At 53.4% G+C, this 70055-nt stretch overlaps 2 protein-coding genes across 13 annotated transcripts; one reads left to right on the top strand and one right to left on the bottom strand.

The window, feature by feature from the left end:
• Positions 1–922: 922 nt before the first annotated feature.
• Osbpl2 (oxysterol binding protein like 2) lies at positions 923–46730 on the bottom strand. Of its 7 annotated transcripts, none has more exons than XM_087197690.1 (15): positions 46540–46653; positions 45701–45785; positions 29185–29353; positions 26844–26988; positions 24502–24577; positions 20967–21101; positions 20212–20309; positions 17658–17840; positions 16238–16345; positions 15526–15615; positions 13894–14017; positions 12269–12409; positions 5270–5393; positions 4082–4172; positions 923–1942 (listed from the first exon to the last, which is right to left on the bottom strand). In XM_087197690.1, exons 3-15 carry the CDS (start codon positions 29219–29221, stop codon positions 1840–1842), a joined length of 1455 nt encoding a protein of 484 aa, XP_087053816.1. In that variant the 5' UTR covers positions 29222–29353; positions 45701–45785; positions 46540–46653; the 3' UTR covers positions 923–1839. The 7 variants fall into 7 exon arrangements, with proteins under 7 accessions (XP_087053816.1, XP_087053818.1, XP_087053817.1 ...); XM_087197692.1 differs by having other exon boundaries at positions 26844–26952; positions 46540–46652; XM_087197691.1 differs by having other exon boundaries at positions 45701–46014; positions 46540–46650.
• A 12490-nt stretch (positions 46731–59220) lies between these two features.
• On the top strand, positions 59221–65022 carry Hrh3 (histamine receptor H3). 6 transcript variants are annotated; one of them, XM_021255210.2, is made up of 4 exons: positions 60288–60808; positions 61723–61889; positions 63053–63813; positions 64442–65022. In XM_021255210.2, exons 1-4 carry the CDS (start codon positions 60559–60561, stop codon positions 64479–64481), a joined length of 1218 nt encoding a protein of 405 aa, XP_021110869.1. In that variant the 5' UTR covers positions 60288–60558; the 3' UTR covers positions 64482–65022. The 6 variants fall into 6 exon arrangements, with proteins under 6 accessions (XP_087053736.1, XP_012926315.1, XP_021110869.1 ...); XM_021255209.2 differs by having other exon boundaries at positions 60530–60808; positions 63053–63456; positions 63553–65022; XM_087197610.1 differs by lacking the exon at positions 60288–60808 and adding an exon at positions 59221–59440 and having other exon boundaries at positions 63053–65022.
• The last annotated feature ends 5033 nt before the right edge of the window (positions 65023–70055 follow it).

Genomic DNA, 70055 nt, shown 5'->3' on the forward strand with positions numbered 1-70055 from the left:
GATGGTTATTAAATATAAGAATAAATGCATTTTGCTAACACGTCTTCTTGCCTGACATTTTCAGGCCACATGGCCAGAATGGTGTTGATGAAGGGCCCGCCACACACAAACAGTTGGTGAGGAAGGCCAGACACAAGCCTAGGCACATGGGCCACAGAGTACCCCTCTGCACACTGGCCGCTCAGAGGGACAGGGGCTGCTGAGGGCAGAGCATCAGGTAAAGGACGACCACCCTGTCATCTCGCACCAAGAGATAAGGAAATCCGTTAGCCCCTGGCAGAAACCGCACACCAAGCACACAGCTGAGAGGACCATCTCCTCTAAGGGGTACTGAGGGAGACACTAGTTCACGTGCTGTCCAGAAAAGCACACGACCCTCCACGAGAAGTACACAGGTGTCCTGTTCGAATTATCTGCCATTTCAACATCTCTTGGAAAGGTGCCAATATAATAAAGCTTCAGATGTATCCGAAAGCCACCCAGCACCCCCATTCCGGGATCAGGAGCGGACGCAGAGACCAGGCCAGGGCTGAGGTGTCTCTCGGGAGTAGGGCACTTGCCTGGGCTCAGTCCCTAGGACCGAAAGACAGAGACTGCAGGCCCCAGGATGCCAGATGCAACCACAGCACCCTCATTTCTAGCTTCTAAGGCTACAAAATCAAGCTTTTGAAACCAGTGAGGGCTTTGGAAGTGTTTTAATTACAAAGGTGGCTCTGAAGCCTGGACACAGTGATGACACTCATTCACAAGTGCCTGAGTCGGTAACCCACACTACACAACTGCCCGGGTATGTGTGCGCACACGTGTGTGGGTATGCCCACAGCAGGCTGTCTCATGCAAAGAGCTCTACTGTGATCTGTGGTGTCAACATTTCTACATCAAGTCTGTCACTCACAGAAGAATGCCGAGATGGACACACACCTACTTGTGGTTAAACAACTTTAATTGACGCCAGATATGCAGCTCCTGCTCTGACCTCCCACAGCACACAACTCCACATGACTCTCAGTGGGACATGCATGCCAGGAAAACAGAAACACAAGACGACACAGGCGAGGTGAGTGGAGAAATGACCAGCTCGGAGAACATGGGTGTGGTCCATGGGGACAGCAGAGCCTCGGGGGACAGTGGGAGTGCCACGGCCAGAGGCAGGGCTCCGTGAGGCAGCCTTGGGTGTGTCTCATCTGAGTCTTTCCGTTTCTGCCACCCAGCTCTTCCCAGGAGCTTGTTTGGACAGTACACACTGGTGATTAATGTTTCCTGGCAAATACCATCCAAGTAGTTTTACCTTAAATATTTTAAAAGTAATCTTTACTCAAGATTGGTAAAAAATACAGAATCTGACAGCTTTTCACTTCATTCCCTTGGTGCTCTGGAGACCTCTTCTCGTCACCATGATCTGGAAAGCACTCCTTGGCCTGACTGTTCTTTTCAAGATCCGCCTTCCTTCCTTCCTGGTCTGGGTTTGAAACACCTTCAGAAACCACAGGCCACAGCCTTGTGAGGAGCACACGGCCCCTCCTGCTTCTCCCTGTAGTTACAGAGCCTCTAACTTCGAGCCCTGCGAGCCTGGCCAGCCCCACCAGCTCTGTCACACCGAAGGCAGGGCAGGGTTTCCTTCTAAGGCTTAGTGGACGTGAGGGTCGGGTGGTGCTTCTTGGAGGGATGGCAACAGTGAAGTGCTGGGCGGTCAGAGGTGAACTGGAGTAAGCACTTGATCGGGTGGTGGCGCCTCCGTGACCTTGGTTAGAAGCACTGCTGGGCTCTGCCAGGGGGGAGCTCAGAGTGGCCGCTCGTGGAGTCCGACCTTGCAGGCTTCCAGGCTGGACCTCCAGGCCCTCAGTAGATATCAGGGCAGTCAGAAAAATTCCGCTCGAAGTAATCCCCTGCATATAGCCAGTCAGGAGTCCCAGTGTAGGGGTTGTCACCCGGGTAGAACCACCTGCAGGACACAAGGAGTGTAGTCAGAAGGCGCCTGGTGCCCATTACTTGTGCCTTGATCCAGTGGTACACAGGGTTCTAGAAATGCAGCCCAGGGAAACACTTGCAAATGATAATTACTGACAGTTTTCACATAAATGTGCTAATCTACACACGTCCACTCATGTCCCTGTCATTTCCCAACTGAACTTCAAGGATTTAACTCAACAAAAACCTTCTCACCGGAACATTCTCAGAGCAAAAAGAAGATGCCTGTGGCCTGTGGGTCAGCAGGTTGCAGGCGCTGGTCCTAGTCAGAAGCCTCTGTAGCCACTGCCCACGGCTCCTGTGGCCCTTGGCTCCTTCTAAAGCCTGCATCACCTGCATCTTCACTCCACAACTGTTCCATGACACAAAAGCAACTAAGGACATTTGCAATTTGCCATGAAGCCTATTTTGGAGGAGCTTACAAAGAAAATTATCTTCTAAGGACAAAATATTATTTTCACAATATAATTTTTTATACCTTTGACACTTTAAACAGGTTATTTTCAGCTGTTTTTCTCAGAAATGAAAGGAGATTCAAATCTAAAACCACTAAAAAGGCTCAATATTAAATAAATTGGAAGTCTAAGGATCAAGAATTGGTTTTAAAAATCCCAGCCATATCCCATTGGGGTGGTCATTAATAGGCCTTGAAATCAAAGACTAAAGAAGCAGCCAGCTGGCATGGTGGTGGTACGTACCTGCAGTCCTAGCTACTTGGGACTTAGGCAAGAGGTTCGCTTGATCCTAGGAGTTCAAGGTTCAAGAGACTAGGCAACATACCGAGACCTGGTCTCGGAAGAAAGAGAGAGAGAGAGAGAGGGAGAGAGGGAGAGAGGGAGGGAGAGGGGGAGGGAGAGAGAGAGGGAGGGAGAGAGAGAGAGAGGGAGAGAGAGAGGGAGAGAGAGAGGGAGAGAGAGAGGGAGAGAGGGAGGGAGAGAGGGAGGGAGAGAGGGAGGGAGAGAGGGAGGGAGAGAGGGAGGGAGGGAGGGAGGGAGGGAGGGAGGGAGGGAGGGAGGGAGGGAGGGAGGGAGGGAGGGAGGGAGGGAGGGAGGGAGGGAGGGAGGGAGGCCTGAAAAGATTGAACTGTTCAAAACACCCACAGACTTTTTTTTTTTTCTGGTACCAAGGATCGAACTCAGGGCCTTACACTTGCGAGGCAGGCGGCGGAACCACTGAGCTAAATCCCTGGCCCTTGTTTTTGTTTTTTTGTGACAGGGTCTCGCCGTGTAGTTCAGACTGTCCTTGGACTCACTATTAGGCTGGCCAAGATCTCACAGTGATCCTCCTGCCTCAGCCTCCCATAGTCCTAGGATTACAGGTGTGCGCCACCATGCCTGGCCATCCAAAGATTTTTGCAACAGACATTTTTTCCTTTGAGATGGGGTCTTGGTATGTAGCCCATACTGGTGTTGAACTTGTAATCCTCCTGTCTCGGCCTCCAGTGTGCTAGGATTATAGGCTACACCATCATGCTCAGCTCTTAAGAGTTTTTACACATGTATAATATATGTAACATATAACACTCCTTGTACTGATTAAACATTGATTGGGCTTATTTTAAACAGATTAATAAATCCTTATGAAACAGATTTTGTCTTATGACTACTAAATAAAACCACCAGTGTGAGCCGAGTCCCCGCCCACCTGTGCACACATGCCCCCCCCAGGGGGGGAGGAGCATGTCCTGTGCGACTGTGGCTCCAGCAGGCACTTCTGAAGGCTGGTGCTGTCCCTCGGCTGCGTTGCGCAGCCTGGCACGCCTGAAGGACCTCACCACGCAGTGCGGCTGTGGGGCAGCACCAGCCTTCACACCACTTGTGTTCTGCTTCAGTGACAACTGGCCATATTCAAGGACAGTGCTTTGGGTTTGAAGGGGAAGCAGGGCAGCAGTGGTGGGCCTGGTGACCTGGCCTGTGTACAGCCTTCCTCCGGAGGGTGGCCCTGAGCTGGGTATGCGCTAGCCAGGACTCAGGCCAAGTCTCACGGTGGGGACGGCAGGGCCGGTGAGGGTCACTACCTAGATGGCGCCATGGAACTGCCGCCCTTGGCTACCAGGGTGTGCAGGGCTGAAGAGAGCGCACTGCCTGCTCGCTCCCCTCCCCACCCGCCTCACCTGGTCTGCCATTCCGTCTCCTCTTTGGCACGCTCCCTTCGGGCTTCTCTCTGCTTCTCCTCCAGCCGCTCCTTTTCCTGGCTGGCCAGATCTAGGTCAGAGCAAACAGGCTCCAGGTCAGTGTCACGCCTGCCCCAAGCCGCAGTCACTTCAGAGACACCAGGACCCTTCCCTCTGACCTCCTTGGCTGGAAAGCCATGGGCAAGTGGGGTTCTGTCCCAGGTGCTGAGGCCCAGCTGCTTCCACCCCACCCTGCATCGGTGCTGAAGGGGCTTCCCAAGGACACGCAGAGCCGGCTGGCACCATGCTGGGCGACAGCACTGCTCCATGTGTGGGCCATGACGCACTTGGCAACTCATTCCCACCTGACGCCCAAGCAAGTGAGTTCACACAGCCCTCAAGTGTGAATCCAAAGCCACTTGCCACTTTCACCAAAGATGAGCCTATTTAACCTGTACCCCCCCGGATGAACTGTCGCTCCTGGTAAGCTGAGCTCAGAGCTCGTTCAGGGTCAAGTGGGAGTAGACTCCTGGGCTGCAGACTGCACCCTCTCCAGCCCCGGACGGGCAGGCTCCTTCTCCACTGAAGCACAGTCACAGCAGGGCCCAGGTGCCCCTGAGCGGGCAGTCCTGCTGTCGTTGTGCCTAAACCAGTCAGCAAGAAGCAAGCTCACTGCCACACTGATCTGAGCACGATGCGCACAGTGCTCACTGGGAGAGTGGCAGACAGGCGCCCACTGCAGGCTACTGCCCAGGCCTAGCGCAGAACAAGAAGGTGCACCACAGTGACCCTCTGCAGGCCCAAACGAACTCACAGCTTTAAAATGTAATCTTAACACACAACAAGTTTTATAATAAAAATTAGACACTCATATTTTGTGTGTGCATTTTTGTGGGCTTTATACTGACCTACATCATCAGCCCTTTTTACTTTGAGACAGGATCGTGCTAGGTCACTACGTTGCCCAGGCAGGCTTGAATCTGCGGCCCTCCTGCCTCAGGCTCCCACAGCGCCGGGGTCACAGCTGCCCAGCTATCATTTATTTTCTAGTAGTTTAATTTACGGTGTTTACAAAAGGCTGTTACAGTGCCTCACAGCTGCATGAGAGGAAGCGTCCTCAAAGGCCCACTTGCTTCTTGGTTTGGCTGGACAGTCTTGGGGCTTCTATAGGGGAAAGCCAGGACGTACCCATGTTGCCATTCTCCATGCCACGGATGTCCGGGCGCAGGCGGCAATCTGTGGGTGGCAGGGTCTTCTCCATGCCTGAGTCTAGCTCGTTGAGACTCACAGTGAAGCTGGTGAAATTGTACATCTGCAGGAGCACAGGAACGTCATAGTAAATGGCCCCTGGTGCACATAATTCATGGTCTAAGCCGTAGTCACCCTGAATTCACTGCACACAGCCATGTGTCACTAGAATGTACCTGCCAGGGACACTGTGTCCTGCTCAGCCCAGCACCGGCTTCCTCCAGGCCCAGAGACACACTGCCTGCCTCTCTCCACACCACAGGGCCACCCAGGGTCCCAGCCCTGGCACTCCAGTCTTTTAGTCTTTTTTCAGACAGGGTCTTACTATGTAGCTCAGGCTGGACTCAAACTCACAGCGATCCTCCTGTCTCAGCCTCTCAATCCTCACAGGTGTGCGCCACCACACCCAGCCACTCTTCAGTCTTAGGGCACAGTGTATACACTGCAGCAAGGAGGCCCATTCTCTAGCCTGGTCTTTCATCCTGACTGCTGATTTGGACACCTGTTATTCAGCATCTGTCTTTTTTTAGTACTGGTGCTTGAAGCCCACACATTCATACTGAGCTACATCCCCAGCCCTTTTTCTATTTTTTATTTTGAGATAAGCTCTCACTAAATCACTAAGCTGCCCAGGCTGGGCTCAAACTTGCCATCCTCTTGCTTCAGCCTGCCAGAGTGCTGGGATGACAGCACGTACACCACGCCTGGCTTCAACATCTCTCAGTGTCAGAGAATCTTGTGTTCAGCACACCCAGAGTAGGACTGCAGTCTCTGAACCTGCTGGATGTTCTAGGCCCCGACCCTCTGCTCCCAACCGGCTTCCTCCTCTCTTGCCTGACACTGTGTCCCGGTAGGTGGCTCAAGGGCCACAGAAATACAGATCCAATCTGGTCTCCCCCAGTCCAAGTGACTTCCAGGGCACCCCGCATTGCTGGAAGCCACAGTCGAGGTTGCTGGAGAGCCCTGCAGCCTGGCTCCATGGCGCCCCCGGCCTGGGCCTCACATAGCAGTCTGCTCCGGGCTCTGCTCTGGCCGCCCCTCTCCACTGATGCAATGTCCCTGTCCCCAACACTGGCTAAGATAGCACCATGTGGCACGCAGGGGACACCAGGAGAGTGTCCCCTGCCTGCCACCAGCCACCTGCTGGGCTGGGGACACGGGCTGAGCCCTTGCCTGCCGCTTTCCAGTCTGCTCCAGCACTTGGCAGGCAGGAGGACTCAGCCAGAACCAGAGGACCGAAGGGTGGGGCAGAGGTTATTCTTAAGAAAATTTCCCGGAGAGGGGGGTTGGGGGGGAATAAAATAAAACTTATTTTAAAAATTCAATCCATGACAAAGAACACCTGAGAAATTTCATGAACAACAAACCAGCACTCCAAACAATTCTAAGCAATATCCTAGAAAAAGACAATGAAGGTCACAACTCCACGAGGCCCAACAGAGGGAAGCCACCAGGCAAGGTAAGAAACTAAAGGGAAAGAGGGAAAAAAATAAGAAATAAAAGAGCCAACCACAGCAAAATATCATGACAAGGATGAGTCAATATCTATCAATTATAACTCTCAATGTTAATGGCCTCAATTCACCAAGCAAAAGAAACAGACTGACAGAATGGATTAAGAAGCAAAATCCAGCAATATGCTGTATATAAGAAACACACCTAACTCAAAAAGAAATACATAGACTGAAAGTAAAAGGAATGGAAAACAGTTCTCCACGCAACAGGAACCCAGAAAAAAGCAAGGGTAGCAATCTTATTTGCAGACAAAGTAGATTTCAAACCAAAACTAATTAAGAGAGATAAAGATGGTCACTACATCCTTGTGAAAGGAAGAATCCAAGAGGAAGAGATGACAATCCTAAATATTTATGCACCAAATACGAATGCCCCCAACTATACAAAACAAATATTAACGGGCATGAAAAACCAAATAAGCACTAATACAATTGTAGTCAGGGACCTCAACACCTATCACAAATAAACAGGTCATCTAGACAAAAAATTAACAACAAAATCCTAGAACTGAACCAAGCTTTTGAACAAATGGACTTAACAGATGTTTACAGAGTGTTCCACCCCCCAAAATCAGAATACACATTCTTTTCGGCTGCACACGGGTCATTCTCCAAAACAGACCACATGCTAGCTCATAGGACATGTCTAAGTAAATGTGAAAGAATTGGTTACCCCCTGTATATTATCAGACCATAGTGCAATAAAATTGGAGATCAATAACAAGAGAAACCACAAAACTCCCACAAACACATGGAAATTGAATAACACCCTCCTGAACAACCAATGGGTCACAGAGGAAATTAAAGAAGAAATTAGACAGTTTCTACAAGTAAATGATAATGCCAGTACAACATACAGGGATCTATGGGACACAATGAAAGCAGTTCTATGAGGGAAATTCATAGCAGTGAATGCCCATATTAGGAAAACAGAGAGAACTCAAATAACCTAATGCAGAACCTCAAGCTCCTAGAAAAAGAGCATAACAAACCCAAAGCTCGTACAAGAAAGGAAATTATAAAGATCTGAGCAGAAATCAATGCAATGGAGACTAAGAGAATGATACAAAAAAATTAATGAATCAAAGAGTTGGTTTTTTGAAAGAATAAAATTAATAAACCTTTAGCCAACCTTATCAAAAAAAGGAAAGAAAAGGCTCAAACCCATGCAATTAAGAATGAAAAAGGTGAAACCAGAACAGATCCTGCAGAAATTCAGAGGATCATCAATACCTACTTTGAGAATCTGTACTCTAATAAAATGGAAAACACAGAAGAAATGGACAGATTCCTAGATATATACGAATTGCCAAAGCTAAATGAAGAAGATATAGAAATTCTAAACACCCCAATTACAATGAGTGAAATTGAAAATGTAATAGAAAATTTACCAACAAAGAAAAGCCCAGGTCCTGATGGCTTCACTGCTGAATTCTACAAGACATTTAAAGAAGAACTATCGGTCCGGGGATTTAGCTCAGTGGTTCCGCCGCTTGCCTTGCAAGCATGAGGACTGGAGTTTGATCCCCAGTACCAAAAAAAAAAAAAAAAGAAAAAGAAAAAGAAAAACTATCATCATTACTCTTTAAACTCATCAAGGAAATTGAAAGGGAAGCAAGGCTTCCAAATTCTTTCCTGGAAGCAAGTGTTACTTTGATTCCAAAACCAGGGAAAGACCCAACCCAAAAAGAGAACTACAGGCCAATCTCCCTAATGAACATAGATGCAAAAATCCTCAACAAGATACTGGCAAACAGAATAACATAGGGTCATCAAGAATATTATACACCCTGACCAAGTCGGATTTATCCCAGGGATGCAAGGATGGTTCAACATTCGTAAATCAATAAATGTAATACACTGTATTAACAGAGTCAAGGACAAAAACCATATGATCATCTCAATAGATGCAGAAAAGGCATTTGACAAAATCCAACACCCATTCATGATAAAAACACTACAGAAAATTGGAATAGAAGGTCTTTATCTCAATTTCATAAATAGAAGGCTATTTATGAAAAACCAACAGCCAACATCATACTAAATGGTCAAAAACTGAAAACTTTCACGCTAAAATCAGGAACAAGACAAGGATGCCCACTGTCACCACTCCTGTTCAATATAGTTCTGGAAACATTAGCCATAGCAATTAGAAAAGAGAAAGAAATAAAAGGAATAAAGATAAGAAAGGAAGAAGTTAAACTGTCATTTTCTGATGATATGATACTTTACATAGAAGACCAAAAAAACTCGGCCAAAAGATTTCTAGACCTAATTGACAGATTCAGTAGAGTAGCTGGATATAAGGTCAACACTTAAAAAGCAATAGCCTTTTTTTTTATTAAATTCTTTTATTGGTACATTATAGGTATACAACACAATTACATTTCTCATTGGGAATTGTACGTTTACATAATACATCTTGGTGCAATAGCCTTCTTATACACAAACAGCAGACTCACTGAGAGAGAAATTAAGGAAACAATTCCTTTTACAATAGCACCCCCCAAAAAAGAAATATCTAGGAATCAACCTCGCAAAAGACCTCTACACTGAAAAATACAGCACTCTGAAAAAGGAGATCAAGGAGGATATAAGAAAATGGAAAGATATCCCTTGTTCCTGGGTAGGAAGAACCAATATAGTGAAAATGGCCATACTTCCAAAACTACTATATAGATTTAATGCAATGCCCACTGAAATTCCAACAATATAATTCACAGAGCTAGAGAAAAAAATCCAAAAATTCATTTGGAACCAGAAGAGACCTAGAATAGCAAAAGCAATTCTAGGCAACAGAGACATGGCTGGGAGTATCACAGTTCCCAACTTGAAACTATACTACAAAGGTACGGTGATTAAAAACAGCATGCTACTGGCAAAGAAACAAACCCGAGGATCAGTGGAACAGATTAGAAGATGCAGAAACAACTCCAGACACACTCAGCTACCTCATCTTTGACAAAGGAGCCAACCACCCTCATTGGAGGAAAGATAGCCTATTTAATAAATGGTGTTGGAAAAACTGGATTTCAACCTGCTAAAGATTAAAACTACACCCATATCTATCACCATACACTAAACTAAGATCAAAGTGGATTAACGATCTAAATATTAAGACAGAAACACTAAAAAAAAAAAAAAAGACAGAAACACTAAACTTGCCGGATGATAAGTTAGGTAGAACTCTTGAAGACATTGGCATAGGAAAAGACTTTATGAACAAAACTTCAATAGCACAGGAACTAGCAGAAAGAATCAACAACTGGGATCTCATCTTATTAAAAAGCTTCTTCACTGCAAGAGAAACCACCAACAGAGCTAAGAGACAACCTACAATGTGGGAAAAAATTTTTACTAGCTGTAGCTCAGACAAAGGTCTACTATCTAGACTATATAAAGAATTGAAAAAAATCAGACCCCCCCAAATTCAAAGACCCAATTCAAAAATGGGCATCTGAAATGAACAGACATTTCTCAGACAAAGAAGTAAAAGCAGCAAATAAATATATGAAAAAATGTTCAACATCACTGATCATTCAAGAGATGCAGATGAAAACAACACTGAGATTCCGCCTCACCCCAGAAAGAATGGCTGCTATCAAGAAATCAACCAAGGGCCGGGGATTTAGCTCAGTGGTTTCACCAGCTGCTGCGCAAGCCCAAGGACCCAAGCTCGATCCCTGGTACCAAAAAAAAGAAAAAAAAGAAATCAACCAATAACAAATGCTGGTGGGGGTGTGGGGAGAAAGGAACCCTTCTCCATTGTTGGTGGGAGTGCAGACTGGTGCGACCACTGTGGAAATCAGTATGGAGATACCTCAGAGAACTAGGGCTGGAGGTCCCATTTGACCCAGCTATTCCCCTGCTGGGAATCTTCCCCAAAGAATTAAAAGAATCATGCCACAGTGACATACATGCACCCATGTTTATAGCTGCACAGTTTGTAATAGCTAAAGCTTGGAAACAGCCCAAGTGCCCATCAACTGGAGACTGGATAAAGAAGATGTGTTTTTTTTATAAAATGGAGTACTACTCAGCCATAAAGAACGAGAAACTAGAGACATTTATAGCTAAATGGATGAATATTGAGGCCATCCTCTTAGGTGAAATAAATAGGACACACATGTGTAAATACCCAATAGTTTCTCTAGTGTGGGAAACTGAAAGTGTAAATAAGGATTAAAATGATTAAAATGAGTAATTGATAATTTGAAATAGGAAAAGGTCCAAAAGTGTAGGGTCGTGGGAGTGGAAGGGGAAAGGAAAGAAGGGAAAGGAAAAATTATGAGAAAAGAAAAAAAAATGAAAACGAAATCTTTGTAAATAGGGAAGGGTGGTGGGGTGAAAGGCACACAGGCAATGGGGAAGAAATAAGAACCGAGATACATCATGTACAGGTACAGCCACCCAGTGATAAATGTAAACGTATCGTGTACCTAAAATGTACCGATAAAAGAATTTTTTAAAAAATTCAATAAAGAAAAAAGAAAAAAAAATTTCCCTGAAAGCACAAACTTTATTTCTCTAAAAAATAATTTAAACTAACATCATCATACTGGCTTGTACTCTCTGAACCCAGCAACAGCGGCCTACGCTCACAGGTGTGGTCTGCTCGGCTCCCTCCCCATTTCACACACACTGTTCTGTTTGGACTACAGTAACAGAAGAGCATGATTTGTAATAGGTATTACAATATACAGTGTACTACGTAACATTATGCTAGGCGTATTTTTGTATGTTTGTATTTTTGTATGTATCATATCATATTATATATATGTACTGTATAATAAATTTAGTGTAATATATATGTAATAAAAATTGTAAGTGCAGCTTTTGAAGTAAATGTCACAGTGCATTTAGTGCCTGCATTGGTCACTCCGTTGTGCAGAGTGATGTGCACACCTGCAGTGCCAGCAGGAGGACAGCCTGAGCCCAGGAATTCGAGACCTGCCTGGGCAACAGTGAGACCCGGTCTCCCAGACAGATTGGACTGATCAGAAAGCTGGCCTTTCTGAGGAGCCTGGAGTCCTCTCGTGATGAGAGGCAGTCAGGGCCACCCTCCGGGGCACAGCCTCCTGTCGTGTGCTCGGTGGAGGTCAGACATGGCTGTGGGGGTTGCCAGGGCTGTGCAGTGCACAGACGTGGCCAGACCCCAATTCCAATCTCACACGAGCACTGCAGTGGGCAGGGCCCTGGGCCACAACGCGCCACACGGCTGGGGTGCAGCTCTAGACAGCAGAGGCCCTTGGAGGCCCCATTGCAGAAGCAGGGTGCAGAGATGTGACAGAACATCACTCTGCTCAGAGACAGACAACTGAGGGGGGGTGGGGACACGGGGAGGGGATGGAAAAACCGAGGTGCCTGGCCACAGCCTGGCCTGGCCCCGCCCCACAGAGGGCACTAAGGCGTGGAAACTACGCACCTGGGCAGAGTTGGGGGGCCGGCTATTGATCCTCCAGAGCAGTTTGCTTCCAGGAATGACCTGCACCGTCTCCTGAGCCACAGGTATGTCATCAGCCACGTCAACGGCCACGTCACTGTCAGCTTTTTCTGGGCCGTCATCCTGAAACACAGGTACTTTGGTACTACTGCCTTAGTACAGCTGCCAGCGGGAACCGTGAGACCTGTCCCCAAGACCCTCTGCAGAGCGAGAGCCTTTTTTTCTTAACCAAGAAGAAAATCAAATTTCTTCCCCAAGTGGTAATGTCAACCATCCTCCAATCTGTGCAAAAGGACTCGGCTCAGCTGTCTGCAGGGCACACTGCACTGGGCTTTTCCTAATCCCAGAGAGTAGGAAAGACAGACAGGTGGGCGTGGCTGCAGGCACCCTAGGATCTCCTCTGAGAGCCAGACCGCCTGGAGGACACCTTCTCACCACCTGCCCAACTCAGCATGCAAGTGCTGCAGACTGAGGGCTTCCCCAGGCGCTGCCGCCAGGTGGCTTGCTTTCTAGACTAAGCCCAACTGTCCAACAGCTTCCCCTGTCTCCAGGGTCAGAGGCCCGGGTGAAGAAGAGCACGGTAAACGGGTGCAGCTGAGGAAGGAGAACACCTGGGACTCAGCTCAGAGCTCAGAGTCCCGGTCCTGACGGCAGCAGGGCCCCTGACGGCAGCAGGGCCCCTGACACGGACAGCTCAGGGTAAGTAACATGGGAAGCACTGATTTCTAAGTTACCCAAAGGGACAGCGGAGCTGGTAAAAGCATTATGTGACACCACTATATGGTGAGAACGTTTCAAATATGAGTAGTCTTTAAACGGAATTTTCCTTTAAAGAAAAAACAAGAATTATTAGAAAAGATGTCTTAACTGCACACATGAAATATAATGTAAGAACACAAGACTCCTGGGCCGGGGATGTAGCTCAGTGGTGCCATGCCTGCCTGCCAGGTACAAGGTCCTGAGTTCGATTCCCAGTACCAAAAAAACCAAAAAACACAAGACTCCTGGAGGAGCCTGAACCTTTTAAACAAATATTGAACACCTTGAGTTTGGTACATTCCGACTGATTATCTAGAAAATACGACATGTCTTTTGAATTATCGCTTTTAGTTTTAAGCTTAAGAATGACTAGTCTTAAAATCATCAGTTTTCCAAAGCTCAGGGGAAAAATCCGTGCCAGTTTTCCTGACTGTTGAATATATTACCTGGTACTCAGAACTGAAAAGGCAGAAATGGAAATTGCCTGACTTTTTAAATAGATCTAGGCTGTCTCAGGTAAAGGAAGGAGATTTATTAAGAAGGACCCAGAACCTAGAGTTTCCAGAAAAGAAACGGGCTCACTTCAGGCTCCCTGGGACAATTCCAGCCTGGGAGAACAGGAGGAAGGCGAGGTTTCTGAGCAGCCAGGACACGACCTGAACACAGAAGGCCCCACCACCAACACCAGGGCCCGGACAGACACGTGGTTGCATCTTAATGGACAAACTGCACACGCTTGGCTCTCACTGCTGCCCAAGGAGCAAGCAGAAGGCAGGGCTGACCCCAGAGTGGTCAGCAGGCAGCTGTGGCCCTCAGCTCTGCCAGGGGTGCCTGGAGCAGGGACTCACCAGCCGGGCCTTCCTCAGGTGGTCGCCTCTCTTCTCCTGCTTCTTAAAGGACTCATAGGACGCAGGGTCTGTGCCCCACAAGCACTCCGTCCACTTGCCATAGATTATGAAGAGCTTCTTTTTGCTATAGCAAAGGGGGTGAAAACCCAGTCAAGAGCAACCGCAAGCCATTCCTCTGATCATAGCCCTTACGTGGCCCAGAACGCACTCCTCCTAGGCACACCTGTATTTTGGGACATCACTGGACAGAAGTGCAAGGAGGGAAATGTGCGTCTTAGGGCTTCATGCCACTTGAGATCAACCATTCCCAACTCTGATACACCAAAGAAGAGAAAAAAATGAAGGTGAAGGCCTAACAAGGGGCAACCACAGGGAGCAGGAGACAAGAAGGGTTATCTATTTTTCTAAATCTAAATTTGTATGTATCAATCTGGTTCTCTTTCTTTTGTGGTGCTAGGGATGAAACCGAGGGCCTTACCCATTCTCAGCGAGTGCTCACCACTGACCTACGGGCCTATTATTGCTTCTTAAACTAGATTTTCAAGTGCAGAGTGTCCTTCAGACCTTTTTCTGTCAGTCACATCCACAACCTTTCCCATGCTGAGGGGATAGCATATGACTCCTCTTGGGCATAGAACCATCTGCCTGATTCCAAAAGAACAGAAGTCACTGAAGAGCTGGGCCCTCTTCCCCTTCTTCCCTCTGTCCGGGAAGAGCACATACTGGCCACACGCTCCCGTGAAGTGCTGCTCTGACAGGCTCGTGCCACTGGGAGAGCACGTGGCCCACAGAGCCAGAACGCTGGGACCCCGGCCGCACAGCCTGGGCTCGTCAGCAGGAATGGTATGGTGGGCAACTCTCCACCTCTGAGGAAAGGGCAGGCTCAGATTTACAAAGGTTTGGTATTCTCAGCTCCATGAGCATCAGCCTCCATCCCCACGGCTCAGGTGACTCTAGGGGGAGGAGACGCCCACCATGCTGGTGACTACTACACTTCACTGCGATCCTTAGAGGCTGCACATGGGTCCTGAGGTGTTTCCTAGGAGAAGTGGCCAGACTGATGGCACTTTACAGACAATGAGAACAGCTAAGTTTCTGGTGCCCAAGAGACAGTGGGTGAGGCAATTTAAAGTGTTTTAAATTGGAAAATAGATCTTAAGAGCTGGAAGGAATCTTTTGACATTACATGGCCCAAATTCCTTACTGAAAAAAAACCCCAGAAACTTGAGGCCCAAAAGATAAAGTAGTTAAGGCAGAGCAGGGGAAAAAATCTAAACAATCTGTTAAGATACTGCTGACTGTTTCTCTGCCCACATAAACTTATAGAAATCTCTGGTTCGCACATTGGAATGAACCAGTGAGGTGTATGTGTAGTGGAGGCCAGTGGAGTGAAGGAAATGGACGGTTAAAGTTCTTAAAGCTCAGCTGTCTAAACTGTGGCATCCTCTCTCAGTAAGAAGGCCCAACGTCTTAGGGTGACCTGGCCTTCCTCCCTCCAGAGGACGGGCTGTACTCACCCATGCCCTGACTCTGTACCCAAGACCTCTCCCTAGTGCCTCTTCCTAAGCAAAAGGAGCCGTTCCCGGCAGGAACAGACATCCCTGTGTAGCACCGTCCGGTGTGCACACCTACTTTCTGTCTTGGATGTGCCCTTCGACCCTGTGAAGCTCCTTTCCAAACAGACCGCACGGTTTGAAGTTAAGCACACACTTATCACCGGTTCTGTGGGAAAAACAGACAGGCTTCGTTTATAATGTGGAATGCTTGGAGAAGGCCAAGCTACAGAGGGAAAAAGGGGACTAAGTAGGCCGGGGCATGAGGTGGCCGTGGATGACAGCCAGCCTCACAAGAGGTGACAGAAATGCTCAGAAAGTGGCCTGGGGATGCTTGCACACATTTGTGAATACACTAACGTTAATCGCCGAGGTGCCCACTCAAAGTGGGCGAGCTTACGAGTGCTAAATGACCCCTTCCTCACCATCTTAAAGACAAAGCCAGCAAGTCATGAGCTCCCAGGCGCCACACTGTAATGGACACTGTAATGGTGGGGATGCTCACTGCTGCCACCAGTGATGACACCACTCACTAGCTAACGTGGTTCACAATCTCAAGTAAGGTAGCTGCTGTGACTAAAACCACACTCAACATGGGCCACTCGAGATGACCTTGACACTGGCCAAAGCCAAATCCCACCGGCCACCGCCAGCAGGGGCCCCCACTGCCTGGAGCCCTTGGGCTGAGGGATGGGGAGGAAAGGCAGGGGCGTGGAGGAGGGGCACGGACAGTGAGCCAGCCGAGGCTCACCCTCCCTAGCTTAGCCTGCCAGGCATGCCAGTTCGGTTACCTGTGGTTTAAAATCTCCACCACTCCATACTGTTCTATCCACAGCTTCCCAATGATGACGTTGTGCACACAGCAGGTGGGGTTGGTCCAGGTGTAGGCTTCATTGTGTCTGTGAAAAGGCCAGAAACAAGCAAGTGAGGGCTGACAAGGCACAGATAATGTGTGACCCAGAGCACCATGACCAGAAAGAACTGGACCACAACTGCTGGGAGCCTGCTGAGGGGTGAATGCTGCTTTGAAGTCCCTCCGTGCAGGCTACTTAGCATGCGTTTGAAATTTATTTCTTCTTTCCTTTGTAGCATCAACAAAGCTTTCTACTTAAATGTCAAGACAAGTTAATAAGCAATAAAAGAATACTGAGACAAAGGGAAATGGCTTTCCTGTGAAGTTGTCAGAAGAAAAGCCACTTCATTGCGCAGAATGCAGTAATGCCCAGTCCCAAGGCAGGTCCCTGGCTTTGTGGGGAGGCCACTGCCTGGAGGGGACACTGGGAGAGGGTTACTTTGTCAACAATGCTCTGCACACCTTTTTCTTTACTCCGCATCCTCCACATGGCCCTGCCCTAGGGGAAGCCCCACAAACCTGAGACACAACAGATGGCCAGTCCTATATCTCAAGACCACATTCAGGAGCTGAGGGCAAAAACCAGCTCAGAACAGACATTTCAGGACATACATTTGGAATCCCCAAACACACTAGTCAAAAAGGTTGGCAGCTTGGCACAGTAGTGCACCAATAACACCAGCTACTTGAGAGGCTGAGGCAGGAAGACTGAATTCAAGGCCAGCCTATGCAACTTAGTGAGACCTCGTTTCAAAATACAGTAAAAATTTTTGAAAGAGCTGGGGACATCCCCAGCTTAGTGGTAAAGCGCCCCTGGGTTCAATCTCCACTAACAACAATGACAACAACAAAAACAGTTTACAACTTTTCAATTCTGCGTGCCTCAACCCCTCCTGTGGCTTCTGTCCTGGCTGCTCTCTCCTCAGGGACCCTCTGTACCCTCACCTGGGAGGACAATGCCCTGCTTGCTCTGAGCAGCCCTGGGGAGGCTTCGAGGCCAGGAGTGAAGCAGCTCAGAAGCAGGCTCCTGGAGAGTCCCACTCAATGCTGCCTGGAGGGTGCTATGGCTCTCAGAAACCCCATGGCTTGGGGCTGCTAGGTCTGAGGCTGTTATGCAGCCAGGGATCATGAATACGGTAGTGACTCAAGCACATCAGTGGGGGGCGGCACACAAACCTCACCAGTCCTGAGGAGAGGACATTTCCCAACCCAGGAGATCCTGACCAGCAATCCTACAGAAGCGTGATGGCGGGAAGGCTGCCTGCCCCACACAGAAGGCCAGCATTCCCCAGAAGGAAGTCAGTGTGGAAGGCAGGCCCTGGCCTCGGCTCACCGGCTGGTCTGCAAGCACCACTCACTTGAGCAGCTCCAAGGTGATGGTCCCTCGGGGCTCCGCCTCAACGCTCTTGCCCCAGAACTTCAGCTTCGGGTAGATGGAGCCATGGAACACAAAGTCTTGGTTGAGACCTTCTGAATAAAATGCACTAATAGGAGGGTGGTGACTGACCTGTTCAGAAATAAATCTGAATCCTAAATCTTCCCTAGATCCAAAAAATAAGAGAAAGGAAAGGGAGGGAAAGAAAAAAGAGAAGTACTCACATTAGTGACAACAAAACACAAGGGAGGGAGGCTGCTCTCTGGTCAGGCTAGAGGGAGCTCCCCAGCCGAGGCCAGCGGGCTCTCTCAGCCTCCTCCAAGAGTCCCTAGGCCATGCCGTGTGCCTCCCTGACAACACACTTGGCCTAAGGCCACACACTGCCACGGGAGCACACCTACCCAACTCACAGCACCAGCTGCAGTGTAAAAGGCCGCCTGCACTGCCGCTCACACCCAGGATACCTCAGGCTGTGGGCACTGGGCAGAGCTTCCTCACACGTGAGTGACCCTGGTCCCAAGTGCTCACTTCAACCCTCCAGGGACTGTGCTGCTAACAAACTCGGAGTTCTACTCTGAGGCCTCAGAAGGGGTGCTCCTGTCCACCCTTTCATAATGCTCCTGAACTTCTGGGATGGAACATCTTAGACCTCAAAATATTCCTGGCTAGAAAACAGGACTTTTAGCAAACTTTCTTATTCAATAAAAATGTCAGTTTTTAATTGTTCCGGAACTGTGAATACACCTACAGTTGTAGTCATTAAAAATTATAAAAGCTAAACCACATAATTACTAACTTAGCTGGAATCAGAATTCCCAATCATTACAGAGGAAGGAAAGATGAAAAATTAGGTTTTAAAAGGTTGCCTACCAAGGTATGTAATTTACAAAATGAATACTTGTCTAAGAAAAGAAAGTTTATTTTTAGTCACACAAGGGGGATGTGAAGGGATGGAAGATGCGGGCTGACTGGGACAGGTCTATGCAGCTGTGGCCCTGCCGGGACGGCCCGGTCCCACAGGCGCTCGGAGCGGCCGATGAGGGCAAGTGAGGCCCAGAGGAACATGTGACAAGCCTACTGTGCGGGATCTGGAAAGAGCCTGCTTTTCCTTCCAGTCCGTGAAACTTTAGTTCAACCCCTGAGTTAAGTTCCTGACAAGGACTCTCAATTCATTGTGTGCCACATTTGATTCAGCATCTCGGGCTGTCTGTATTCTTTTCATCCATATGGTTTCTTTTCTACCCTCCAGAACTTCTTCCCTGGGGTGGCTTACTTATCCTTTTCAAGATATTTCAATAATTTTCTGACAGCTAGACACACTCAGCGCAGGTGACCGAGAGGCTCACAGGCTGCTAGCACTGGCTGGTGCGGCTCAGGAGCTGTCTATGTGAATTCAAAACAAAAGATGTCCTTAAGCCTAGCATGCTCAAGCCCAAAGTTCAGTCCCTAGCACCGCAAAAAAAAAGAAAAAAGAAAGAAGAAAAGAGGTCCTTCAGAGGAGCCCTTGGGGTCTTTGGCTCCAGTCCCTCCTGCTGGTACACAACCCGGCCCAGGTGCCAGCCCTTCCTGTCACCACAATGTGCTCTCCTGACCAGCCCAGCTTTGTCAGAGGCAATGGCGCTGGGAGAGCAGGTGCTCAGCCACTCACTGCCAGCCAACATCTGAGTCAAACTAAAAGCTCCAGATGGTTCCCACTCTGGCAGGGCATGGGGAAGGGCTGGCACCTGAACCAGGAAGGAATGAAGGACCGGCTGCTTCTGTTTGTATTACCCGGTGGTGGAGGAGGACAGGGCCTGACCCGGGCAGGCTGCTGCACACACGGTCCCACTCCCCGGGGCCTCAGCCGGCCAACCCCAGACCAGAGAATGGACATCAAGCTTCGTGGCCTGCCCTGCTCGTCGGTGGGCATTCTCGTCCCAATCCCAGCCAGTCCAGTCCTCCAGAGGCCTGACTGCCAACCTGTGACCTGGGCTGTCTCAGAGGCCTCCTGACGTGTGTGCGTGTCGCTGCCCTAGGAACCTCACTCCTTGAACCCAGGAGAGCAGTGACACAGCCCAGAAGAGACCCTGTGGGGAGGGATTCCAGCAGGCATGTGAAGACCCATGTGGTCTGGCGAGGGCTGCCAGCCAGCGCTGTCCAACCACGGTGGGACCCAGCGGGGTGCAGCCACGGCAGAGGGGCCTCGGAATAAGCAAGGGCCTCTGCAGTGGCTCTCTGGATTTCTCTCTTCCAACAACACTCCCCACAGTGCTGTGGCAAGGCAGCCTCCTTCCGCTGTCAGTTCCTACTTCTACTTCCGAGAGCCGCTGCGCCCCCGTGCTTCCTCTGGCTGTGCATAAACATCAATGAGGTGGCCCGCATCACACAGCACCCCATTTCAAGCCCGTCCTACGTTACCAGGGCTTTGTCCCCCACTAGCACAGCGTTTGGTGTGAAACATCTTTCTTGCCACAGCTTTCCAAATACTTCGCAGCCCCTCGCAGAGTCGTCCCTCCCCAAGGCCAGTCCGCACCGCGCTTGTGCTGGGCTCCCCTTACCTGACCAGCTCGTACGTCTCTCCCAAGAGCGGGTTGAAGGGTTTGCCAGTCCTCTCCCACTGGGAAGCCACGGCGGAGACAGCGAAGGCAGCTACAGACTGCAAACAACCCACAAGACCATCAGCACACGGCAGCCAGGAGAGCCGAGCAGGAGCGCTGCAGAGGAGCACAAGCACCTGGCCTCTGCGGCATTATTTACTCTGCTGACTTCTTGCTGCCCCAGTGACATGTTTTGAGGTTACAGAACTTCCTGGCAAATGCCATTTGTCACTCACCATTTCCTCAAAGCCACAAAAAGAAAGAACAATGCACTGTTCAACACCCCCACAATCAGGCCTCCTGGTGAACAATGTGGCAACATCAGTCTATCAGTCTGTCTGTCTGGCACACGAGCATTCCGGGGGCCCAGGTACACGCACTTTTGCCCACAGACATATGCGTGCAAACACAGGCATCAAACGTGTGCACACACTCACACATGCATGCATACAGGTGCAGGTACATGTGCACCCACAGTGTGACACCCACATGTGCCCACATATGCATGGGCACACGTGCACACACATAACACTCACAACAGTGACATGAGCGCTGCAGGGCTGGAACTCCTGGCAGGAGGGGTGCTCAGACCCCTGTGGAGAACACACTGCAGGACAAACACTGTGGGCCCTCGGGTCCCCAAGACCACGGGCTCAGACCTCCAAACGGGAGCGCATGCATTCAGCCATCCTGGTGCCAATCCGCACACTGCTCACCTGCATCCTTTCCAGGGGCTGCACCTGGCGGGAGGCTCTGTGGATGAGGTACACGTGCTCCATGTACTCTGTGATCCGCTGCAGGAAACTCAGGGGCTCATTGAAGGCGATCGGCATCGTGATCTTGGACAGCTCCTGCAAGGACCCAAAGCCCTGCCGTGGTGCCCAGAGCTCTCTGCTGCACGGTGGCCCTGAACCTCTGCCTCCTCCCAGGCCCACCAAGCTCCTCCTGATGCCCATCACACACTGCGACTGCAGAGGAACGCCTCAACTCCTGCCTCCCACTATCCTCCCTCACTCCGCTTCCGGATGAGTGGTACCGACGCCAAATCTCTCCCACCAGGCTGGATAACACAGGCCTATAATTCCAGCACTTGGGAGGCTGAGACAGGAGGATTGCAGGTTCAAGGCTAGCCTGAACTACATAGTGAGACTCTGTCTCCAGCAACAACAACAAAAAAAAGACAGAAAGAAACATTACTCCTAGCTGCATATGGTGGCACACACCTGTGGTCCCAGCTACTTAGGAGGCTGAGACAGAAAGACTGCTTTATCCAGGAGTTAGATACCAGCTTAGGCAACATGAGATCACACCTTAAATAAAAGGAAATAAATCACCCCAGCTTCTACAGCCTCCAGGATGACACAAAAATGCCTAAGCTGTCAGGCAAGGCCCTCCATCATGTCCCCCATGTGACTTTGCCCAAAGATCTTTCAGAGTTGGCAAAGATATCTCCGACACCTACTCCCAGGCACTGTGCTAGCAGGAGTGAGCTTGTGGCTTCTGCTTCCATGGGCTCATGCTTGTGGGGAGAGGACAAGAACACAAATGATGCGAATAAGAGACAGAAGAGCAGGATGGGCTCTGCAAGGAGTCAGGGTCTTAGGTGGCTGAAGCAGAGCAGGGCTTGGACGGTGGCCACAGGCTGGGGCTGCCTGGGGGTCCCAGGCCAAGGGTGAATGGCATGGAGCTAGCAAACCCCTCAGCTCCTCCTCAGTCCAGGGCTAGGATGACTCCTCTGCGGGCTGTCCTGAGGCTCCCTGTGGCCCCACCAGCCTGGCCTGCTGGCAGGGGCAGGCCTGGAGCCAGGGACAGAGAGGCTGTCTGCTCAGGAAACACCAGAAGTAGGAGTGCGGGGCTCAGGAGCGCTGGGCCTGGAGTTACAACTGAGTCACTCTGACCTGGGTGTGGTCAAGAACAAATAAGGGAGGGGGCCCACCCAGGCAGGCAGGAAGGACAAGCTCATAACTACATTCCCACTTCAGGAACCAGTGGAAGGAGAGCTTAAAGGAGACGCCAAGAGAGCAGGTAGAAAAAACCAAGGAAGCAAAATGGAGAAAACATTTGTGATTCATATCCCAGACAAAGCCTAAAGCCCCTTCTGTGTGCTACCTCCCTGTAATACCAGAGGAGTCGAATCTACAGCCCACAGTGCCAGGGGACAAGGGAGCTGGCAGGGAGAGGCTGCACTGCCCACCACCCCGGTGACAGGCTCGAGGCAAGTTCCTGCTGCTGGTAGCTAGGAGCACAAGAGGATGCAGCCCTGCAGGGGGGTTTGGCCACAGCTATCGAAATTCTGCACACATTTATGCTTTGGTCCAGCAATCCCATTTCTGGGAACCTATCCCAGAACTTCAGCACACATGTGTGCACTGTAGCCTGTGTGGATCAACAAAAGACCAGAAATGCCTCAAATGTACAACAGGGCCCCATTCCGCTCAATTCCAGGGCAACCATGTCCGAGCATGCCGCAGTTACAAACTGCAGTATTTTGTACGGCCTTTGGGAAGGGATTAGGGTCAGATAAGGGAATCTATGTACTGAATCTTGGTACCAGGATAGGAACAAGGAGAGTCGCTGGGCGTGGCAGTGCACACCTGTAATCCCAGCACTGGGGAAGCTAAAGCAGGAGGATCAGTGTGAGCTCGGGGTGGCCTGAACTACATAGTGACACCTTACCGCAAAACCAAAAAGAAAAAAGAACAAGCAGGCAGACACGCAGACGCAGACACACACACACACACCCCTGAGTGCATGGGCACACTCCCTGAGTCTCTCCCTGTGAGGCTCTGCACCACCTAGGGACTCTGCCTGCACAAGATGGCCCGTGGCCTTGCACCTCCAGAACTCCGAGTCAAAATAAACTTCTTTCTTCATTACACACCCAGTCTGTGGCATCATGTTATACGTACCTCATTTAACTTTTGACCCACATTTTAAAACAAAATTAAATTTACAAAATTAAATTGGTAAAAATGTATAAAATTTATAAAAATTGGGCCGGGGATTTAGCTCAGTGGTTTCGCCGGCTGCTGTGCAAGCGCAAGGACCCGAGTTCGATCCTCGGTGCAAAAAAATAAATAAATAAATTAAAATTTATAAGAATTAAATTTGTAAAACATGGATCTGCTCTGTATAATCACCCAAGGAAGAACAGGTGACTTTGCACCAACTCCGCAGTGGGGACGTGGGACCAAGCAATCGAGGTCAGCATCCCCAGCAAGAAGCCGCTCAGGTACCGCCCAGCACCTGGACGAGGAGGGCAGCCCCTGAGTTCTGCATGTTCCTGCCAGAAATGTAGAAGCTCAATCTAGTCATGAGAAGACAGCAGACAGGGCCAGGGATGTAGCTCAGTGGTCCCACCGCCTGCCTCACAAGCACAAGGTCCCGAGTTTGATCCCCAGTACCCCCCCAAAAAACAGCAGACAAACCTAAATTAAGGAACATCCTACCAAATAGTGGAGCAGTAGTCTTCAAGGTATCAAGTCACAAAAGATAATGAAAGACTGAGGAACCATGACAGAGCAGAGGGGACATAACAACCTCCTGGGGTAATGTGGCCAAGCATTGAATTTTTGGAGTCAGGAGTCAGGGTGGGGATGTTCTCCACTGTGATGCCTGCACTACAGCTCACTCGAGCGCCAGCGTCAGGGAAGGGCATTCTGTAACTTCCTATACATCTACCATTACTGCAAAGTAAAAAGTTGGGAGAAAATGAAGTTTCCTCTGACGGAGAAAAAAGGACAAATGGACAAGAGCAAAAAATAAGTGGTATCAGAACATGAGTGAACGACCCCAGGACGTGGTGACATGTCTGGAAGTTTCTGGCCTCCAGGATCTGGCCCACAAATGAGTGCGCCAGGGACTGCGAGCTCTGGAGAGATCATAGTCTATAGCTTCCGGACATTCCAGCTGCTCAACCCGATTTCCCGTCACAATCCTGGGCACCTGACAGAGGCTGCCCCCAGCCCAAATGTAGCTGGGGAGAAGGCCCCACCCTGTCCCCCACACAGAGCACAGGAGCCTTGTCGTGTCTCCTGGCCTGGCTTCACCTGGGATTGCTGCTCTGCTGCCTGTAAATGATTTAGCCTCCCCACCTTTCTTCTTATTTGTTCCTTTCCTGTTTTATTATCTTAATTTCTTGCTGTTTATAAATACACATAATGCATTTTCTTAAGCTACCAGCAGAGCAAAAAACTCACATGAATGTAAAATGTTTAAGTCTCAAGCTTCAAACAAGCCATCTGAACTCACCAGGCCAATGCACTTTTTCAGGATACTCCACACACTGAAGTCACTCCTGCTGAACATGGGAGCAGGCAGTGCCGTCCTGGGGACACACAAGACAACGGCCACTCATTACCCAAAGAAGGTGCAAATCCCATGCTGCTCCAGGGTGGGTTCTGACGCACCCACAGGCTGCCGCTGGAGCCTTACAGAAGGTTCCCACGTTGCAGCCACAGGACAGTGGACAGGGGGAGCCGCCACGGGTAGAATAAGAAAACCTCTTCAGGAACCAGCTACTGAGGCCCTTTAGACACATGCTTATTTTTCCCAAGGTGCATTCTTTCTCGAACAATCTTCCAACCACCCACGAGAGGACCCTGCTGCCCTGCTCACTGTGGAGCCCAGAGCCCTGGCTCCATCTGGGGAGGGAGGGGGCACCTGAGTGGAGATCTGGCTTTGGTGGGGTCCCACAGAGTGGGGGTGCGTGGGAGACTCCACGGAGTGGCCCCCTGGTCCCCACTGCTGCTCTCAGCTCCCCAAAGGCCACCCCAGCATTTTTCTGTGCAGCTCTTATTTCAGAGAAGCTACTGTGAAGTGAGGTGCTGTATCTGAACTAGGGGGCCTTGACTTGGGTGCTCTGACCCTCAAAACTTAATGCCTGAGGTGCCATGTGATGACGCTCTCAGGCATGGGACATCAGGGCAGCGGTTTCAAAACACTGCTCGTACCAGGGGCATATGAGGGAGGGCAGGTATGGCAGCTGAGGCGAAAGGGGAAAGATGGTGAATGAACTCTTGGCTCCATACAGCATGCCACGCAGACCTCCAGGGTGTTACGAGGGGACACAGCTCAGCAGAGGCCAGAGGGTTCCCAAAGGGCACCCCTATTTGTGCATGCAAGTGGTGCTCAGGACTGAACCCAGGGCCTTCCAGCTGAGCTACATCCCCGGCTGGTTTTTATTGCTTGAGACAAGACTATGTCCCTAAATTGTCCAGGCTGGACTTGAACTTGTAATCTTTCTGCCTTGGCCTTCTGCAGTGCCGGGAACATGGGTGTACACCCCACACCTATCGAGCATGACCACCGAAGGAAATTCCAAAGAACAGGAACAAAGACATGAAGGTAGGTGGGCTCCAGGCCAAGGGAGAAGGGTGGGCAAGAACCAGGGCAGGCAGGAGGCTTCTCAGGCCCCAAAAGAGGTCCCCGTGGCTGGAAGAGGAATGAACAGGGCTGAGCCCCAAGGACAAGAGGTAGGCAAGGACACTGGCCCTTGTCCTAAAAAGAGGACAACTTTATAGTTCAATGTCCAAGCCAGGACACTTCTGCAAGTAAAAGGAGTGCTGCCCAGAGTTCCTCAGGACCAGGGGCGCGGGGCAGCTTTTGGCAGAGAGAAGGCCATGGGGCCATCAGGTCTGACTGAGAAATGCCACTGCATGGCAGGAAGAAATCAGGAGGGGAGGGTGGCATGCAGCAGAGACGGGAGAAACCAAGGGTCCGGGTGTACTTAAAGAGGCCAAAGTATCAGAGCACGGCGACAGGGAGAGGGAGGCAGGGGCGCGGGGCTGACTGCTAGCAGCTGGTCACAGGACACCACGCACTATGATGAGATGGTAGAGGTCCAGAGAGAGTGCGCCACCTCAGACAGGGCGGCACAGGACCAGAGATGTTCCTGCAACTGCTGAGCACGTAAAGGCAGGAGAAAGGGAGAGTGAAGCACCCGGAGCACTGGGTGACCCATCACACAAGAAGTGGCTGACATTCAGAGGGGAGCTCAAGGGCGAGGCGGGACCCGGGAACCAAAGTTCTTTAGTAGGTGCCTAGCACGCCACCTCCCACCCACTGCCTCCATGGACAGCCAGTCCTGCCTGCACTCCTGCTGCTCTTGAGAATGACTGAAGACTGCTCACTGTCCTCCAAATCTCATGTGGGTGTGAACGTGCTGGTAGAGAGAAATGGAACAGGTTCCTGCTCAGCAAGCTAACCAAACCCTTCCTGTCCTCCCCGGGCCACTGGCCAGTGTATCGCAATAGGACAACAGAAGAAACAAGAGGATGAGTTCACTGATGGAAGAGCAGGTGGGTCTGCAAGAGTCAGCAGGAAGCGTGGCCCACAGCAAGCCTGTTCTGCACTCCAGGCCTGGACCAGGATGGAAGTACTGGACTTCACAGCTGGGGGAAGTCACCGATCCGAACTCTGCCCTCACTGACTTCCAAGGTGTGTGGAGGAGCCTTCCCGGAGCCCAGGGGTGGGGCGGGAGTGCTGTTCCAGCTGGACACTCAGGAGACCCGAGGCCGTGCCTGTGCAGCACCTTACGGGGTGATCTCAGGTGCAACCAGAAAACTCTACAACGGTGTGTTGAGGCATCGTACCTGTGCTTTTGAATCCCATTCTCCTGAGAGGGCCTCTCCCCACTTTTCCCACTCCTCGTACTTTTGCTGGTGTCCAAGTCAATCATTCCAGTGATCTTCTGATTCGCCTCTGAAAATTCCCCAGAAGAATTATCAGAATCAAAGCCTGCACAAAACAAGCAAAATGGTCATTTCCACTGGACTTGGAGAAGGTGAAAATCTACCAAGATTTTGACTGTGCAAGCAGACTACCTAAATCTCTACATAGTTTTTTTGTTTTTGTTTTTGTTTTTAGAGACAGGGTCTAACTATGTAGCTCAAGCTGACCTTTAACTCTTGGTGATCCTCCTGCCTCAGCCTCCCAAGTGCTGGGGGAATACAGGCATGCACCACCACACCCAGTCAACATAGTTTTTAAGTGACACGTTTGGAATAATTAATTCTGCTTCCCAAGCAATAAAGGTCCTGATCCACCTCAGTGCTGGGACACACAGTGAAGTACTGCACGCAAGAGCAACGTCTCCACAGCCCACTGTGGCTTCTGCAATGGTGGATCTCATCCAAACATTGCACCAGGCTGAAGCCCTCGCTGGGGAAAACCAAGATGGACTTATTTGAAAAGTTCAGAGGCATTCAGAGAAGTACCAGTTACATGAGTCCTCAGACAACAGGGAACGTTCCGCTCAACTCCTGGCTGAGGAGGAGCACGGAGGCCCACCTCTCTGTGACAGGTATGGACTCCAGGTGAGGGCAGGAGCCCCCCCAGGTTCAAATGCTGAGTGACTCCTCCACTAAGAAAGAATTCAACCAGGAAGGGTTGCAGGTGCAACAGCAAACACGTCTCCCAGGAGTACCTCCACAAAAACACAGCTAGTGGAGTTCAGCCACAAAACAATAAAAATAAACGCAATTTCGCCTGGGAAGATGGAAGGGAGCTCAGTGTCTGCATCCCCTGGGGTTTTAGACAGGAGTAAGGCAATAGCCCACGTGCAGCAACAATGCATCCAGAGGCACAGCAGCCACACTGGGAACGAAGAGCTCTCCTGCGGGCCCGAGGAAGAGAGGCTTCAACACAGGCCTTGGCCCCTCTGGGGAGCAGCTGCTGACAGCAGGAAAGACCCCGGCAGGGCAGTGGCTACAGAAGCCTTTCCAGACCACCACAAAGAGCAGCCCACAGTGGTGTTCCAGGTGGCGGGCTGGTGCTCCCACACCCAGGGACAAGGACACGGGCAGAATGAGCTCTACAGCCCTCTCCACCAGCCATGGTCACTTGGATCATTTCACCAAACACTCCACACTGACCCGAGGGACACAAGAGTTGGGGATGAGCATAAGCCCCTGATGGCCTTGAAGTGAGGAATCCAGGCCTCTGTGGTTCGAGTACCTCTGCCCTCCCAGCGACAAGCAGTGAAGACAGGCAGCTCCCAGCAAACGGCCAGCGCAGCCTCCTCTGCCCCCCACTGCACCCCACAGGCCCACACGTGCAGATCTCCACTTGATGTTTTCCCAAAGTAAGAGCATCTGAACTCTGAGGCAAGACCACTGTGAAGGCAAGTGAGCTGTTTTAGGGTGCACTGTGAGGGACACAAACAGAGACGAAGTCAGAAGACCAGTGATTTGGGGATTGATTTGTTTGGTGGGTTTTTTTGTTTTTTGTTTTGTTTTGTTTTTTTGGTACAGGGGATCAAACTCAGGACCTTGTGCTTGTGAGGCAGGGAACAGAACCACTGAGCTAAATAATCGGCCCTTGTTTTGTTTTGTTTTGTTTTGAGACAGGGTCTTGCTATGCAGTTTAGGCTGGCCTTGAACTCACTATGTAGCCCAGGCTGGCCTCAAACTCCTGGAGATCCTCCTTCCTCTGCCTCCTGAGTGGTGGGATTACAGGCCTAGGCCACCACGCCCAGCTGTTTGTTTTTTGAGACAGGGTCTCACTATGTAGTTCAGGCTGGCCTTGAACTACCAGAAATCCTCCTGCCTCAGCCTCTCAAGTGCTGGGATTACAGGCATACGTACCTGGCACACCTAGCAAGACCAATAATTCTGATCATTAAGTGACAGAAGACTATTGGCTATCTTACTCAAACAGCTCATTTCTTCCAGGATCCAAATAAATCCACCCCAGGAGGCTCTTCCAAAAACTTCGAACTTTGCTGCCCCTTCATGCTATCTCCCAAGATCCAAAGCCAAGGTCCCCAACTCTGACAAAGGACATCACTTTCTTCCTACAAGCTGGCATCGCCTTATGTAACGAGTCCCTCCTGGCTTTGTTTACTGAGCCAGGCCACATCTCCCATGCCAGGCCCGCTGAGTGCTGTGGACTCCCACACACACTCTGGCCTCTGGGTCACCCCTTTCAGCTCACCTGTGACGGCATCGAAGAACTCTTCCTCCCCATTCATCCTTCAGCAGCGGCTCTGTCGCTGCCCCAGTGCTTGGTCTTCTATTGGATCATTGTATCTGATCTGCTTCAGCAGCAGAAACAACTTTAAGCTATGATCTTTCTTTTCATAAAAATCCAGCTGACTGGAGATCTAAGGGGAGAAATAGTTTGGCATGCTTAGCTTCCAGAATAAACATGGTTTAAAAACCATTTTTTTTTTGGTACTTGGGTCCTTCCGCTTGCGAGACAGGCAGCAGAACCACTGAGCTAAATCCCCAACCCCTTAAAAACCATTTTTAAATACCTACTTACCAAAAAAAACCCCCCAAAAAACCATTTACCATTTTGAAATTGATCTTAATTACATCTAAGTGAAGAAATAAAATGTATTATCATAACAAATACAGGACTTCAACCGTATAAATGAGGGAAGTGTTCCTAATGTAAAGATCAACTGATGAGTAACAGATCAGTAAGTGACTATTATTTTAGGAGTCATATTTAAAAATCATTCTTTACAGTTGTGTAAGAAAACAGTAAGACAGCTGGGGATTTAGCTCAGTGGTTCCGTTGCTTGCCTTGCAAGCCCAAGGACCCGAGTTCGAGCCCCGGTACCCCCCCCAAAAAAAATTGAAGAAAACAGTAAGATATTAATTTGGGGAAAGAGATGTGAGCAGCTGAAAGGCAGACCAGTTTCGATGAGGTGTTTACCATCTAGGCCCCAACCCACTACGGCCAGTTCTGCTGCAAGTCACCAGAACCAGGTAGTTACAAGGAAATGGGAAATTATGACAAAGTATTTTTCACACTTATCCCAAACCAATTGTGTGTGTGTGGCCGAGCACTGAACCCAGGGCCTAGAGAGGGCTAGGTAAGCACACCTCTGGGCCTGAGCCAATTTTTCAATTCCAGAGAATTAAGACTGCTACATATGTTGATTGCATACAGACAAACTGAAGTAAACTTAAATTTTCCCAAATTCATGATGGCTCAACATGTTGAAGCGCATACACATTAACTTCTCCCACAAGAAGAGCAGCATCTTAGAAATGCACAGCACTGAAGCAAAATGTCAACCTTGTCCCAAGAGGTTTCACTTCTGAAAATAAGCAGAGCCCTCCTCTTAACTGTTGGTCCCTGCTCCACTCTGAGTGCCGACTCGAGGGGCAAGGGTGTCCCAAGTGGGCAGCACGCCAGGCTCTTGGACTGGCCACGAGGTGCTCGGGACATGGAAACCACCACACAGCTCATCCCAGGGGCTCTGTCCATGAATGTGAAGGTAAATCCGAGCTGCTCCTCTGCTCTGCTGTCTGAAGACTCTCACCATTCCCCTTTGCTTCCACCTTCCCAGCCAGTCACCGAACTGCCCACCTGGGACAGCTATGGGAGACCAGCACAGACAGCGTCACTCGCTAGCACCTAATCTGTGTCCTTCACAAAGCGCAGAAACAGCCTTGAGCTTCTAATGCCTCTCTGACACTGCACGCCCGTCCCCCATGGCTGGAAGCCTGCTTTTGCCCGCTTGCATCTGCTACAAGGGACCAGGGCTCCTGGGAGGGGAGACAGTAGGAGCCAGCCATCCGCCCTGGCCTGCAGGTGGTGAGGAGCTGTGCCGCACACTGAGGCGCCAGTCCAAACAGCAGGAACAGCAGCGTGAGGGTGCTGAGAGGTGGGCCTCAGGCAGGGCCCCGGCGAGAGGGAAAGGCTACCGAGGAGGGCTCTGCGCAAGGCCCTTGAGCTCTGCCTGCTCTGCCTGCCCTCCTCCCATCAAGGAATGAAGTAGGAAAGCCCTCGACTAACACTGTGAGCCAGTAAGTTTCTATGATAAACTGCCCAGTCTGTGGTAATGCTGTAACAGCACAAAACAGATGAGGAAATGAGGCCAAGCCAAAAGCTCCCACTGCAAAGATGAGACGCCTGGCACCAAGAAACTACAAGCAACTGAAACACAGCAAATACACTGAGGCCCGAGTTCATAAAGTTAAAAAAAAGAAGTGAGCTGGATGATGCCAGCACGCCAATGCATTACTTTGCATCCTGCCTTCGTGCTGGCCTTCAACACACTATCTGTCCCACTGTGTCACCAAGCAGCAGGCGAGGGGACTGCACTTTCTAGAAGTGAATCAACGAAGACAGAACCACCACATGCCATGCAACACGCACCTCTGGGAAAGACTCTGTCGCCCACCAGTGCTGCCTCACCTGAAAACCAAGCCCAAATCCCAGCCAGCCTCTGGCTTTCCCACCCACTGAAGGCAGTTCACAGAATAGGGTCTGGCTAAACATATCATGGGAGAGAGGGAGAGAGGGAGAGAGGGAGAGAGGGAGAGAGGGAGAGAGGGAGAGAGGGAGAGAGGGAGAGAGGGAGGGAGGGAGGGAGGGAGGGAGGGAGGGAGGGAGGGAGGGAGGGAGGGAGGGAGAGAGGGAGAGAGGGAGAGAGGGAGAGAGGGAGGGAGGGAGGGAGGGAGGGAGGGAGGGAGGGAGGGAGGGAGAGAGACCGCATAAATGGATCTCAAAGAAATGTTCATGACAGTGGCTTTTTTTTTTTTTTGAGACAGGGTCTCACTCAGCTACTACACTGCCCAGGCTAGGCATGAAATTTCAACCCTCCTGCCTCAGCCTCCCAACTGCTAGGTATACAGGTGTGGGTCACCACACCCAACTCAGCCCAGAGTGAGCAACTGATGCCATGGGGATCCTTTCTTTCTGAGGTTGCACAACAGGTCTTTTAGAAGGCCTCACCCTCTGGAGCTGCAGCGTGACATTCACACATACGGACTGGATAACAGCGTGTCCAAGTGTTCCTCAAGATACCCTGGGGGTGGTTCATGGGACAGATGGGCCTCAGCTGGAGGACTGTGGGCTGGAGACTGTACTCATCTTCCCGCTTTGCTGGACTGTAACAGCTCCCATAATAAAAAGCACTTTAAAAGCCATGTTGCTTTCCTTTTTTATATGCTTCCTGACCTATAACAAACATCCTAATGTCAAAGGTAAGCAAGCAAACTTTGCAGAAAGTCTTTAAGATGAGGGTGTGGGACGCACACACGTTAGGTTGGTCGCACTGAAGACACAGCTCAGCTGAACGGGACACTGCCATCACCCGTGGCTGCATTCCTAACAGGTGACCTCGAACCCAAGCATAACTGAGGTCCTCAGCAGACATTTCCCATAAGTCTCCATGAGTTCCAGGTGGCCGCACACTCACACTGGCCCACAGAGCAACGATTACTCCAACATGGCCTCAGGCCACCCTGGAGACAGGCACACATTCCACAGCTTCCTCACTAAGGCCCTCACAGGACCTGGAAACTACTCAGCTGCTGCAGGCTGCCAATGAAAAACCACTGCCACTTCGTTCACTCTCAACACAGACAGTCCACAGGGAGCGAGGTCTCAGGTGAAAACAAGGAGCTCCTGAGAAGCTGGCCCTGTGCTCTCAGGATCTCCTTGTTGGGCAGCCCCCAAGGAGTGACCTGGAGTCTGCCAGACTGAGGGGCTACTACCTCCCAGACACTTGGCCCCAGAGGGTCTTCAGCCAGGACAGTCAGCTTTTCATCACTGTGACAAAATACCTGAGGAAAACAACTTTAAGGAGGAAAGGTTTACTTTGGCTGATGGTTTCTGAGGATTTATGGTCCCCTGGCTCCATTACTCTGGGCTGTGGTCAGGGCCTCATGGAAGAGCTATTCACCTCATGGGACCCAGGAAGCAAAGGAAAGGCAGGGAGACAGTGAGGGGTGGAGACAAGATATAGCCTTCAAAGCACACCCCCAGTGCCTACTTCCTCCCACCCGACCCCACACCCCAGGCCATAAAGCCATAAATTCATCAGTTACCTTTCTGGCCCCACCTCTGAATACCGCTGCACTGGGAATCAAGCTCTCAAATTTGAGTCTTTTGCTCCGTATTTAAACCGTAGCCTTTGTGCTTCCATGTCTGCCCACCTCTGGACTCCTCAGAGGCCTGGTCCCACACCCAGGTCTTGGCTGCCCAGAAGCCCACAGGCTCTGGGTTGTCTCTGACCCCAGACCCACCCCCAGGAATGCCACAGCTTAGAGCTGTGCATTGGATCCCTCATAATTTAGACTTTTGCACCAAAGAACCAAAGTCAGGATTTGTAACTTGTACTCTGCCAAAGCTGAGGGCACCATCAAAGATCTGTTAAAGGCAGCACCATCATTTCCAAAGCATGCACATGTGCAGATATTCTGTTCTCAGAAACAACACAGGGAGACAGAGCCTAAGGAAAGGACTTTGAGCCTTTTGTTTTTCTTTTATCAGCTCATTCTAATCAGTATCTCCCTTTCCTAAGTCCAAAGAAAAAAACCTAGGAAGTTAGCTAAGAATGGCATCTCTGGCCGGCCATGATGCCCTCCTGTCCTCCATGGGCAACTCTAGGGCAGGAGGCTGGGCACATCCTCCTATCACATGGCTCCCAAGCACACCACTGCTGTAAGTCCTACCCAGCAGGGCATCTCCCCATCCCTTCCTTCCGTCATCTACAGAACGTCCACCCTTGAAATGAGTTCCCACCACACCATCTTTTTAAAAATGTGTTCCACTATCCCATCTTGAAGATGCCCTCTCTGTGCAACTGCTGTCCCACGAGAACTTTTCCCAACCAAATGTCCTGCCACCTCTATGAATACTCATATTCTAGTCTTATACTCTTTACAAATGCATCTTTATGTTATTCTTAGAAAAACATATCTAATACTTTAGGCAATGAGTGACTAAGAGCAGGAGACTGGGGTGATTTCCACCCTAAACTCACTAAAAACCCTAATTGTGTTAAACTTCTCATCTATCAAAAACAGGTAGGGAGGCCCAGGGATTTAGCTCAGTGGTTCCACGACCTGCCTCGAAAGCACAAGGTCCTGAGGAGTTCAATCCCTGGTACCAAAAAAAAAAAACAGGTAGGGAAACCAGCAAGGTGTTGCATGCCTATGATCTAAGCTACGTGGGACCAGCCAGAAGAACCACAAGTTTGAGGCCAGTCTGAGTAATTTAAAGAGATCTTGCCTCAAAATAAACGAATCAGGGCGGGTGATGCAGCTGAGTGGTGGAGCACTTGCCTAGCACGCACAAGGCCCTGGGTTCAATCTCCAGTACTGCAAAACAAAATCTAAAACCAGCAGGACAACCTAGACAAGCAAACTCATAATGCAAATATTCTAAAGCCACTTTTGAGGTTACATATTGATTCTGTTTAAATTATTACAAATAATGTAAATCTATTTCATAACTTACAAATCCACAACCAGGAGGACTAAGAAGAAACATGTGCCGAGCTCACCCACACTGGCCAGCACCCTGTGCAGCACTTTGCTGAAAAGGAGAAAGCTCCCATTACATGAGACGATAGGATTCTAGCTTAGAAAGGCCCCAATCCCACCTAATTCTCCAACTTCAGGGGTTGTTTTCCTGCTGACAATTCAAAATAACATAGCATAAACTCTCCAGCTCACTTCTATGAGGAACTTGGTTCCCCAGTTCCTGCGCCCTTGCGGGGCTGGGAGTGGACACACTACCACACAGGGAACATTCCACAGGCCCAGTCCTGCCCCAAGAGGCAACACAGCCCGATGACCACAAGGCAAGCTCCCTCAAGGGAGGTGCAGGAAATCCTTGCAAGAGCCTGAGCAGTGGCAAGCTCTTCTACTTCCACACATGCTCAAGCCAGGAGCCACATAGCCCACTTCCAGAAGAACAAGTCAGATACAGACAGACAGAGCAGCAGCCATGGACAACACATTCCTGGTGCGGTACCTTTGTTCCCAGGCCCCCACCGCCCCACAGCACTAAAGCTGAAGGCTGACAGACAAGCCCACTCACAATGCAGGGCAGAACAGAAGTTGGCTAGGCCAGCCAAGGTCACCAGCACATTCCCACAGGTCCACTCTTTCCCTGAGGGACATCGGTGACCTGGTGGGGACAACCTGGCCACATCCCCCAGAGATCGGCCTGTCAGACCCCCAGACGGATGCTACAGCAACACTGAAATGTTATCAGAGCGCAAACAGGAAATAAGAGTTACTTGTGAACCTTAGGTTGATAGCCTATCGCACAGTGGGCAGAAGCAGCTCTCTGTAGAAATTAAAGGGCAGAAGGTCACAATCAGGGATGGAGAACGGGAAAGCTAAAGCAGGGAACAGCAAGACAATGCCTGGGGCTGGGGATTTAGCTCAGTGGTGCTGCTGCCTGCCTCATAAGCACAAGGTCCTGAGTTCAACCCTCAGTACCACACACACACAAAAATAAGACAAAGTCTGCTGCATTGTCTGAGCACACTGCAGAAAATGCCAGCGGTTCCGTGGCCAAGTTGGAAAGTGGCGGGAGCCCAGGCTCTCTCCGTCAGCACCTCCTAAGTAAGACGCCAGGGGGTCCTACAGCCGCTCAGGGGCCTCACCTCTCTCCACTGAAGCAAGGCCACTCTGAGTGGACAATGCTTCTTGGCCACCTTCTTCAGTACTTCTAACTTCAGAGGTCCACTTAGGTGCTGAATACCTTGGCCCCATGAGACCAGGGGACCTCTATGCCAGTCTTGGCTTTTTGCAAACATTAACTGAAAAAAGGCGCAGCATCTCATGGTGTCAGTTCAGGTCTAAGAGGGTTCGAATCTGCTCTGGCCAGTGCACCTGCCACTGGCCACCGGTGACTATGACCCCAGGAAATGTGCAGGTGGGACGGAGTGGTGAGCTTTCGATGTAACTCCTCAGCAGCCACACTGCCTCAGAGCACAGCCCTGGGCCTCCTGGGCTGGGCCATCATGGGATCTTGAGCTGACCATTTCTCAGCCTAGAGCACTCAACAGCCCTCAAAAGGCAGGAGAAAATGAAGGTGGGCAGCAGTCAGAGAAGGGACTTGACAAATCCAGGCCCACTCAGGAGGTGGCAGCAGCAGAGCTGGCTGACACGCCACAGCACCCTTGCAAAGGCCAGCCTTTCAATGGGACGTGACAGAGGGCCACCTGGACAGGCCATCTTCATCCTTACTCCAGAACCACCATGCATTTCTCACTCTGCAGTCACAGAAACATGCTCTTGCTAATTGTTAAGGAAAGACTGAGTGCTAATATTCCTGTCCTTGTAAAAGCTTACTGGCTATTTTTACAGATTTTGAATAAATTTAGAATCAAATAAACAATCTCTTCTCTACTGACAACGAAAACCTTTTTTAGAGACAAAGTGTGTGTGACATGCTGCCTCTGGCCCAGCCTGCACATCATCACTGGGGAAGGCACATGGTGCCCGACTCTGCCCTTAAGTTTAGCTTGATGATGGGGAGGAGCTGAGAGGGACCTTCATCGAATACTAGCTCCTTATCCTTCCGCAAACACAGTGATGTCCAACTGTATAAGAGCCATTATAGTGCTCTTTTGAGGGCAATACCAATAGGCTTTATGTTCTCCATTTCCTCAGCTTTCACGGCATCTCAGCCTTCCTCAGGATCCTGTGGCTATTCTTAGTCTGGGCCATATGAAATTCATCACAAACTCAGCTGCTTAATTGTACTCAGCACTTACAGCTGCTTAACTGAAGAACCCAGTTCAGCTTTCCATTCTAATAAAATGGCAATGAACGCACAAGTCGCCAACCACTAATTCGAGGTATTAAGTCTGCACTAGCCAGCCAATTTTCTCAGCCATCACAAAAAGAATTTGTATTTGGAATTAGTGCAGGAAACAGAAAGTTTGTAGATTTGAGAAAAGCAAGGGAAACAACAGCATTAGTTGCCCAGTGTTTCCCACTCTCAATGCCAGCAGGGTAGCCTAAGACATGGCAAAAGGGAGCTGGGCTTGGTGGCACACACCCGTAATCCCAGCACTCTGGGCGGTTGAGGCTGGAGGGTCACAAGTTCGAGATCAACCTGGGCAACTCAGCAACTTAATGAGACCCTGTTTCAAAATTTAATGAAAGCAGTCTTACGAGGAAAATTCATAGCAGTGAATACACATATTAGGAAAACAGAATGAGCCCAATTTAACAACCTGATGCTGAACCTCAAGCTTCTAGAAAAAGAGCAGGACAACCCCAAAGCTCATACAAGGGAGGAAATTATAAAGATCGGAGGAGAAATCAATGCAATGGAGACTAAGAGAACGATACAAAAAAAAATCAATGAAGCCAAGAGTTGGTTCTTCGAAAGAATCAACAAAATTGACAAACCTTTGGCCAACCTTGTCAGAAAAAGGAAAGAAAAGGCCAAAATCCATGCAGTTAGGAATGAAAAGGGTGAAATTACAACAGACCCAGCAGAAATCCAGAGGATCATCAATACCTACTTCCAGAACCTATATGCCAATAAGATGGACAATACAGAAGAAATGGACAGATTCCTAGATAAATACGAATTACCAAAGTTGAATGAAGAAGACCTAAAAATTCTGAACAACCCAGTATCAACCAATGAAATTGAAAATGTAATTAAAAACTTATCAACTAAGAAAAGCCCGGGCCCTGATGTCTTCACTGCTGAATTCTACAAGACATTTAGAGAGGAACTGCTGCCACTACTGTTTAAACTCTTCAATGAAATTGAAAGGAAAGAAATACTCCCGAATTGATTCCTGGAAGCAAGCATCACCTTGATCCCCAAAGCAGAGAAAGACCCAACCGAAAAAGAGAACTATAGGCCAATCTCCCTAAAGAACATAGATGCAAAAATCCTTAATAAGATAATGGCAAACAGAATGCAGAAGATCATCAAGAAGATCATACACCCTGATCAAGTGGGATTCATCCCAAGGATGCAGGGATGGTTCAATATACGAAAATCAATCAATGTAATACACTATATCAATAGAGCCAAGGACAAAAATCATATGATTATCTCAATAGATGCAGAAAAAGCATTTGACAAAATCCAACATGCATTTATGATAAAAACCCTACAAAAAATTGGAATAGATGCTCTCTACCTCAAACTGATAGAAGCCATCTATGAAAAACCAACAGCCAATATCATACTAAATGGTCAAAAACTGAAATCCTTCACACTAAAATCAGGAACAAGACAAGGATGTCCACTATCACCACTCTTGTTCAATATACTTCTGGAAACATTAGCCTCAGCAATTAGACAAGAGAAAGAAATAAAAGGAATAAAGATAGGTAATGAAGAAGTCAAATTGTCATTATTTGCAGATGACATGATACTCTATATAGAAGACCCCAAGAACTCCACCAAAAGTCTTCTAGACTTAATAACCAAATTCAGTCAAGTAGCTGGTTACAAGGTCAACACACAAAAATCAATAGCTTTCCTCTACACCAATGACAGACTCACTGAGAGAGAAATAGGGCAAATAATTCCTTTCATAATAGCATCCAAAAAACTGAAATACCTAGGAATCAACCTAATGAAAGAAATCAAAGACCTCTTCTCTGAAAACTATGGCACTCTGAAAAGAGAGATTGAAGATGATATCAGAAAATGGACAGACATCCCCTGCTCCTGGGTAGGAAGGATTAATATAGTGAAAATGGCCATACTTCTAAAACTGCTATATAGATTTAATGCAATTCCAATTGAGATCCCAGCAGTATACTTCATGGACCTTGAGAAAACAATCCAAAAATTCATTTGGAAGAAGAGACCCAGAATAGCAAAAGCAATTCTAGGTAACAGAGACATGGCAGGGGGTATCACAATCCCCAACCTGCAACTATACTACAAAGCTACTGTGATAAAAACAGCATGGTACTGGCAAAGAAACAGACTTGAGGACCAGTGGAACAGATCAGAAGATGCAGAAACAATGCCAGACACACTCAGCCACCTCATCTTCGACAAAGGAGCCAAACACCCTCACTGGAGGAAAGATAGCCTCTTTAATAAATAGTGCTGGAAAAACTGGGTTTCAACTTGCCAAAGATTAAAACTAGACCTGTATCTCTCACCATGCACTAAACTAAAATCAAAACGGATTAAAGATCTAAATATTAAAATAGAAATTCTGAACCAGTTGGAACAGAGGTTAGGTAGAACCTTTGAAGACATTGGTGCAGGAAAAGATTTTATGAACAAAACCTCAGTTGCCCATGAACTAGCACAAACAATCAACAAGTGGGATCTCTTCTTATTAAAAGGCTTCTGCACAGCAAGAGAAACCACCAGCAGTGTGAAGAGACAACCCACAATGTGGGAAAAAATCTTCACCTGCTCTTCCTCAGACAAAGGTCTACTATCTCAAATCTATAAAGAACTTAAAAAGATCAGACCTCCCAAATTTAAAGACCCAATCCAAAAATGGGCATCTGAAATGAACAGACATTTCTCAAAGAAGTAGAAATAGCAAAAAAATACATGAAAAAATATTCAACATCACTGGTCATTCGAGAGATGCAAATGAAAACAACGCTGAGATTCCACTTCACTACAGAAAGAATGGCTGCTATCATGAAATCAACCAATAACAAATGTTGGCGGGGTTGTGAGGAAAGAGGAACCCTGCTCCACTGCTGGTGGGAGTGTAGACTGGTGCAAGCACTGTGGAAATCAGTATGGAGATACCTCAAAGAACTAGGACTGGAAGTCCCATTTGACCCTGCTATTCCACTGCTGGGGATCTTCCCCAAAGAATTAAAAGAATCATACCACAGTGATATATGTGCACCATGTTCATAGCAGCACAGTTTGTAATAGCTAAAACTTGGAAACAGCCCAAATGCCCATCAACTGGAGACTGGATAAAGAAAATGTGGTTTTTTTATAAAATGGAGTATTACTCAGCCATAAAAAATGAGAAATTAGAGACATTGATAGCTAAGTGGATGCACATTGAGGCAATACTCTTAAGTGAAATAAATAGGACACACATGAATAAATACCAAATAGTTTCTCTGGTGTGAGAAACTGAAAGTGTAAATAAGGACTAAATGTATAATAGGTAATGTGAAATAGGAAGAAAAGGGGCAAAGGGGAAGGAAGTGGGAGGGCTAGGGGAAAGGATAGAAGGGAATGGGATTAACATGAGAAAATGGAAAAATAGGAACAAAATCTTTGTAAATAGGGAGGAATGGAGGGGTTGAAGGGAGGGGTGGACAAGGGTGAAAAATAAGAACCAAGAGAGACTATGTAAAGGTGCAAATTTCCAATGATGAATGTCATTATATTGTATACCTAAAATGTACCAATGATTAGAATGAATAATCGATAATGCAAAATAGGAAGAAAAGGTCCAAAGGGGTAGGGGTAGTGGGAGGGGCAGGGGAAAGGAAAGAAGGGAAAGGAAAAATGAAGAGAAATGGAAAAAATGGAAATAAAGTCTTTGTAAATAGGCAAGGGTGGATTGGGTGAAGGGAGGGCTAGGAATGGGGAAAAAATAAGAACCAAGATGCATCATGTAAAGGTACAATTCCCAATGAGAAATGTAATTGTGTTGTATACCTACGATGTACCAATAAAAGAATTTAATACAAAAAAATAAATAGAAATAAAACTTAAATTTAAAAAGGCTGGGGATTTAGCTCAGTGCAAAGACCATGGGTTTAACACTCAGCACACACAAAAAAAGAGGAGGCAAAGGGGAGGCTCAGCAGGGTCCCTGAGAGGCAGCCACGGGGGCTGTGATGTCCCTGAAGAGACAGTCTCAAGCCCACTGTCCATGATAAGTTTCCTCAAATATCATCCTCAACTTGATCAAAAAGCTCAGTATTGAGCTCCGTAAGTGCCAAGAATGTATCACACACTTTAAGAACACTATCTTATGATCCAATACAACATATTTCCAACACACAGGAGTCGAATGTTGCTCTTTCGTTCAGTAACACTTGTTTTGATCAACCTCATCACCATGCAACACAGAAAAAAGCTGTTCCAGTGCCACCGAGGGAGTGCTGAGAAAGTTCTGGGCGGAGGCTCCCTACAGCTCACAGCTTACCAAGGGGACAGCAGAATCAGACAAGCGAATCTGTCCCCTCCCCACGCTGCTGCGTGTGCATCCCTGACTGAGGAAATCAACAGCCTTGGCGGGCGCAGCGTGGGGGAATGTGCAGCTGCAGAACTCGAAGCCTCATGAACAGGACAGTAAGGGAGGCTTTGGGCAAAGGCCACTGTCCTGCAGGGTCCCCTGGATGTCCTCAGGGCCCCTCTGGCACCCTGGCCCTTTCATACGGGTTCCATTATAAGCCTTTCCTTCTCATCTTGTCCAACTCCCTTTGTCCCTTCTAACTGGTTTTACTGTTCTGAGAAATTTATCATTGTAAAATCAGACCTGCCCAAGACACTGCAGGAGATGGGTGTTCCAACCGACAATGACGTCAGGAAAATAAATCCCTGAACCAACACCCCCACCCCCACCCACCTCCCTGCTTTAAAAAAAGGAAAGAAGGGCCGGGGATTTAGCTCATGGGTTCCACTGCCTCCCTCACAAGCCGAAGCACCCGAGTTTGATCTCCGATACCAACCAAAAAAAAAAAAAGGAAGAATGCTAAGTTCTGTGTGTGCTCATTCCCCCCAGAAAGAAGACTCCGACTATTCACTAAGTTTCGGAGGGTCCTTGAGCCAAACGGGGGTTCTGACCCAGCTCTGGGCCACAGCACTGCCTGGGACCCCTTGCAGGTGACCCACACCCACATCACTCCTGGACGCCCAGTTCAGGGCAGCACCTGGGCCTGGAGCCTGCACTTCCCCAACGCTGCCCAGGTGTCCAGGTGTGATAGCTCATCCATGTCGCCCCAAGAGCCTTCCACCCAACAAGCCTCAGTGCCTGGCCCAAGCCCAGCCAGCTGCACTGAGCTGCAGGGACACCTTGCCACCAGGACTGCGCCTTCCTCACCCCACCTGTCAACCCCACCTCAACCCAGAGGACTGACTTTGCACAGGTCACTGAGAAAGCATACACAGGCACAAGACACACCTGGGACCTAGCCCTAGTCCTCTCAGTTTCTGGGGCGGCCCCACACTCTAGCTCACATCTGACACCGACTGTCATCACCAACTGTGCTCCTGCTCCCTCTACAGGGGGTCCTGGCCTGGATATCTGATCTCACATTCACCCTGTTTTGTTTTTTGTTTTTGTTTTGCAGTACCAGGGATTGAACTCAGGACCTTGTGTTTGCCAGGCAGGCATGGGGCCACTGAGCTACATCCCCGCCCCCTCACCCTGGTTTTAAGGCAGTGACGGTGATCACTTCTAGACAAGCACAATGGCACAATACCAGACTGTAGCTGGCCCTTTCCCACAATCAGCCCCATCAAGCCTTTCCTTTATTCAGTAAAACACATTAACTGCATACCTGTCGTGCCACCACCGCTGCCTCCCTCTCCCCAACCCTGGGGTGCTTCGGCATGTTCTAGAATCCAGATTCAGCCCAGCCACCCTACCGACCCTTAAGCACCCCCGACAGCCCAGAAAGTTTGTTCTCTGGCCAGCTTTCTAGTGGTCCCAGCCTCTCCGGGAAAGGTCTGTACTCAGGACCTGGCTGTGCTGAGATCAGCTGAGAGCCCCTGGAATGACGCATGGCTCGGCAGCAAGGACAGAGGCTCCAGACCCCAGAGCCAGGCCAGGAGGCACAGGCCTAATACCCAGACCAAGGCCAGGCACTGCCCTTCCCGTCCATCCAGCATTCCTCAGGCACAGGCTACAAGCCTGCAGCATGTTTCTCAAAACTAACCCAACAGGCATTCCACCGCAAAGGAGAAAGACCCACAAACACCAAGGAACAGTCCATACATGCACACATCCTCAAATCTAGTCCATTCTGAAGCCTCACTTCCCCTGAGCCTGACTCAGACTGTGGTATTTGTACTACCAGAAGTTCCAGCTGAAAGAGATGAGCGCTTTGAAATTCTGCCAAGTGACCCCACGTTATTCTGGGATTTGGAAGAAAAGGGAAGAATGTCGTGAAGTTCATGGAAATACCGCAGTGAGCTGCTTAATCACATTTATTAACAAGAGCTGCAGGTGTGGCCCAAGGGAGGCTCACTCCCACATCACAGCTTGAACCCAAACAAGCAGTCTGATGAGGCTGTGACACTAACAGATGAAATGTATTAGCAAAAACATTTTGAAAAGGCAAAAATGATGGCACAAACATTAATTAATTACTGTACATGGAAACTACATTTAAAGTGTCAAACTAGAACCTTAAATAGTCTTAGGATTTAAGTACTTTTTGTAATAGTCATGTTCAAATACAGTACTTCCTTTCAGTCTCAAGGTTACAAATCAACCTTGAAGCACACTAAATCTTGGAATTAATCCTTACATTTAACAATTAGTACTAAACGCTGTTAGGTGTCCACACGCAAGTGGAAATACAGCAATGAGGAGGAGACAGTGCCACACACCCAGCAGTGCAGTCCACAGGGCCTCAGCAGGTCACAGCAGTCGCAGCCTCAACTGTCCGAGGATCTTCTCATAAGACCCTCGCCTGATGGTCCCTCATTCCACAGTAACTAATTCCCAACAGAAGACAAGTTTGCGGGCCAAAGATTTTCCCGGCTCCCTCTTCAGACTGCACTGGTGTGTGTCTAGTGTCATTACAGGGTGTCACCTTCAGCACTCCTGGGTAGGGGAACCGAGGATGTCCAGAGGGCCTACAACATACCAGACGCTTGATGCTGTATTTTCACATACATTTCTCACAATCACCCATTTTACAGCCAAAGATATGAGTGGACAAACAGTGACCTTCCTCCTGCCAAACAGCCCCGGTGACAAGACCCAGGGCCCCAGCCTGAGCTCCCCCAACCCCTCACACCCACCTGCACAAGACAGTTAATCTCAGGCTGTGATGTCAACCACTGAGGGCCATCACCACCGCTGCTCAGAGACAGCTGCCCTACCTGCCTCGGGCTGGCCCCAAAGGGACAACCAGGAGGACAAGGCTTTTCTGAGACATCAGAAGAATTATTTTCAAAATGCAGTAAACTTGCAGACAGCATAGAATGTGAAATAGATCAATCATCATAAAAAAGGGAATGTTAAATTTTCAGTCAGCGGAATATCAAAAGACTTTAAAAGTCGAGCAAGTCTCAAGGAACATCCAAGAAACTTTTGCTAGCATTTCCAGGGACATGAAGAAGAGACGAGAGAATGAAAGCCAAGAGGCACTTTTTCAAATATTAAGAGAACACTGCTCACCAGGGATTTAGCTCAGTGGTTTCGCTGCCTGCTGCGCAAGCGCACAGACCCGAGTTCGATCTCCGGTAGCAAAAAAAACCAAAAAAACAACAAAAAAAGAGAACACTGCTCATTAAAGCAGAAAGCACAGGAGTCTGACCACCCCAGATGCACCGGGAGGAGGGAGAGGAAATGCCCAAGCATACGTCTAAGGTCTGACTACAGACTCGGATGGAAAGGAAAACCTCAGCCTCGAAGCTGGATCCACACCTGCCCATTCAAACTCACCCTCTTCTCTCAACAAACACCAACAATTTCACTAGTAACAAAGGCACTGCACAGCAAGAAGGGTATTTCTGCAAAATGCTGGATGGCCAGATGGAGGGAGGATTTCATTGTACAAGAAACAAAAAATGGTTTTATAAACATGAGAAATGAAAATCTGTTACAGGTGCTCCAAGAACCACAGTTCAGACATATAGTACGCAGCACGATTAGAATATTCTCAACAAAAGTTTGTTTCTTTTTTAATGTGGCATTTCTGAGCTAAATCCCCGGCCCATAACAAAAGTTTTAAATGAAAATCTTCGTATTAAAAGGCAGTGTAGGGGGCCCGGGATTTAGCTCAGTGGCACCTCGATTGCAAGGTCCTGAGTTTGATCCCCAGTATTGGGGAAAAAAAGGCAGTGTATTCCCCAGTACCACTAATTAAAACATGGCACAGAGGGGCATCTCTCCAGCTGGGGGTGTTGGTGTTGCTTAGTAGTAGAGTGCTCACCTGGCATGCACGAGGCCAGAAGAAAGAGGAATGTGAATTCTGGAGCCACACTGCTTTGGTTCAAGTCTTTAAACTATAATGTACTGCTGTGTAATCAGAAGTAAATTACTTAACCTCTGTTCCTGTTTCCTCCCAAATGATCAGAGGATAAAGCTGGCGCCTGTCTAGTAAATTGCTATAAGGTTCACATGAGTAAGGTGACTCTACAGTTCTCACAACAAACTGGAACAGGGCCGGGGCTTTAGCTCAGTGGTTCTGCCGCCTGACTCGCAAGTGCAAGGTCCCGAGTTTGATCCCCAGTACAAAAAAAAACCAAAAAACAATCTGGAACAATAACTGTTAAACACTTTATCACCCCCTCAGATAAAAGCCATTTTTTTTCTTCCTGTACCAGGGATCGAACTCAGGACCTTGTGCTTGGAAGGCAGGCGCACTACCACTGAGCTAAATCCCTGGCCCTAAGAGCTATTAACAGAAGGCTACGTGAGGTAAACAAGGAAGGTAAATTCTACGAGATGCAGCCACCCATTTCCTCATCATCATGTTTTGATGACAGCACCGTGGCAGGCACTGTGCCGCAAAGGAGGAAGTGCCACCCTCCAGGTTCCTGGCCCCAACAAGGGAAAAGTGAATTAACACTGGAGCACCTGTGTGCCACAGGGGTGCAGAGATGCTTCCATTTGCTCCTCACACCAGCCAAAGCAGATGTCACATGCCAGACAGGGAATGAGGCTGGGAGAGAGAAGCAAGGCAGCAGCGATGAGAACCCTTGTCCCGGGGCACCTTCCTCTCCAGCTGTTCCCTCAACAGCTCCAAGGGGCTGGCAGGTCATGTAGCATGGCTGCCACCAGGCCGGCAACAGCATTCAGAAGTTTGTGTCAATCGGCAAGTACTGAGACTACTTCTGCAGGTGCGCAACGGCAGCCCCAGGAAACGCTGTGACTCAGTCCGAGCTCGTTCCCTGTGTTCAGGACAGAACCCCTCAGGCCAAGGGTGCCTAGAAATCAGACTACCCAACACTCGCTGGGTAAAAAGTTCCCAACGGTACGCACAGTTGGCCAGCATTCGCGACTCAAAGGCAGAAACAAAGAGGGTGGGGGTGGGGGTCACACGAGGTGGCTCGAGGGAGGGGACAGGCACAGGTGGCGTCCCCGAGAGCAGGGAGGACGGGGTCGCTCGGGGTCTGCCCGCCGCGCGCACACAGCGGGCCCTGCCTCCCGGCCTCACCCACGTCCCGCGGGAACTCGCCGGGGCGCCCTGGGCCCACCCGGCCGCAGAGGGCGGGGGTGTCCTCCAGGGTGGACGGGAGCCCGCAGACCTCGCTGCTCGGCGCGGGCGGGGAGCCCGAAGCCCGAGGCCGCGACCCTAACTCCTCCCCTAGTCCCCGGGCGCCAGCAGCGGCCTAGACCCGGTCCGCGACGGCCTCGTGAGCCCCGTCCTTCCCCAGTTCTTGGGGTCGGCCTCGGCCTGAGGGCGTCCCACCCACCTGGACGAGATCCCTGCCTCCTGCACTGCCGAGCCCCGCTGCCGCCGAGCCCGGCCCAAGGCCAGAAAACCGCAGCTCTCAGCCCGCGACCCACTGACACCGAGGCGGAAGTGCGGCCCGCAGCCTCGCCGACCGACAGCGCGTACAGCCACTCGTCGCGCCTGGCGCTGTCGCGTAGGACATCGCTCACCCAATCAGCCTCAGGCCCGAAGGCCGCACCGGAGGGCGGGACTATGCTGCTCACGTCGCCCGGGTGACCTCTCCCCGCCCCCCCTCGGGAATCCCGCCTACTCGGAGGAATGACTGCACACATAACCAATCACTGCAGGGGAGAGGTGGAGTCATGCAGATACTGACCGGGGAGGGGCGAGCGAGGAGGAAAGGGCGTGGCCGAGGAAAATGCGAGTTTACAAACAGTGAGTCAGGTGGTCCCGGGCGGAGGCGCTCTGCGGCTCGGGCGCTGGGAGACTCGTCCCTCCACTGTCCTCCCGGGGGGGTGGGGGGTGGGGTGGGGTGTGTGTGTGTGTGTGTGTGTGTGTCGGGGGGGGGGTCCTCCAGATACTGGGAACGGGGTAAATGCCAAATATCATCCTCCCGCCTTTGCCTGCCACTCGTCGCTTACCAAAATCCCGCGTCAATATAGCCCTCCAACTGCAGCCCTGACTCTCCCGTTTAAAGCCCTCCGCTGGCCTCCCTTGGCCCCGCCAGCATGCCCAGAAGCTCAGGTGGCGCACCTGGAGCTTGTATCCCTACCCGGTGTTAGGCCTTGGACAAGTTATCTAACCTCTCTAAACCTGTGAGCACCCAGAGTTTCCTTTGCAAAGGAGTGTTCCCGCACCCTTATGCCATTTGAACTGGGACTCTGGTTTGTGATAAATGGAGTGAATGCACCAAGCGGCTATTCAGACTCAGCAACTGGTTGGGGAGAGCATATGGCCCTGTCCTGTCCTAGGAGGCTCAGCTCTGGGCTTCACTGCAGCTTCAGAGAACAGAGCAGAAGTCAAACGACTCTCATCTGCCTACAGACCACCCCAGATTGAAGCCTTGGACTGCTGGTAAGGGTCTTGCCACCTGAGGAGCAAGGAACATGGGAATGAAGCCAAAGATTGGAAGGAATAAGAGCAAATACCACTGAGCCACCTGGAACCAGCTGTAAGATCTAGCCTAGATTTTTCAGTCATCTGAACAACTGCATTTTCTCTTCTGCTCAAGTCAATTTAAGGTGGAGTCAAAAAGGTATAGGTCCCCTGAAACCGCAAGAACACTGATCAGTTACCCATGATCCCACAGCACATTGATGCACTGAGCATGCCTCTTCTACAGAGCCAGCCCTAGGGCCAGCACTCCCTCCTTGGAATGTGTCTCTCCACTTCCAGCAGAGTGTGTGTGTGTAACACACAGGTCTCCCTTAGCAGGACCAAGGGTGACTTGAAGGCAGGGGCCACCCTTGGCTACTTCTGTGGCCCCTAGGCAGATACTCTGCCCTCATAAATACTGCGGTGCTAATGAGTGAATGGGGCCTCTGTGGCAGGGGCCCAGGCCTCTTTTCCAGCCCCCCATCCCAGGGACTGCCTCAGCTCACTGGTGGGCCCACTGTCAGCTGGGCTGTGGAGATGTGGCAGGACTGAGAAGGAGCGCCCTGTGCTGCTCTAGAAGAGAGCCGAGATGGGAGGGAGGCAGCTGGCCTCCACAACAAAGGCGTTACCATGGTTACCTCTGAAGAGAGCGACTGTGCCAGCAGAGGGAAGGGTGCGGCGGCATGTGGCCCCCAAGCCAGGACAAGGACGACAGGATGGTTGCTACGGAGATGACCAGGCTGACCAGACTCCGTCCCTTCCCTGGAGGCCTGGCCTAGGACCAGCTCAAGGTCCTGGATGCCCACCACCCTCCACTCCCCTCACCCCAGTTCTCTAAGACTGACCCATGTTGTGCCCCCGAGAGGTTCAAGCACCCCCACGCACACCATCAGCTCCTGAGGTCAGAGGCTCAGGCAGAATGCCCTGCCATCTACTCAGGACCACCCTGGTTGAGTATGGCCATCTCCACCCTGGGGGTGGGGTGGGCACACTCCAGTGGCACATGGACCCTGGGCTAGGACAGGGTTTTACCCCCTTTAAACAGCTGCTGCCTCCTCCTGCCTGGTCCCTACTGTCGGAGTTGGGTGGTGGGCAGCTGAGGGTAAGCACCCCGAAGCCGGTGATGGGGATGCCCTAGGAGCACTTGGGGCACCTTTCACCATCTTTGCAAGGTCAAGAGGCAACTTACAGAGCCAGACTTGTGCAGGAATGAGACAGAAGAGAGGAGCAGCTTGGAGCCACGCCAGGATGAGGATGAGGAGGGCGGTGATTCTGACAGTGACCCCTGAGTGCGCTGTGACTTACATGCCTCGGCTGGTTTCCCCTCTGCAATGGCAAAGCAAGTGACCGCTGCAACATCATCCCCACTTTAGAGAGGGGCAGACTGAGGCTCCGACAGGTTAACTGGGGTGTGCAGTGAGGAAGAGGCAGAGCTCTCCCCAGACCAGCCCAGGCCCTACAAGCCCCTGCCTGTCTGTGACGGCCAGTCCCCACAAGGTCCAGCAGCAATGGCTATGTATGCTGTCAGGTTCTGAGATGTGCCAGTTTGGTGGGCCGTTCTGGGGTGTCTGCTGGTCTGTGGACCATGTTTGGGTGCATGCTCCCCCTTGAACTTTTTTGAGACCAAGCTAAGCCGAAGAGCAGTCCCACAGCAATGTCTGTCTGTGATGCCCCCAGCCCAGCGTGCCATGGATGATTAGCACCTCCCTGTCCCACCTTCTGAATTTGGGGGAGCAACATGGATGGCCCTCTGGGTCTTGAGAGGACCCTGGGAACCAAGCCAGGCCCGAGCACTCAGGGTGGAGGGCGAGGGCTCCCTGCCCGAATCTCTGGACCCCGCCCCGATTGTCTTAGCCCAGAATGAGAACGCATCCCCTCTGCTGCAGAGGCAGCTCACCAGTCAGTGGACATCATGATCCACGGCCCGCCCTCGGGCACCAGCTTCCCTGTGGGTGGCCAGGGCCACCAAGGAGCACATGCCTGGAGTGTCCAGCCTCCTGCCCTCTCCAATGAAGGAAGCACAGAAGAGAGTATGGCTCCCCATTCCAGATGGGGAAACTGAGGCTCAAAGGGCAGAAGCAGCTTGCCCAGGGTCCAATAGCCTAGCAGGGCAGCAGTGCCAGCCTTGCCCACAGCCCGCTGCCCTCCACCCCACTGCACACTGACCTGATTGTGGGTTTCTGGGTCTGGGGTTATCGCTTCATCTGGGCCCCAGTCCAGCACGGCCCCATCAGACCAGCCAGAGCTTGGCGTCCAAGAACCTGGTGCCTCCACATGACGGCCCACCTGGCTGGCCGCTGGAGGGCCTGGCCTGAGGTTTCTCTGCCCACTTCTCCCAGGCCTGCAGAGCAGGCTTCCACACGCCCTCCTGGGGCATCCATGGAGCCGGTTATATGGATGCAGCCAGGAGCAGCCTGACCACGGAGCCCTGGCCCTGTCTCACGAGGCTCAGGCCGATCCCTCCCCCCAACTTTCAAGTCTCCCTGCAACGTGACAGCACTCGGCTTTCTTGTCGTCGGGAAGAGGGTATTTTTAGGTTTGAACCCGCCTCATGAAGAGACAAGTTATCAATAGCAGCAGCAAAGGGCTTTTTCTTGTTCTTGTTCTTTTTATTTTTTCCCATGTCTTTGGGACCTGAACAGTCTGCACCCATTAAATTCTGCCAAAAGATATAAAGGAGAAAGGTGTTCCTCTTACAAACTTTTTACCCCGCAGCATCCTCACTGCGGGGGCTTTGCCAGCCAGCTCGGATCTGACCCCATCTGACTCAGCAGCCCCCACCCCACCCCCTGTCCTGTGTCAGGTTCATGTGCCCGGTGACTGTGACACTGCCCCGCAGGGTGAGGGCAGGGCTCAGGAATGTGCAGGACAGAGTGGGGCAGGAGGCCCTGACTTCCACTTCCGCTCTGGAGCCCTCCCCTGTGAGCTTCCTCGTAGCAGCCCAGTTTTACCCAGCACATGCTGTGTTCCCACACTGGGCTGCGTACCTCTGAATGCACTGTCTCAGCCAAATCCCCAGCCACCCACAATCGGGGTGATAGAGGGGTGCCGAGAAATCCGGGGGGCCTGCGGTCTCAAGGCCTCAGAGGCTGTCATCTGGCATTTCTGGAGGACCGGAGTCCCAGTCAAGCAGATTTGGGAAAACTGTTCAAGCAAAGCCAACAGGCATCCACCACAGCGCTTCCCGGAGCACTAGGGCACCAGATGGGCCCAGTGAACACCCGGGTCTATCAGAACCACGAAGCCTTCTCCGTGAAGTTGCTTGCAGGACACTGAGTGGCCTCCTACTTGCTGGGGGGACATTTGAGCCAACTTGGGTGCTTGCCCTTCAAGATTAGAGCTCCATGTCTGAGAAAGCCCAGAATAACAGACTCCAACAAAATGAAAATGTGCTTGTCTCTCATGTGACACAGCCCACACTGTCCAGGCTGGGGAAGCCGGCTCCTCTCTTACTGCGTCATTTGCTTCCACTCTCATTGCCACCTCGTAGCCCAGAATAGTCACAAATCTGGCCAGAAAGGAGGAAGCCTAGAGTAAGGGCAGAAGTCCTGATCCCTCAGATGAGTCAGCTTCCTTTGAAGGTCTATCCGCACAGATACACCAGGTACTTCTGCTCACATCTCACTGGCAAAACTTCATCCTATGCCACTTTAGGCAGGACAGCAGCATTTTAGCTAAGTGCATTGCCAGCCCAAGCAAAACAGAGCTAAGGGGATTATGGATGGCCCTCTGTGAGAGAGCCCTTCCTGCTGGTCTTACTCAAGAGGGACCCCTGAGACCACTGGACCCAGTGTCTCCCTAGACCCAGAGGTGTGGACACCCTGGAAGTGGGTTGTGTGTGCCCTGCAATAGTCAGACGCGGGCTCAGGATGCTGCCTCAGCGGGCAGCACTGGGCATGAGATGACCGTGCAGCTCAGTCCCTGGTACACTTGCCATGGGTGACCTGTGCCCCTCTGTCTGCGCCCAGCATGGTTGCCTTCTCCCTAGCTGTCTGTCCCCGGCTGGTGGGAGGTGGCTCACATCTCCTCTCCCCGTGCCTGTTGTGGCTGGCCGGCACTGGGCCCTGGGGACCACCCTGTGCAGAGCACGGACTCTGCAGACCACTGTGCAGGTTCTGGTCCCCTCTGCGGATCTCCCTAGGGACCCACGTGGGGTGGGAAGGGTGTGTGCACATCCGTGTGCGGAGGCTGGCAGGCTGGGAGCCGGAGGAGAGACAGCTGGGCTGGGTTGGATTTAGCTCACTGGAGCCAAGTGCGTTGGCCGGAGCCACTGGCTGGGCCTCAGTGCCAGGGAAGCGGCCACACCAGGGTGGGAGGGACGGCGGTTAAACATGCCTGGGGAGCCAAGATGGTGGGGCCCAGAGACAGATCTGGACTAAGAGCAGCAGTTTGTTCCTCTTCCCCGGGGCAGTCCAGGCCAGCGGACTTCCGCTCATGCCCTTCATGTAGGTGCATTCGGGTGGAGCTGGGGGGCATAGGTAAGACACAGCCAGGCATTCGGGGTCCCTCTGGGGACAAGTATGCTCCCCATCTCTTCCTGGGAGAGGAAGTCAGGGGGCAGAGGGGGATACACCAGGGCCCAGCATGCCACACTGTGGGTCCCAGCAGAGGGCAGACCCAGCCACCTGCCCTGTGGTCAGGGTGGAGAGGGGTGAGGTGGCCCCTCAGGCATCACCCTGTGACACCTGGGAGCTTCATGGTGAGCAGGCATAGACCCTGCAGTCTTGGTGGGGCCGAAGCTCAGTTCCCTGCATCTGGAAATTCTTAATCATCTCTGGCCAAGGGACCCACACGCTGGTCTGGCAGTGGGTCCTACAGAAGGAAAGTGCAGGGGAGAACATGGGCCCAGAGCTGCTGCAGCCAGCTGGGTGACCGTGCCCTCAGGCGCTGCGACTGACGGGTGAGCAGGCTGGGGTGTTTCTGGGGAAGATGAAGGGCCTGTAAGGGCCTCTGCTCCCGCTCCGCCAGTGCTGCCCCAGCAAGGGAGGAAGGGAAGGCAATTACTCGGGACCTCAGTCCTGTCCTCCCCAAAGCACTCCTGGAGACAAAGCTAGCTGGGCTTCAGGAGCAATGTGGGCCCTGAGCCTCCAGCCAAGCTGCATAGAGGAGGTGCTCAATAAATGCCCTGGTATTTGCAGACTGCTGGGAGCCGAGACAGAGCCTGGAGTCCACATGGACCGAACCCTGCCATTTGGGGGGCTTGGCCCCACCCTGGGGCTCTCTGTGCCCTCATTTCCTTGGGGTGGGCTTGGTGAGGTGTGTGGCAGCACTTTGAATGACAAAGACAATGAGCACCTATCACTCAGCTAGCATCCACCCTGTTCTCCAAGAACAACCTGGAGCCTCCCCACTGCAAGCAGACCTCACTTTTGGCCTCAGATGGGTACTTGACTAAACCCTGGGAGAGTTAGCCAGCTTGAGGATTTGGGCACAAGATCTTTCATCTACCTCAGGGCTGTGAGCTGGGATTCAGCCTGGAGGTGCCCTGCTAAGGGAGGGGGTGCCTGAGACGAGAGCAGGGCTGAGCCCGGGGCTGGGGAGACATAGGTTCTAGCATCATAGGGTGCTTCTGGATCCAGCCATGCCTGAAGGAGGTACCACTGCCAGTGGCCTCTCAGAGGTGTGACAGTTTCCACCCTGAAGAGTCCTGGCCAATCCCTGCCTTCCCACATGTGGGGAAGGTGGCCACCTGTCAAGCCAGGTTTCCGGGTTCTCTCTGCTCCTATCAGGGCATCCCAGGCTGGGATCACCCTTCCAGATGGTCACAGGTGATTCACTCAAGACAAACTCCCTGGATGTGTACTCCAGGGAGCCTGGGCTGCCTGCTTATCCAGTAAGGCAACATTGCATGGGGGGAAATCAGGCCCAGAAGGCGGTGCCTCTCGGTAACCCACATTACTCACACTCAGCTCCTCCAGTTCTGCTGGGACCAGGCAGGCACAGCTAGAAAAGGAGGAGGGTCACACCATGCCAGGAAGAGGCGGGCTCAAGTGAGCCCAGCGGAAGTGTCGGGGGGGGGGCCTGTGGGAAGCTGGGCGGGGGACACACTGGGCAGGGAGCACCTCTGGGACACGGATGCCCTGTCAGGACTACAGGAAGGAGCAAGGTGGCCCCGGCAGAAGATGGGCTCTAGTCTAGGTCTGGGGGCCGGGGCTCCTCTGGCTGCACTTTGTGCTGACTGCCATTATCCCGGCTGGAGATGGAAAGCACTGATGTCACCCTGGGAGTCCTTCAGGAATATCCAAGAGCCTCATGGGCTAAGCCTAGCAAAACCACAAGAGCTGCAGGGGGAACCCAGCCTGCTGGCCCCCAGACCTGCGGCCCCAACACTTCCCGGCATGGCCTGGAGGCAGCCCCGTTCCATGCTGCTCCTATTTCCTGGCTCTGTGTGTGTGTGCACATGTGCGTGTGCTGTGTAAATGAGTGAGCGTGCACCTGTGTGCATCCAGCAAGTGTTCCAGGGAGAGGCTCTGACAGCAGTCTCTCTGCTCCTGCCCTCCCAGGACTTTGTGGACGGCGGGGACATTTCTGACCCTGACCTGTCTCCTATGCAGAGGGAGGAAACAGGGTCAGCTTCCTCCTGGTGCCCAGTCCTGTGTCAGGAACACACACACAGATGTATCTGGATGCTCCCCACCCACCCCACCCCACCCCTGTCCCTGGGAGCATCCCCAGGCCCGTCCTTCCTCCCAGGCCTCGTCTTCATTAATTGGATCTGCTGCCCAGCACTGAGCGAACTTAGGCTCATTTGTTATTTTCCTGACAGGCACTGGTTCTCCAAGGAGCCACCCTGAATCCCCAGGGGACCCTGGGTGTAAACAGAGAGCCACCTTCCTTCAGGGTGGGGCCAGGCTGCCCCCTCCCCAGGAAGCTGCTCGGGGCCAGCCTGTGCTGGCAATCAGCCCCCTTCTGGGGCACCTGAAGCCGGTAAAGTGGAGAGAGAGAGCTAAGGAAGGAGAGCTCCATGAGGGGTCAGGGACCCCACATTTGCCCAAAGGCCTGAGCACACTCACACACACACACACACACAGGGCCAGAGGCCCCAGGACTGACACAGGCAGGATGGGGAGACCCAGGGAACCCTGGGGTTCAGAGAAGGTCCTGTGGGGAGGTGCCAGGCAGGGCAGCTGCAGAGGAGGCATGGAAGGGGCCGCCCATGTGGTCCCACAGAGGGGCCTCCAGAAGGCAGAAGCCTTTTCTGTGGCCAAGGGGTTTCCACCCCTCCGACTCTTCCAGCAGCCTCTGCCCTCACTGGGCCCTGTCCTCCTGACCCTCGGCCCTGACCTCGGTCCTGAAGGCCTCCTCCAGGGGGGACCCTTGGTGCTGCCTGCATTCCAGCAGGTGTTCGTCAGGAGGCCTCAGCAGAGAACCAGACACTCCGAGCTCTGGCCTCTGAGCCTTTGCAGTCTGGACCCTCGCCCCTCAGCTTCTCTTCTCCCCTAAGTGGAGACCCAGTCCCCAGGGCCAGGCAGTTTTCTGGGGTCCACTGACCCAGCCCCTGGCCTGGGGTGACCCTGCCTCTTGGGCTGGCCAGGGCAGGCAGGGAGCAGGCTGGGAGCAGGCTGCAGGCTTCCTCCTGTGACTGCCGGGGCCTCCTGAGTGGGCCTGCCCAGACCCTCATACCCTGTGGGCTCTGCCCCAGGCCAGAGCTGCCGCTGCCCCCCCCCCCACTGTCTTGCTCTTCCTCAGCCCATAGCTCGGTCTTCCCCGTGTGTCAGCAGTTGGCCAGTGGAGACACATGCAGAGAGAGGAACGCTGGCTTCCCAGCCGCCCCACCGATGCCCACCATGGCCGAGCACCCTGCACACACCTCTGCGGCTCTGCAGCTCCTGGGGAGAATGGGGACAGGACAGCAGCAGGGATGAGCACGGCTTTGCCTGCCACCACTCTTCCTCAGTCCTCCGTCATCCTGGGGTTCAGGTGATGGCAGCGCAGCCTCCCCCAGTCCTGCAGACACCATCCGGAAGCCAGGCCAATGCAGCGCACTCTGGGGTTCTCTCAGCAGCTCCCTGTCCCTCTGGGAGTAGAGGGAGATGGGGAGCAACCCAGAGCTGTGCAGAGGTCTCAGGGACACAATCCCTGTCTGAGAAGGAAGCAAACACAGAGAAGGGTGCGTTGCCGGGGCAGCCATTCTCTGAGAGCCTGGATGCAGCTGTGTCTGATGCTCATGCTCATCCTGGACTTCTCGGCCCAGCCCTGGGTGACAAAAAACACTCGTTTTCCTCAGGGCTTTCTTGGGTTGGTTTCTGTAAGTTGCAGACAATTAACAGCAACTCTGTCTCTAGATCTCCTGTCCCCCCTCTCCTTCCCAACACCTGGGCCTTGGGCCTGATTCTGCCTGGTGCTCAAAGTAGGGAGAGCGAGACCCAGCCTTTTATTCCAAGTCAGTGGACGCAGATACCATTTTTATCACACCCAGGCCCTGAGCTCATCAGGATGCTTGAGGAGCTGGCTTGGAATGTCACGGGGAGGGGGGGGGAGACAAAAAAGGCAAAATCTGCATTCCCATATTCAAATGAGCTCCTGCAGAAAGAGAGAGCAAATAGCGGTTACTCTGAAGAGGTGCCATGGCGCCGGACCCAGACCCTGACGAGGGCCTTGGCTGTCAGCAGCAGGACAGCTGGCCCTCCGCGGCCACTGTTCCCTCATTATTTCTCATTAGTGAGCCATGTCCTGAACAGCAGGAGCAGAGCTCTGTGGACAGTGACACTGGGCTTGCCCTTGGTTCAAGGGAGAAAGGTCTTTTCTGGCCCAGCAAAGGAAGCTGGAGGCAGAGCTGCCACCAGGGTGGCACTAGTTAGTACACAGGCCAGCAGCCCCCAGACCCGGATCGCCACTCGACCACTCCCCTGGGAAGCCCAACTACAAGTCAGTCTCCACACCCAAAGCAGAGCCCCGTCACCCCTCGACCTGCACCATGTCGCTCATGCCAACACTGTCTTCTGAGTCACCTCTGAGGGTCTTGGGGCTTACCCTCCCACCCGAGGGAGCTGAGCCCCTGGGTTTTGTACTAGGGGAGCTGTACCCGTGCATCCACAGAAACTACCAGGTGCCAAGAGGGCTCCTAAATTCCACACCTGTCCCCCCAACCCCCGTGTGCAGCAGGAGCCCCACCTTCTCCTGCTGGTCAGGGCCACTTATCCTTGACCTTCTTGTTTGTTGGTCCCTGGCCCCAAGGCCCTCAAAGTCCTTGTGCGGGAAGCCTTTGCTGTGTCCCCAGTGAGGACTTCTAACCCTACAGAGCCCAGAGCTTCAGAATGACCTGTTTAACAGTGGATCACTGAGAAGGATCCAAGCGGCCCACCTCTGTCATCCTCCTGGCTCCTCAACTCCTATGCCCCTCTTGTTGGAGATGTAGTGCCATGGAAGGGTCTCTGATTCGTGATCCACATCCTGTAGGACAGCACCCTCCCCACAGGCCATTGTCCCCAAGCTGTGTGCCCATGGGGGATCAGTCCCTGCCTCCTGTGAGGCCAGTTCCTCCTGGAAGGTGTGGCCAGCAATACGGCCCAGGTTTCCTGGCCCTGGGCCATTCTAGCCCCTTCTTTGCTGGGAAGTAGGCGCCCTGGCCGGACGTGACACCTGTGGATCAGGACTCCGTGAGCCCATGCATCATGGTGTAGTAAGAGAGGCAAACCCTAACCTGGACCAGGTACACATTGGGGATCCTGTGAGGACCAGGTCGGCAGGGGCCCAGTGTGTCCTCCAGACAGTGCCTTTGGCAGCTTGGAGCTGGACTGGGGCTGGTGGTCCTGAGCCCACATCAACCTCAGTGTGGCCACTGTGTCTGTGTGTGTCAACGTTACTCCTTGGTGGTGGATGCATTCTGGAGTGTGTTTGCATGTGACACAAAACCCATCATGCTGGGCCAGGGATTTAGCTCAGTGGTTCTGGCACCTTCCCCGCAAGGGCAAGATCCCGAGTTCGATCCCCGCTACCAAAAAAACCAAAAACCCATCATGCTGTCACCTACGGCCACACACCAGGCCCATGCCAGTGGTTCAGAGCTCCTGATCTCAATCTCCAGGCCTTTCCCTCCCAGAACCCTGACCCACCTGCCAGGACACTGGGCACTGCTCCTGAAATTGTGGTCTTACTGGCCACCTTCCTTTTCCTACACAAAGTGTACACCTCAGCCACTCCTTGGGACAGAGTCATCGAGGGCAGAAAGCCACACGGAGACTCCCCATTCACATGCATGGCCTAGGCCGAGTCAGGGCCCTGCCGCAGCCCTGTGTACAGGTGCTGGTCGCAGTGGTATGCCTACTGGCCTCATGGGCCTCCAGTTGAGGCCTGGGCCAGGCATGTGGTTGTTGAGACAGTGGGTTCCAGGATCCCAGGAGGGTAGGGGGCTTGTAGGTTCTGAACAAGGGCAGCTGGTCCTGCCCACTGTTAGTGCGTCAGGGGGCTAGTAAGGTCATGTGTAAGTGTTGGCAAGGAGTCTGGACAATAGGGGCGCCCACCACTAGCAGCCACTGTCATCAGACCCTGGGCCCCCATTCCCACTGGCCTTCACTTGCAGAGGAGGCTCTTCAGGCTCAAAGAAATATGGTGACTCACCCCGAGGTTACATGGTCAGACCCTCAGAGATGAATCCACCCCGACCCGAGCTGGGTGCCCTTAGGAGAAGGTCTGGAACCCTGAGCTTGGCGGCTTTCTCGGGTGACATAGTACACAAGCACACCATCTCTCCTGGTTGTGTGATGGACATTCTGTTAGCACACCACCTTAGGCTGCTGTTCCCCAGAATGTGTACGGAGCGATGGTGGGTAAGCTGTCCCGATGCAGCTACTGGGCAGAGAGCCCCCCAGGGAAGTGCCCCCCGCCCAGGTGGTCAGGGGTGGGCAGTGAGGAGGTATTTGGAGTTCTGGACATTTGTGGATGAAAGATGGAGAGGAGAAATGTCAGCTGGACATTCCCCATCCCCGGGGCCCCGGGCCTTTGCTTGGGGTATCAAGCTTGCTGACCATCACCAGGGCAGATGTGGCGGGGTGACAGACCTCACAGACCCTTGTTCACTTTGCCCCTCAGCTCTAAACAGAGAGTGGTTCCCACCAGGTGCCAAGGTGGGACACTGAGGCCCCAGCTGGTGAGTGAGAGCCCCCACCTACCCCGTGTCCAGAGACCTAGGGGCACATACAGCTCATCTGGCTGGAGCTGGCCTTGGGGGTGGCAGAAAAGGGCCTGGTAGAGACCGCTGGCCAGAGATGGGGGTGGAGCCCCGACCCCACAGGCCGGGCAGGCTGCACAGTGGTGTCCCAGTTTGCCCCTGGGCCTGTGCCTGAGCCCAGCACGCCCCTGCTCAGGGGCAAACTGGGTGGAAAGCTAGGGGCCTGTGGGAGGCGATCAGAGGCCTTCCGGGGAGAGGCCGAGCTGGACTCAGCCCTCCCCTAGGCAGTGCCCCAGCGGCGGGAAATAGCCAGCTGGCTGGGGCCACGGTCTGGGGCTCAGCTCTGCCACCGCCGAGCATCGCAGCGAGCAGGAGCTCCCTGACCCACTCCCCGAAGTTCGGAAGCGCCGCTGGGCCGCTGCCAGTGTGGGGCGCCGGTGCGCGGCGCTGGGTCCCTCCGCAGCCCTCCCCGCAGCCGCTCCCCACCCCCTCCCAGACTCATTCCTGTCCTCCTTGAGGCATCCGCGATGTGCGCCGTTGGCAGCCAAGCGGAGTCGCTGCTTCCCTCTCCCTCGGGCGCTGTTCCCTGTCTGCTGTCTGATGTCTGACTGTTTGCGGTCCCAGCTTGTCGCTGGGCGGCTGTTCCCCGGCTGAGGGTGGATGCGCGTCTGAGCGTGGGCATGTCTGTCTGTCTGTCTGCACTGAGCCGCACCAGGTAACTCTGTCCTTGACCCGGTATCCAAGCACGTGTGTGCAGGGTGGGGGGGTGGGGCGCCGCCCTCTGGCTCTGCCGCTCCACCCCCTCCCGCCGCTGGCGCTAACGCGGCAGCTGCTGCCGGGCTGCGCCCCTAGCGCAGTGACCTCGCCCGTCCGCTGCAGCGGGGACCGGCCCAGCGCGCTGCCCAGCCCGGGCCCTGCGCGCCTCTCCGAATGCTCCTCCCCGCACCGGAGCCTCCTGAGTCCTGGGCGCCCTGATTCCGGCTGGGTGTGTTTAGCCTCGTCTTCCCTTACGTAACCCACAGCTGTGGGTGCCTTGCGGGTCACCGTGGACCCTGCTTGAGGCCTTGCCCAAGGGAGGACTGAGACCAGGGTCCCATGCATACGGGGGTGTGGGCCCCTGGCCAGGAGCCTCTCAGAGACCCCTCCTCAGGACGTTATTCCCCAGGCACCCGCTTCTTCAGAGCGGGAGGTGAGGAGGGGCCCGGCGGGCGGCCCTGCACGGGGTGCGGGCGTTTCCCCCACTGTCCCCCCATGTCCCCCCGGGCTCCCGGCCTCCAACGAGGGCCGGGTCGGGGTCACTGGGGCCAAGACGGTGGGGAGGCCGAGCAGGTGGGGCTGGTCCCCGGGCGGGACTGCGGGGCCACCCCAGACACCGGGCCCGGCCGCGCCAAGCCCGGGCTCCAGCCAGCCCGCCGGCCGGCGGGCACGCGGCGCTGTCCGTGGTGCTGCCTCGCGGGCGGGGCGGGGGCGGGGCGAGGGCCCCAGCCAATGGCGGGGGCCCTGCGCGGGCGCGGGGGGGGGGGGGCGGCGGCTGGCTGGGCTGGGCGCACTCGCCGCGCGGCGCTCGGGGTGCACGGACGAGCCGGCTTGCGCGGGCTCCACTCCGCTTCGGCTCCTCCGCTGCTGCGGCGGCCTCGCGTTCCGGCCCAGCCCCAGCACCGCCCGCCCAGCTGCGACCCGGCCCCGCGGACCATGCGCCGCGCGCCCCCCGGGGGACCGGGCCGGGCCGACAGCCAGCACAGACGAGGCCCCCGGGCCGGGGCTCCACCCGGACGCCCAGGTCGCAGCCCGCGCCCTGCCCCGCGCCCCGGCGCCGCGTGAGCCTACGGGGCCATGGAGCGCGCGCTGCCCGACGGGGTGTCGAACGCGTCGGGGGCGCTGGCGGGAGAGGCGGCGGCCGCGGGCGGGGCGCGGGGCTTCTCGGCCGCCTGGACCGCGGTGCTGGCCGCACTCATGGCGCTGCTCATCGTGGCCACGGTGCTGGGCAACGCGCTGGTCATGCTCGCCTTCGTGGCCGACTCGAGCCTCCGCACCCAGAACAACTTCTTTCTGCTCAACCTCGCCATCTCCGACTTCCTCGTGGGTAAAGCCCCCCGACCCGCCGCCCAGGGGCCCGGGCGCTGAGCCCCGCAGGACGGGACCGGACCGGCCATGCTCGGAGCGCGGACGGCGTGGCGCCCTCCTCCGGGTCCGGCTGGGGCCAGGGGCGCGGGCGAAGCTCCTCGCCTCCCAGGCTGGACGGGGCCGCGGAGAGACCTCCCCGGGAGGGCCTGGAGCGGCGGGTGCTCGGCGCAGCGCGGGGCGCAGCGGGCGCGGGTGCAGCGCCGGCTGAGGCGCCTCAGCCAGACAAAGGCTGCGGCGGGCTCGGGACCCGGAGGGCGCGGGGAGGCGCGGGGAGGCGCGGAAGGGCACCTCTTGGAGCCCGCTGGGGAAGGGGCTGCGGGGCGCGGGGCGGGCGCAGGGCGGAGGAGCGCGCTCTCACGTGTCCGCGCGCTGCTGCCGGCTGGGGGGCGGGGCGCGCAGAGGGGCCGAGCGCCAGACACCTGTTGGGGCTGCCAGATGCTTCTCCCAGACACTGCAAGCCGGTTTTGGCGGTGGGAGTGGCTGGCGCGGCTGGAGCCCAGAGTCATTTACGCCAGGAAGGAAGGCTTTTTGGATTTTTAAGCTGAGGATGGAGGCTGTCCAACACCCAGGGTAGGGGCTGGGTCCAGCGTGGAGGCTGGGGAGACAGGAAATGCTCTTCCTCCTTCCCCTTGGGGGCTCCAAGGGCCAGACAGAAGTCCAGGGGTCCCCACGCCTGGTCCTCCCTCCTGTTCCCAAGTCCAGGGACCACTGGGGTCGGGGCTGAAGGCCTGGGGAATTGGAGGAAAAGATAAAGATTGCTAGTCACAGGCGGTGCCTGCCCTGAGAGCCCCAGGCCTGCCCTCTTTCCATGTGCTTGGTTTGACCCCAAGCCCCTGTCAACCATAGCTCCTTACCAGCCTCACTCTCCCGCAGGGGCCTTCTGCATCCCGCTGTATGTGCCCTACGTGCTCACTGGCCGCTGGACCTTCGGCCGGGGCCTCTGCAAGCTGTGGCTGGTGGTGGACTACCTGCTGTGCACCTCTTCGGTCTTCAACATTGTGCTCATCAGCTATGACCGCTTCCTGTCTGTTACCAGAGCTGTGAGTCCAGGGATACAGGCGCTGCGTTTCACTGAGGGGGGCATGGAGAGGGGCAGGGGCCTGGTGGGCTTGATCCCTGCTGGTCTCAGACCTGACATGTGGGCACTCTTTAGCCACGTGCCCACTCAGGGGCCATTTGCTGCTAGAGGACAGGTCCTGGCATGGCAGGAAACAGGGAGCCTGACCCGTAATCAGATGCTCCTGCGGAAAGGGGTTCACTGGCCAGCCTCCACCCTGGGGTGGGTCCAAAGTGCCTGGAGCTGAGAGGACCTGAGTGAGCAGGCCAGGAGGGTGGGCTGCAGCGCCCAGCTGCACCTGTTCCCCTTGGTGGAGCGGCTGTTATGAGGTAGCCCTGGACCTGCCTGCATCTGTGGAGTAGGAGCTGTGTGGATGGCAGTGATGGCTGCCCTCCACCCCCAGGCCTCATCAGGGGAGCATGTTTCAGGCCTAGGAAGATTGTGGGACAGAGTGCAAAAAGCACAAACCTGGGATCCTCTTGAGTCCCTCCTGCCCACCCTGAGCCACCAGGGACTTGGGGTAATCTTGGGCTGTTGTGAGGTTAAACGAGGTAGCGTCCAAGGGTACCCAGCACAGACCCTGGCACATGGCAGGTGCGCCTGGACCCATGGAGAGCTATAGCTCTGATCATTGCTCTGTCATCCCCAGGGTGAAAGCCTTGGCTGATGTGGGTGGGGAGTTACAGGTGCTCCTCACCCCTCCTCTGGGCGTCCCATCTGGGACCCCAGCTGGGTCTTCGGCCCCTCCTGCCCCCCTGCCCCCTGTGGGCTGCTTGGCCTCTGTGCTTAGAGGTTGGAGACTGTTGGTGAGGACTAACCTTCATCCTGTACTCCTTCCAGAGGTCCTGGTGGACATACTGGATGCTTGGTTACTATGTGTGTGCGCGCTGGAGGTGGCTGATGCTCAGTCTGGTGCCAGCATACGGGGCCCATGATGGGACACTGGGAGAGCTCACTGCTGGTGGGATTGGTAAAGAAGCAAGGTGTGCGTGGATTGCCTGGGAAGTTCCAGGGCTCTAGGAGGTGTGGCCAGACGTTAGCCAGCCAGGGCCCACTGGGAGAGGCGGGGGAGCAGAGAGCGAGGACTGGCGCTGCAGGTGAAGGGCAGACACAGAGACCCTTCCTCACCCAGGTGTCCCGCTGCAGGTCTCCTACCGGGCCCAGCAGGGCGACACGCGGCGGGCGGTGCGGAAGATGGCGCTGGTGTGGGTGCTGGCCTTCCTGTTGTATGGGCCGGCCATCCTGAGCTGGGAGTATCTGTCCGGGGGCAGCTCCATCCCTGAGGGCCACTGCTACGCTGAGTTCTTCTACAACTGGTACTTCCTCATCACAGCCTCCACCCTGGAGTTCTTCACGCCCTTCCTCAGTGTCACCTTCTTCAACCTCAGCATCTACCTGAACATCCAGAGGCGAACCCGCCTTCGTCTGGATGGGGCCCGGGAGGCTGGTCTAGAGCCCCCTCTGGAGGCACAGCCCTCCCCACCCCTGCCAGCCCCTGGCTGCTGGGGCTGCTGGCCAAGAGGGCCAGGGGAGGCCATGCCACTGCACAGGTATGGGGTGGGTGAGCCGGGCCCTGGTGCTGAGGCTGGAGAGGGAGCCCTCGGGGGCGGCAGTGGTGGAGGTGCCGCAGCCTCGCCCACCTCCAGCTCTGGCAGCTCCTCGAGAGGCACAGAAAGGCCACGCTCCCTCAAGAGGGGCTCAAAGCCCTCTGCTTCCTCGGCATCTCTGGAGAAGCGCATGAAGATGGTTTCCCAGAGCATCACTCAGCGCTTCCGGTTGTCACGGGACAAGAAGGTGGCCAAGTCCCTGGCTATCATCGTGAGCATCTTTGGGCTCTGCTGGGCCCCGTACACACTGCTGATGATCATCCGAGCTGCCTGCCACGGCCACTGCATCCCTGACTACTGGTACGAGACATCCTTCTGGCTTCTGTGGGCCAACTCGGCTGTCAACCCTGTCCTCTACCCGCTGTGCCACTACAGCTTCCGCCGAGCCTTCACCAAGCTGCTCTGCCCCCAGAAGCTCAAGGTCCAGCCCCATGGCTCCCTGGAGCAGTGCTGGAAGTGAGCTCGGCCACTCTCCTCACGGGCTCTGTTTCCTGGGCAGCCCCAGGCGTGAGCCTCACATTGTCTGCGGCCCATGCTTTGTCACGGCAGCTGCTCTTAGACCATTTGTCCTGCACCGAGGGCAGCCTGGTGGGTTGGCTGGGACCTCACTAGCTGAACTGGAGTGTGGGTGGTAGGCTCTGCTCCCGTACCGTACTTCCATCCCAGGACAACCCCCAGGTCTCAGGCATGTGTGAGGTGGTCCCACGGACAGGGCAGTGCCCAGTGGTGTCACCTTTTTCACACTTAGTGGTTGGTGTTCTCAAAGTGAACACTTGGTGTGTGTACCAGCTTCCCACCCAGCAGTGTGCTCCTGCACGCGCACACACCTGTACACCTTCCTCCCCAGACAAGCCCGGGATGCTGCCCTCGCTGCTGTCTGTCTCTTCCTTAAGCCCAGGGCCTGTTTCTTCATCCGTCTTCCCTCCAGCTTTCTGCCCCGCCAGTGTCAAGGGCCCCGGGAACCATGAAGCAGTTCTCTGCTTTTCCATTCTGGGTGTTTTCAGGAAGATGAAGAAAACACGTCTGTGAACTTGATGTTCCTTGGATGTTTAATCAAGAGAGATGAAATTGCCGAGGAGCTCAGGGCTGGATTGGCAGGTGTGGGCTCCCACGCCCTCCTCCCTCTGTGCTGCGGCTTCCGCCGAGCTGTGCCAGCTGCCTCTGCCCGCCCTGCCCCCGGGCTTGGGACGATGGGATAGCCCCACCATTGGCTCCGAGCGCGTCCAGAGCCCTGTGATGCCTGCTCAGCTGGCCGGAGACTATATCACCAGTCCCTTCTGCACAACCATAATTTCCTTGGAGTTACTGGGTAGGAGGGAACCTGGCTATACCCTAAGGATCCTGAGCCTTGCAGGGACAGTGAGCAGATCAGGGCCAGGGGACACCCAGGGGAGCCCACTTTGCCACCTCCTGTACACCTGCCACAGGCGCTCTGCATGCTCTGCTGTCCTTGTGCCTGCTGTGCTGCCCCTGCCAACGTGAAGTCACAATAAAGTGTATTTTTTTATTGGTGCTGATTCCTGAGTACTTTGTGGGGGTGGTCAGAGCTCCCGTGGTCTGGTCAGAGACCCCAGTGAGACAAGACCCTCAAGAGGTGGACGAGGGGCCTGGGGTCTTGGTGCAAGAAAGCCTGGGTCTGCCATCCCGGGGACGAGGGCCCCCACTGCTAGGCGGGAGACCACCCCACATGCTGCCAGCCTGGAGAACATGCACCTGAGGCCCCCACTTGATGCAGCCAGCCCGCCCTGGGCAGCAGCTGTGTCCTCAGACACGACCTTGCAATGAGGGCAGGGCTGCACTCCAGCAAGACCCAGGGCAGAGGTCAGCCTTGACCATGGTTAACACACTAGGGAAGAACTGGCCAAGTGGCGGTAGAGGAGCTGTAGTGACCAGAGCAGGCTTCTGGCAGCTCGAGGGGGCACTGGGCAGGGGAGGGGACGGGCCTGCAGCAGGAGGGGGTCTTTACTAGAGGTGCCATCCTGGACAAAGGCCTCAAGGTGGGACCAAAGGTGTAAGATGGGCCCAGTGGGAAGAGGAGAGGCAGGCGGTGGGTGGTGCCGTCCTCAGGAGCCAACGATGATGAAAGGCTGACCCTCACCCGGGGGCCCAGAAAGCACTTAGAATATTGGAAAATGCGACAAGCTGAGAGGCCCCATCCCTCTGACTCTAATTCTCACCTGACCCTGCCACCTTGCTGGGCAGGGCTCTCGCTTTCCCTTCCCTGCCGCCTCCCAGGCCAGTCCCTTGCAGCGGGGCACCCTGGGGTCTCTACGTGGTGGGCAGCTCCTCCACAAAGCACACCTGCACCAGAACTGATTCGCAGCACTGCGGGGGGGAAGGCAGCCCGCAGAAGCAGAACCCTTCCTCTGCAGACTTTTCCGCACACCCTCAGCCATCCCTACACTGCCGTTTTCTGAACTGCCTGGAAAACTTCCCTCCAGTTTAAATTGCACCCTTGCCCCTACAGCTCTTGCTCCCTCCTGACTCTATTCCTGCCACTTCCTGTTCAGGGAGGAGCCTCTCCTTGGGCAGAAGGCATGCAGCTCTTCTGTAGTGAGCAGAGGGAGGGTTGAGGCCAGGGACACGGTGTCCCCTGTGCCCTAGGCCCGGACCCTGTGCCGAGAAGTGGGGAGCAGGGAGGGCAGGGAGCATCCGCCCAGCTCTGGGAGGCCCTGTGGCCCCTCCTCCAGACACTGGCTTCCTTGCCCTGCACCACCTGCCTGGCCCCAGTGCCTGTCTGTCCCGCAGCCCGGAGCTGTCTGGGAAGGACAAAGAACGGCTGGACAGCAGTGGGCGCTTCCACACAGCAGCACAGCCGGAGCCTGGCTGCCCCTCTGCCTGGCCCTGCTAAATGGCTACAAATTGGAGGATAAAAGCACAGGCTTTCAAGCAATTTTGCCTTCAATCTCTGGAAACTGCTGCCCCTGGAGCTTCTGTGCGGGGACAGGGAGGAGAAAAGAAAGACACAGAGCCTATTGGGCCGGCGTCTGCAGCAAACAAACACACTGAGGGGGCCTTCTGCAATCCCAGTGTGCGCTGGAGGGGACAAAGCTGCTGCCTGGGGCCCAGCAGCACAGCTGTTGTTTACTGAGCACCTACTGTGTACCAGGAACTGCAGCAGGGAGGACAGGACGGTGGCTGGAGCAGAACCACACAGCCAAGAGAGGTCCAGGGTCAGCTCACCCCTGAGCTGCGGGGAGCTGACCCTGGGCTAAGCAATGAGGTCCACCTGGCCAGCAGCAGGCAGAGGAATGGGCCCTCAGGGCTGTCGCTGGCTGCATGCGTTGGGCACCTTGCCCCCAGGGATCAGTTTTGGGCATCTGCCTCGTAGCGCTCCTTCCCAGCTGGGATGGAGGCTCTTGGCTCTCGGGGAGCCCGGCAGGCAAGCCACCCCTACTTCTGCGAAGTTACTGGGACCCAGGGGCATGAGGAGGAACAGCCAGAGCCCCCGGCAAGGCTTCAGGGCCTGCATGACTGCTGGGCACCACCTCTCTGCACCGGCAGCCTTGTTGCCAGGTGTGGGGCCCAAGGAGCCTCCACCTATAGTTACTGGCAACCCTCATAGTGTGGCGCAGGCTCTGTGTCCTCGTGGGATCCCGAGGGGCAATCGTGCTCTCCATTCTGTAGCTGAGAGCCAGGCCAGGAGGGATTCACCCACCACTGGTGCGGAAGCCGGGACTCAAAGCCAAGCCTGACTGATGCCCACGTTCTCTCTGCTCTGTCGCACTCTCCCTGGGCACCTACGGTGTGCCGGCACCACAGTGTGCCGGTGGCTGAGCTAGCCCGCCCTGCAGGCCGTTTCCTCCTGGGGAGCTGGGCCCGAGCCCCGGCCACTTGTGAGCATGGCGGCCCATAGGGTGTCCCCACGCCGGGGTGGAGTACGGCATCCAGGAGAGATTCCGTGAGCTCTGTTGACCTGGCTGCCCACTGCATGTCCCCCATTGTGCTGCCCTAGGAGGGGGGTGGGAAAGCACCCCCTGCAGACTCACAAACGTGAGCCAGGAGAAGGGAGACTTGGCAGGATGGCAATGGAGCCTCAAGACCAGTGCCCAATTTTCCAGGTCACAGGAAGTGTGCTTAGAAGGGAAACTGAGGCCAGGATGAGCTTGCCCCAGCCTAGCCAGCCAGTCTGCATTGAGCCTGGAGTGAGCTGCAAGCACCCTAAGGGTCGTCCGGGCCCCACCTTCTCCTCCCAGCTGCTCCTGGGGGCCAGGCAGTGGCTGTCAGGCCTCAGCTCCTTCCTTGCAGATCAGGCCAGGCCTTGCCGGCTGAGGGGGCTGCTGGGCCCAGTGCCCACTCTCCTGCCCAGTGGCAGCCCAGCAGGGCCCTCACCCCCTCGGGCCGGAAGTGGCTCTCGGCTCCCCAGCCGTCCTGTCATTACCGAAATTGCTCCATTGTTGGCAGTGCTGGCACCTGCCGCCTTGGACAGCCCTGTGCTAACCTGCATTAAGCCCCAAGTCCTGCCTCCCAGCGGGCAGGACAAAAAGGTGGTGGGGCTCTCCCGGCTGCAGACCTGGGGGCGTCTCCTGCTCCATGCCCCCCTCTCTCCACCCTCTCTTGTGGGCTAGGAGCAAGCGTGTGTTCTGGAGCCAGCTAGACAGGAAGTTCTGTCTGAATAGGGGGATTCCTGGCTGTGACCTTGAGCAGGTTGAAAGGTCCCTCAACCCCGCCCCCACCCCAGGACCAACAATCCCTCCCTCACCGGGATCTGGTGAGGACAGAAGACAGCGGGACCTCTTGCTCCTGGTGTCCAGGCCCTGTGGTACATCCTGTCACCTGTGCTGGGATGGGGACATGCAGAGCCTGAGGACCCTAGAGGAGCGGAGGTCAATGGTTGGGGTCAAGCTCCAGAAGTGCCCGAACTTCCTCTGGAGGACACAGGGACCCGGGAAAGGGGAAGAGCCAGGGATGGGCGGCATCCCTCCCCGGTGCCTGCCCAGGAAGGACGGTGGGGTCATCACCAAGGGTACGGTGCTCAGCCCCAGGTACCGAAGATGGCTTCGGGTTGGAACGGCTCAGTCCTGCCTCCATTTCCCTTCCTTCGTTCCTTCCTTCCTCCCCCTTCTGTCTTTCTTTCTGTCCTGTGTATGTGTGTGTGGTACTGGGGATGGAACACAGGCCTTTTGCACTGAGCCACACCTTTAGCCCTTTTAAAATATTTTTTACTTTGCTAAGTTGCCCAGGCTGGGCTCAGCTTCCCACAGTGCTGGGATTGTAAGTGTGGGCCACCACACCCGATTTGAGCCCTTGTCTTTAACTCATCTAGTCCTCAGTATAGTGTGTTCTGCCATCCTCATTTTATACATGAGGAGACCAAGGCACAGAGAGGCCAAGTAGCCTGCTGCAAGTCACACAGCTGACGAGCACCTGAACTGGGCTATTTCTTCCTGGGACCACTTCCTGGCTCCCTAGGCTCTCAAGGTCACCCTCTTGTTCCTCTCCTAAGCCCAATGTGCTGGACACTGCCTCAGAAGTTCCGCTCTTCTTTGGGACAATCATTCTTCCCTCATCCAGGTGGCTTAGGATGGGCTGGGATCGCAGGCACAGCTGGTCAGATGGCCAGGATAGCTTTGGGTGGAGCACAATGCAGCCCCAGCAGCCCACAGCTGTCCTGAGCCTGGCTGGGGCTATCCAGGCAGGATGGGCTTTCCCCACTGCAGGAGATCTGGCAGCCCCCGAGGAGGAGGAGGCTCGCCTGGTGTGGCCCTTAGGCCAGAAACCTGAAGCGGGGGCACCTGGAGCCAGCTGTGCCTGAAGCTGTCCTGGTGCTGTTTCACAGGTCACCAAATGACTCTTTCCTGAAGCCACACAGGTGTGTTCTTTAGTTGTGACGCCCAGCACTACTTGGCGCAGCTGGCACCCTGCCATCCTGGAGTTGGGCAGATCACTCCTGCCCACGATGCACCTGTGTCTTTGGTTAATAAAATAACAGGGAGGGCCGGGGATTTAGCTCAGTGGCGCCGTGCCTGCCTTGAAAGGGCAAGGTCCTGAGTTTGATCCCTGGTACCAAACAAACAAACAAACAAATAACCAGGGAGTTAATTATTTAGGAGCTCATGATTAGCTGTTTGTCGTGCACACTGGTAGGAAGGCAACCTTTCGCCACCCTGGCCTCTGGGGGGAGTGGTGACATCCTTCCTGTGACGGAATGCTGTGAGGGATCCTGGGCCGGGCCGGCACCTGGTCTTGAACCCTTCGTCCATGAGGCAGGCTGCCCTCAGCCCTCCTCCCAGGGCCTCCGGAGCTGGAGCTGCAGCTTGGCAGAACCACAGACTGCACCAAGCCAGTGGGCCCTCCGTCTGATGGTCTCTTCTTGGTGCCCACAGGCCCCCAGGGCCCTTGGGTGCTTCGTTGTCAGCTCAGTGGTGAGCTCCAACTGGCCCATTAATTCAGAGTGTGATGGGCTAACTCTCCTAGGGAGAGTAGGGACTCACTGCGTCAGAGGCCAATCTTACAGCCCTAAGGCAGTGAGAGTCTGCTGCAGGTGTTTCAGACAAGAAGACACTGAGGGTGGCAGTGGTGTCCACAGGCTTCCTTGAGTT

The sequence above is a fragment of the Heterocephalus glaber genome, unplaced genomic scaffold (genome assembly GCF_053883595.1).
Source record: "Heterocephalus glaber isolate CG9 unplaced genomic scaffold, H.glaber_assembly_v1.0 deba00001673, whole genome shotgun sequence".
NCBI lineage: Eukaryota > Metazoa > Chordata > Mammalia > Rodentia > Bathyergidae > Heterocephalus > Heterocephalus glaber.

Bases quoted from the DNA above. Each gene is read 5' to 3' on its own strand.
- Osbpl2 (XM_004841002.4), bottom strand. From the start codon at position 29,221: ATGAATGGGGAGGAAGAGTTCTTCGATGCCGTCACAG. The intron at 17,841-20,211 runs GTAAGGGGAGCC...TTTTGGATCTAG, and splicing joins GAGACGTACGAGCTGGTCAG to GGAAGATTTAGGATTCAGAT. The intron at 14,018-15,525 runs GTAGGTGTGCAC...CCTTTGCTATAG, and splicing joins GGGCACATCCAAGACAGAAA to CAAAAAGAAGCTCTTCATAA.
- Hrh3 (XM_004841001.3), top strand. From the start codon at position 60,559: ATGGAGCGCGCGCTGCCCGACGGGGTGTCGAACGCGTCGGGGGCGCTG. The intron at 60,809-61,722 runs GTAAAGCCCCCC...ACTCTCCCGCAG, and splicing joins CATCTCCGACTTCCTCGTGG to GGGCCTTCTGCATCCCGCTG. The intron at 61,890-63,052 runs GTGAGTCCAGGG...GTCCCGCTGCAG, and splicing joins TCCTGTCTGTTACCAGAGCT to GTCTCCTACCGGGCCCAGCA.